At 43.9% G+C, this 70,419-nt stretch overlaps 5 protein-coding genes across 10 annotated transcripts in view; all 5 read left to right on the forward strand.

The window, feature by feature from the left end:
• The window catches only part of LOC106548067 (uncharacterized), an 11,688-nt gene extending 5,144 nt beyond the window's left edge, over window positions 1-6,544 (forward strand). Inside the window, exons 3-4 of one of the 2 annotated variants that reach the window (XM_087711627.1) lie at window positions 2,663-2,789; window positions 5,293-6,544. In XM_087711627.1, coding sequence (XP_087567753.1) covers window positions 2,663-2,789; window positions 5,293-6,398 — 1,233 coding nt within the window. In that variant the 3' untranslated portion in view covers window positions 6,399-6,544. The remainder of the gene's footprint in view (window positions 1-2,662; window positions 2,790-5,292) is intronic. The other variant, XM_087711628.1, reaches the window with a different exon arrangement.
• A 3,509-nt stretch (window positions 6,545-10,053) lies between these two features.
• On the forward strand, window positions 10,054-19,036 carry LOC106548074 (tigger transposable element-derived protein 1). 2 transcript variants are annotated; one of them, XM_087711612.1, is made up of 4 exons: window positions 10,054-10,557; window positions 12,080-13,973; window positions 15,927-16,046; window positions 17,560-19,036. In XM_087711612.1, exons 1-3 carry the CDS (start codon window positions 10,054-10,056, stop codon window positions 16,040-16,042), a joined length of 2,514 nt encoding a protein of 837 aa, XP_087567738.1. In that variant the 3' UTR covers window positions 16,043-16,046; window positions 17,560-19,036. The 2 variants fall into 2 exon arrangements, with proteins under 2 accessions (XP_087567738.1, XP_013920865.2); XM_014065390.2 differs by having other exon boundaries at window positions 17,826-19,036.
• Window positions 19,037-22,689: 3,653 nt separating this feature from the next.
• On the forward strand, window positions 22,690-39,360 carry LOC106548070 (uncharacterized). The gene is made up of 3 exons (XM_087711738.1): window positions 22,690-22,700; window positions 25,343-25,837; window positions 37,991-39,360. Exons 2-3 carry the CDS (start codon window positions 25,355-25,357, stop codon window positions 38,081-38,083), a joined length of 576 nt encoding a protein of 191 aa, XP_087567864.1. The 5' UTR covers window positions 22,690-22,700; window positions 25,343-25,354; the 3' UTR covers window positions 38,084-39,360.
• Window positions 39,361-43,638: 4,278 nt separating this feature from the next.
• On the forward strand, window positions 43,639-49,409 carry LOC106548077 (uncharacterized). Its single transcript, XM_087711768.1, has 4 exons — window positions 43,639-43,853; window positions 44,785-45,360; window positions 46,880-47,249; window positions 49,046-49,409. The coding sequence occupies exons 2-4, from the start codon at window positions 44,788-44,790 to the stop codon at window positions 49,375-49,377; spliced, it is 1,275 nt and encodes a 424-aa protein (XP_087567894.1). The 5' UTR covers window positions 43,639-43,853; window positions 44,785-44,787; the 3' UTR covers window positions 49,378-49,409.
• Window positions 49,410-66,156: 16,747 nt separating this feature from the next.
• Window positions 66,157-70,419, forward strand: part of LOC106548066 (tigger transposable element-derived protein 1) — a 21,998-nt gene continuing 17,735 nt past the window's right edge. The window contains exons 1-2 of one of the 4 annotated variants that reach the window (XR_015696153.1): window positions 66,157-66,314; window positions 68,701-69,186. Coding sequence is in view for 3 of the 4 variants with exons in the window: in XM_087711613.1 (XP_087567739.1) it covers window positions 68,713-69,186 (474 nt within the window). In the remaining variant the exon portion in view is untranslated. Of the gene's footprint in view, window positions 66,315-66,346; window positions 66,450-67,530; window positions 67,796-68,700; window positions 69,187-70,419 lie in introns of those variants that run through there. The other 3 variants (XM_087711613.1, XM_087711615.1, XM_087711614.1) reach the window with 3 other exon arrangements.

The raw sequence follows: 70,419 nt of genomic DNA on the forward strand, positions 1-70,419 counted from the left end.
TTCCATCTATTTTGCATTGAGGAGATCCCTTATGGGTTTGCACAATGCACAACATGCTCTCTCTGGTTTTTTTTAAATTAGCTCAGTCTCCGGATTCAGTTTAGGCTTTAATAACAATAATTGTATGAATGCAGCATACGTTTAAGTAAATTGTGTGAACCCAGCCACCAAGACTCCCTGAAAGTTCATCCAAAAAAACTGGAATTTTGTTCAGAGAAAGGCATCCAGGGAGGTTGATCAAGGTGAAACCCCAAGGAGAGGATAAGGGAACTGGGTATGTTTAATCTAAAGAAAAGAAACCTTTGGGATGACGCCTGACAAAATGTTGACGTGATGAACCGTTTAGTGGGCTCAAGAGACAACCAAATACATTTCTGTGCAGTTATTCCACCTGTGCAGTCTGTTGCATTCACTTAAATTTATGTTAATATTATGACATCTCTGGTGGTTTATACCTGCAGCCCCCAACCTTTTGGGCACCAGGGACCGGTTCAGTGGAGAGAGGTTTTTCTGTGAACTGGAGGGGAGCATGGTTTCATGTGCTGCCTGCAACCCACGGATGGGGCTTCGCTTGTTTGTGCGGCCCGGTTTCTGGCATGCCAGTAGAAAGGCCAGGGTTGGGGGACCCCTGGTTTATACCATTTGCAGGATGACATAGGTAGTCCTACATTTCTGCAATATGTCTTCTCATGCCTTTTTTTAATGAACTGCATATAAATCTGGGCTGCCCCAACCGAAGCAACAACAAAGCATTGAGGACTGGATTTACCAGCATTTTTAGGGCACTTCAAGGAGCATAAAGCAATAATTTTATCTGTTTGTTTTGATTTAGCTACAGTATCAGGGCTCCTCTGTTCAATCCCTAGGAAAGAAAACCCTTTGACTCCATAGATTAGAGAAAAGGTACTTTTACTAGGAACGAACTCAATACAGCAAAGTTCAGGCAAGATCTAAAGAAAATTCATGGAAAGCAATGAGTTAAACAACCGCAGAGCCATCCCCCCACCCAGTAGTCAGGCAACCAGAGTTCAATCATCAGTCAGAAAAATGTTTTGGGGAGTCCCTGGTCCAGGGGAACCGTTCATCCTTCCTACATTTCGAAGCCTGGATGGTTGGCCTTGAAAATTGCTAGACAACCCTGGCCTCCCTGAGACCAGGCCTTCTCATAGCTTCTCAGAAATTTCACTTCCACCTCCTGCATGCTTGTTATCCCAGATACCCAGTGCTACATACACACACACACACACACACACACACACACACACACACACACACAGTTTCCATGGCAGCTGGCAGCAAGTTTGAAAGAAAGCAAAAATGCAGGCTGACATACAATCAATGAACAGTCAAAATAGGAACAAGTTGGGATTGGTGGTTCAATACAAAAACAGATGCCAAAAAGGCACATGTAGAAATAGTAGATGTGACTTACCCTCTTCCCAAAACGAGTGGGCAGATGTGGCAGAGTAGCTATTGAATGTTATTTTGGAAAGTAAAGTACCGATTGTCCTTGACTTACAATCATTTGTTTAGTCACTGTTCAAAGGTATGTTTTGTTGGGGGTGAAAAAAATGACTTCATCCGTCCGTTCAATTTCTATAGCTGCCCAACTCAACTAAGTGACTCTGGGTGACTTACAGTGTTCCTTCAGTCACATTATCAGAAATGAGGCTCTTGCAACTAGCAGGAATTTATAACATCCCTGGGTCACAAGATAGCCATTTGTGACCTACCCAGGGAGTTTCTGACAAGTAAAGTCAGTGGGGGAAGCCAGATACACTGAACTTAACTAATGTAGCAAGAAAGGTCTGAAAAATGGACACAATTCATTTAATGACTGCATTGCTTAGCAAATAAAATTCCTAATAGTTGTAAATTGAGGACTTCCGGTCGAAAACCGAATGACCCCAAAAAAGAGTATAATCAGGAAATTTTTTGATGAGTTGGAAAGCAGGCCTGGCTGTGACAATGGAAGTTTGGTTCATTGGACTAAAGCAGGGGTCCTCAAACATGGCAGCTTTAAGACTTGTGGACTTCAATTCCCAGAATTCCCTAGCCAGCTATGCTAGCTTCCTTAGCATAGCTGGCTAGGGAATTCTGGGAGTTGAAGTCCACAAATCTTAAAGCTGTCAAGTTTGGAGACCTCTGGACTAAAGGAATTTGGAGATACGTAGGGGAAGAATATAGGAACATGGTGGCTCAGTGGCTAAAATGCTGGGTTTGTCGACCAGAAAGGCCGGCGGTTCAAATCCCTAGTGCTGCCAACCTAGCAGTTCAAAAGCATGTAAAATGCAAGTAGAAAAATAGGACCCACCTTTGGTGGGAAGGTAACGGTGTTCTGTGTGCCTTCAGCATTTAGTCATGCCGGCCACATGACCACGGAGACGTCTTCGGACAGCGCTGGCTCTTTGGCTTTGAAACTGAGATGAGCACCGCCCCCTAGTGTCAGGAACAACTAGCACATATGTGCGAGGTGAACCTTTACCTAGGGGAAGACAGTTATATGATCATCCTTTTTTTCCCCATTATAAAAATCTGAAGAAGGATCCTTGATTCTCTTCCAAACAAACTTGCTTAATTTCTTTTAAAGCAGCTGACCATATCAAAGCCTTCTGCCTACATCTTGGCTAATCAGGCACATTTGCTGTGTTTTTTCCTTCAGGTGCCTGGACTTCTAGAGGAGGAATTGGTGAATTCCCCCCCATCTGAACGTGATCCCTCAGTTACTGTGGAAAGCTGTATCTCCATAGATGAGGAGGAAGATGAAGCCGTCTTGGGTAAGACCGAAGGTCTGTTTATCAACATCTTCTTCAAGAAACCAGGCCCAAGAAAGACAAAGGGGGGGGGGGGGTGGCACTATCTTGCATAAACCTTAATTGAAATCCAGAATTTGCCACTATAATTTGTGGGAAGTAACGCCTGTCCAGTTTTTGTGCAGTTGTTGATCTCTTTTACTCAGTAGTAAAGATCAATACTTAGAGCCAATCAGCCTTTGGACATGTGGAGAAGATTGGTCTAATCTGTTCTGATGAAATAATTCAAAGGAAAACAATGGGACACGGATACTATTTTCTTCTTCTTTGGAGTTAAAAAACTGGATTTCTTCCCCCTGGCAGGAAGTGGCTCAGGGCTTTGTGATACTGGAGTTGCTGTGTGTGCACACAATATATTATTTTTCTTCACGAGACCTCATGGCATATGCTCCTATATACCATCTTCCCCAGCCTTCTGTCCCTCAAACGCCTTGATGGGAAATTCCTAGGTTAAATAGCCAGCATGCCAGATGCATCTATAATACAAGAGAGTCGAGAAAAAAGAACATTTTCAGAACAAAAAAATAGCCAGCATAGGAAAAGTATCAGCTGTCTTGGGAGGGCATTTAACATTTGCAGTTATACTCCCTACCTATCTCAAAATATTCAGCAGGAAAAGATTACAAGTAGTGAACAGGAAAAGTAAAATAATAAAAGTTGTGGGGAAATTATAGAACATTGGGGGTAAATAGGAAATGGGATGTCTTGGAAATTCTGGGTGGCTGAAATAGTAAAGCAGTGTCTTCCAACTTCAGCCATTTTAAGCTGTGTGGACTTCAACTCCCAGAATATCTCAGCCAACAATGCTGGTTGGGAATTCTGGGAATTGAAGTCCACACAGCTTAAAATGGCTGAGATTGGGAAAGAATAACCGTTTCATATAAAAATATCAGAACAAATGTTAGAAAAATGTTAGTAATCTTTAGCATAACATACAAAAAGAGCTTATAGCAATATGACATTTCGATAATGCATTTTAGGCCATCATGTTTAATAAATAAAAAATGGACCCTGCACATGTGGAAATATGCTAGGAAGGAGAGATGTTTAATAAATAAATCACATTTACTACTAAAATAAAAAAGGGTGAGGTGGGATTCACATATTTTTAAATTATTAAAAGTTTAAAAAACTTAACTGCTCTCTAGTAAGTTACTCCACTGAGTTGAAAAGTGAAAAATACATTCATTGCAATGCATAAATTATAGTTTAAATTTTTGACTAGGCAATCTTTTTGCAGTTCAGCTTCCAAAGACTGAATTTTCTATCTTCCAGAATCCTTTAGGGGTTGGAAGACTTTTGTAAAGTAGATTGTGGGGCTTGTTGTGAATATTAAGAATACTCTGCTATATTTTTAGCTCCAGGTTTGGTAGGAGTCATTCTTGGGAACTGAAAGCCAAATCTCACCCTAGGTTCTCCCTCAGTTTACCTTCCCAATAAGTAACTGAATCGGAAGATCACTTAAAAAATGTTTATTAGGATACCCTGATAAAGTGGGATCTCTCTATGAAAAAGGAGAGAGAGAACCTTGAGACCCATTGTTTCACTCCTTTTTATAATTAACAAAGAAAATGCAAGAGGAAATCTGATTGGAGAGGATGTTGACAAGGATGGCTGTGTTTATTGCTCAATGTTATATGGCCCCGGTTATGCACAGTATATATGTGACTGTATGAAATGAAAATGAAAATAAAATATTTACACATGATAAAAATAACCTCCCCTTTGCCTAGGAAATCAGTTGCATGTGGTCAAACATGTTACATATTTTCATCCTGTAATACCACACAGGTTCATTAAAATGAGGTCTGACGTCAGAAGGGGCGTATAAATTGTAAGGAAAAAGGTTGTTTGGAGTTTACGAAAAGAGATAAACCAGACCTCAATTTGTACTAACCAACTTTTTCTTATCTGGAGCTAGTCTCCAGCTTGTTTTATCAGTTTAGGAATGTTAAAAGCTAATAAACCTGAACATCATTTTTAAAAGAGAGATGATAAATTAAAATACAAAGTGACTATGTTAGTTAACAAATTGCAAAAACCATGCCATTTGCCTCTCATAATCAGAAGCTTGGATAGACCTGCTGGTCAGGGGTTTTCCATCTGTTACAATGTAGCTTAGGGCAAGGGTCGGCAACCTGCGGCTCTGGAGCCACATGTGGTTCTTTCATCCCTCTGCTGTGGCTCCCTATCGCCAGTCAGGTCCACAGTTGATAGGGCTTTCGGTTAGGACAGGTAGAGGAAAAAGGATGCTGCGCTAGGAGGAGACTATGATGGGGGAACCGGACTTTCAGTCTGCTCCAAAATTGAATTGGGGAGGGGCTTCCAGTTAGGATCTTTGTGGCTCTTTGAGTGTCTAAGGTTGCCACCCCTGGCTTAGGGCGAAGGCGGTCCTTTGACCTGTCCAGCAAGTTCAGTTTGAATATCTAGCCAATGAATCTTCATGCTTTTTCATGGGTTATTTGCTTGCTTCTTTCAGAACCTAAGGAGTCTGCACAGGACAACCAGAAGCAAAACCCGCTTCTGCTGGGAATATCGGAGCCAATGGAGTGGGGCATCCCTTTAGAAAAAATCACAGGAAAGTTGATATCCAATCCTGAGCTAGAAGAGATTCACAGGAGCCACCAGGTGCATTACCCAGGGAAAAGTATAAAACAGGCTCGCCGTTTGGGTGAAAGTGAGAGGAGCTGTCAAGAGGCACCCGTCGGCCAGAAGAAGAAAAATAAGAAGACAATGACAACCAAGGCCGTGGCTGAAAATGGCCTATGTCCAAGCCTGGGTTTGTTTAAGAATCGGAAGGTACAGACTGAGAAAGTGCAGCGATGCAGCCCTTGTGAGGAACGGTTGTCTAAAAAGCCAAGCTCAGGGACGCAGGAGAAAGCCGGTGCTGGAGAGCTGCCATCAAAAGGCTGGCCGCGTGAGAGTGACTTGCCCAAGCGTAGCGCCGCCCTAAGACGGGACGAAGAAGGACCCGAAAACCAAGAGGTGGTCTGCAAGTGTAAGGCTAAGAGGAAAAGCCCCGAGAGCAGGCGTTTGCCTCAGCCCAGCTCTGCTCACTTGGGAGCGCCGCCGAAGGGAGAAAAGCCGGCCAAAGGCACCCCCTGCCGGAAGAGGCTCTCCTGGGAAACCCCTTTTCCGAGTCTTGACAAAACTGATCCGGGGGGGAAACCGCACCAGTGCTTCGAATGTGGTAAGAGTTTTAGCCAGAAAGGCAACCTCAACATCCACAAGAAATCCCACACGGGGGAGAAGCCGTACCCCTGCTTGGAGTGTGGGAAGCGCTTCGTGACGAACTCTCGGCTGCTGACCCACAAGCGGGTGCACACAGGCGAGAAGCCATACAACTGTTCGTACTGCGGCAACAACTTCAGCCAGCTGGCGCACCTGGTTCAGCACCAGCGGAGGCACACCGGGGAGAAGCCGTACAGCTGCCCCTACTGTGGGAAGAGCTTCAGCGTCAAGGCCAACCTGATCACGCACCAGCGCACCCACACGGGGGAGAAGCCATACGAGTGCTCCGAGTGCCCCAAACGCTTCGTTTCCAGCTCTGATCTTAAAAAACATAAAAAGGTGCACACTGTATAGGTGTGTGTCCGTGAGTAGACCTAAGAATGATCACCCTCGTTCTCCCCTTTATAGTAGGTGGAGACGCCCTTGAGTATTTTTAGTGCACTGTGAGGATTAAAATAATAAAGTCTCCTTTTTAAAAAAAAATCACAAAAAGAGATTGATCCGGCTTGTGCATCTTACATTTTTTTCTCTTCTCTCTCGTCCATTTATTTTTATTGATCCCACTGTGTATGTTGTGGGGTTGTTGTTGCTTTTTGTCTACCTTTGACTATTCTGAGAAAGGGTGACTTTTAAGAATACCTCATTATCTGGGATTTTCTGCCATTGGATGCAGGCAGCTTTAAAGGCTACTGCACAAAAGCGGGAGGAGGAGAAGGGGGGGGAGTATTTCTATCCCACAAAGTGTTGAGTGCTTACATCGAAATAAATTTACGTTAGATGTATTTATCTGATCCAGGAGGATACGTTTCCACAGCTAACCTAGATAATTGCTGGGAATTTGGGTGTGGGATCTGGAATCTATACTTCTATTGGTTATCAAAGTTGGAAATCATTAATCTACATTAGTGTTTTCTAACCATGGAACTTGGAAGATGTGGAAACTTTAGCTGCCAATTTCCATACTAGCTGGGGAACTCTGGGAGCTGAAGTCCACACATCAAATTGCCAAGATTGAGAAATACTGGTCTACACAATGCACTTCCTTAAAGTGCACTTGAAGGAGGTGCCAGAGTGCAGTTCCCATTAGCCATGCTGAGCTTTGAAAAACATTTTGGGAGTGGATCTAGCCAGGTCCACCCTGGCAGCCATTTTGGGAGAACATCTACAAGATTTCAAAACAGGCCAGGAGTTTGCCTGCTTCTGATCTGGCGCTCAACCTCTTTTCAGAAGCTGAGACAGAGAGATTTCTTTCCTAAACCAGAGGGAACATCACAAGCACAGGCAGTCCTCGACTTAAAAGAGTTCATTTAGTGACCAAAGTTATGACACTGAAAAAAAGTCATAAATTGAGGACTACCTGTACTTGGTCCTGCCTTCTGGATCAAAAGAGGAAAACTTCCAATTGCACTGTCAAAAAAAAAGATAATCTTTCCCTGGAGCTTTCAGGGAAGAGCCGAGGTGGCGCAGTGGTTAAATGCAGCACTGCAGGCTACTTCAGCTGACTTCAGTTCAGCAGTTTGGCTGTTCAAATCCCACCAGGCTCAAGGTTGACTCAGCCTTCCATCCTTCCGAGGTGGGTAAAATGAGGACCCAGATTGTTGTTGGGGGCAATATGCTGACTCTGTAAACCGCTTAGAGAGGACTGAAAGCCCTATGAAGCGGTATATAAGCCTAACTATTGCTATTTCATCTTCATGATCCACTAAATGCTCAAACAGTATTATAATCAAGCATGTTAAAAGTTGTGTTTTGCAACTCCAGAGTGGTTTGAGTTCATTACACAAATTCCTTGTGTGTCCAATCAGACTTGGTAAATAAAGAATTCTGTTCTATTTTCTATTCTACTCTTAATTTCTATTCTTATTTCTATTCTATTTATTCCTATTCTGTTCCATTCTATACTATTACCAATGTTGTGTGAAATCTTCACCACCTCAACCAAGGGAGACCTTGGAAATCTTTTTTTTTTAATTGAAAAGTTTACAAAAAAAACCCTTACAAATGTTTACCTCCCCACCCGAAACCCCCCCAACCTCCGCCCCCCACTTCCCAGAATCAATAAAGGGTATAAGTCTTTAACAAAGTTGTTCTAAAATAAATTTAAATAAAGTTAGTATCATCTTTCATTTGAGTTTTAACTCCTCTTTGCTAGGCTAACTCTAAACAGATTATATCATTCCTTGTTTCTTCAGTCATAAACTATCTGGAATTTCTTAGTCCCATATTTATTTTGAGTATAGTCAATCCATCTTCTCCACTCCAGTTTATATCTCTCATTTGAGTGATCCTTGAGATATGCTGGTATTTTAGCCACCTCTGCTAGGTTTGTTACTTTTAATGTCCATTCTTGAATAGTAGGCAAATCTTCCTTCTTCCAGTATTGCGACCTCGGAAATCTTTTAATTCGAACAAAATATATCTTTTATACCCACGGAAATTTTATCTGCCCCCCCCCCCCTTTCCCTTCGCAACCACGTTAGTCTGAAAAAGACCCAGCTCCAAAGAGTTTCCTGCGTCTTGGAAGTTACACACAAACACACACACCCGGTTCACTCGCTCGGTTGGTTGGTTTTCTATCCCGCCTCGCCTGTCCTGGATCGCAATGAATAGAACAGAATTCTTTATTGGTCAAGTCTGATTGGACACACAAGGAATTTGTCAATGCTGCGGAACGGGGCGAGTTCCCACCACGCGCACCTCCTCCCCCCCCCCCAAAGTGACGACAACCAACGCCTGTTTTAACTCTTCAAGGTTTTTTTTTTTGTTTGTTTGTTTTAAACAACCCCGGCGCGAGCCTCGCGGCCTTCCTCTCTCTCTCGCGCGCGCGCGCGGCCGAAGCGAGCGAACGCGAGGAGAAAGGAAAAAAAAAAAACAGCCGGCGAAACAGTTAAAGCCATAGAGCGGCGGGGTCTAGAGAGGTGTCGCCGAAGAGGCGCCCAGCTCGGCCTCTCTCTCTTTTCCCCCACCCCCTCCCGTTCCGAGAAAGAACGCGAGGCTGCAGCCCGATCGGGAAAAGGTAAGGCGCATGGCAAAAGCAAGGCGACAATAATAATAATAATAATGCTAGTAATACTACTACTACTAATAATAATAATAGCGGCGGGCAGGGCGAGAATAATGGGGAAAGCATTGCCGGGGTGGGGTGGGGGGGGTTGCAATGCAAAGCAAATGAAACAACTGCCCGTTTTGCAAATCAGTTGGGGGGGAAAAAAAGTAATGCGGAAGCGGTGAACAAATGTTCGCGGCAGTGCAACCTCCTTATCGTGTGTATACATATATAATATATATTTATGTATTTATATATATCGCTGGTCGTCCCCCCCCCTCCCGGTCTCGAGTAAAAGTCATTGAACCGGGCTTTGGTGGGCTTGCAAAACCGGCAGTTTAAAACCCCGCTGGGGTGTTAACCACCAGGCCGTAAAAGTCAATCGGTGGAGAAAGAAAGAAGAAAGAAGCCTTTTCTCTCCCCACCACCTTTGAAAGGGCCTGATCTCTCCCCGTCCCCCAAACAACAACGGCGAAAGACAAAAGAAGAAGGGGAGCTCCGGTCGCGATCTTGGCCGGACTTTGTATGGAAAGGGCCTCTTCACCCGGGAAAGGCCCCGGATCTTCCGCAAGGGAGTCCCGCGGGTGGGGTGGGGATCCTGGGGGGTGGGGGGAAAGAAAGGACGCTGGAGGGGGGGACCCTGGATGGGCGGCCCACGTGGCTTCTTCGACCCAGCTCGGAACTCGGCCCGTTTATTCAACTTTTAGGGAGTCCCTTGAAAAGCAACCCCCTACACAATCCCATCGAAGGGAGGAAAGATGGCTTTAATTCAACGGGGTGATTTAATTCCGCAACTCTTAAAAGAGAGATTGAAGAGGTAGAAAAGGGGTCTTTTCCCTTCCTTAACAACATTGGGGGGGGGGGGCTCCAGTGACTTCTCTGTAACACACACACACACAAAATGTTTCCTTCTTCCTTTTCTTTTCCCCTCTCCTGGAACGGCAAGGGAGGAGAACAGCAACTATGGAGGAACAGGAACTTGTGGTGCACAAGGAGGAGATGGTGGAAGAAGAGGAGGAGGAGGAGGAGGAAGAAGGAGGAGGAACTGAGAGAGAGGAAGGGGAGCCCATCGTGGTCCAAGTAAAGACCATTGAGGATTTTTTGAACAGGGGTAGCGTGCCCCACATCAAGACAGAATCGGAGGAGGAAAGCCACCGATATTGGGACACGGAATGGCACGAATTCTTGAAAAACGTGGCCTGGCTGTCTCCGGGCCCGTCTCCGCCTCCGTCGGAGGAAGATGTCCGAGGTTTCCAGGCCTCCTTGGGGAGAGTCAAAGAAGAGGCGCGGGAGGGGAGCTCGGGAGAAGCCACACGAGATCCGAGCGTCCGCGGAAAAGCCTGGATAGGCAGAAAAAAGCTGGATTCCTGCCGGAAGATGAAAGAAACGCTGGAGAAGATGGGGATGGAGAGACAGTGGCCCCTGCATCTCACGCAGTTCTGCCCCCAGGAGGTGGAGAGGGCCCGGGTGAGAATCAAATCCCTAAAGGCTGAAAAGAGTGGGCGGGGGGGGGTATGGAGGAGGAAGGAGGAGGGGAATACAAAGGTGGTACAAGAGGCCAGAAAAATGATTAACCTGTGAAATTGTGTTACTAATCAGTTGTACCAGTAGTAGCAGAATTCAGAATTGGGATTTTGGTTCTGTTTGGACTGTGTATGTTGGTGAGAAAATTAAGCTTTTCATTGTTTTATTGCTGTACTATGCAAGTAGTCCTCGATTTACCACGGCTCGCCAAGTTAAAATGGCACTTTAAAAAAGTGACTGGTGATGGTTTTTTCACACTTAAAACAACCGTTGCGGTAGCCCCATGATCAACATGATCCAAATTCAGATCATGATTCATATTTAATTCATTTTTGGGCAATAGTCATAAACATGAATCATGATCTGATGGCTGTTAAGCGAATCTATATTAATGATTACATGATTCCCTCTCCAACTGTCATAAATGGAGAAGCCAGATTCACTTAACAGCCGTGTTACCATCTTAACTGAAGTGATTCACTTAACTGAGGCAAGAAAGGTCGTAAAATGGGGCAAAACTCACTCAAGAAATATCTCACTTAGCAACAGAAATTTTGGGCTCAATTGTGGTCTTAAGTTGAGGGCTGCCTCATATTTTCTTTCTCACTTTCTTTTTCCTTCCCTTAATTTCCTAATTTTGTTTTTCTTTGTATTTTATACATTGAGTAAACAATAAAAAATCAAAGAGGTACGATAAGTAAAGGACTATCTCTATTTGGGAACAGTTGCTTACTGAGGTAGCAGCTAAATGAGAAGTAGCTATATTTTGTCTTGTGAACTCAAGATTATTTTATAAAAAGCCAGCCAAAAGTTTGTATCTGAAGACGTCATCTCCTGTTTTGCAGGAAATTGCCCAGAATGAGGTGCAGCCACTCCCTGTTTAGCAACTACGTTTTAATGACCATTCAGAAATAGGATAGCACAGGTAGTCCTCAGCTTACAACAGTTCATTTAATGACCATTCAAAGTTACAACCGCACTAAAAAAAAGACTTATGACTACTTTACATACAACTATTGCAGCATCCCCAGGATCATGTGATCAAAATTCAAATGCTTTATAACTGACTCATATTTATGACAATTGCCAATGTCCTCACATTTTATGACCTCCTGATAAGCAAAGTCAATTGGAAAGAAAGCCAGATTAACTTAACAACCATGTTACTAATTTACCTGTTGGAGTGATCCACTTAACAATTGTGACAAGAAGGATTGTAAATTGGGGCAAAATGCACATAACAAACGTCTCACTTACCAACAGAAATGTTGGGACTCTCTTGCATTTGTAAGTAGAGGACTACCTGTAATACCTAATTAATTTTGTGACCGTTATGGGCATTTACAACTTCACATCTTCACAGTCTCTCAGTCACGTATTTGCTATTAGAGCTAGCAACACATATATCCCGCCCTTATTTTTATTTGCTTGTTTACATGTTGATATGTTTATATCCCATACCAAGCTGCCTGCAAAGAGAAAGAACGCCAATACACCAGAAGGAATAAGAAAGAAGCAAAGAAAAGTCATCAGTCTCAATTTGAAGATGAAGATCATCAAAGCGTATGCCGATGGGAAGAAAGTGACTAATATAGCTCGAGAAGAAGGCCTAGCCCATTCCACCATCTCTGCCATTTTGAAGGACAAGGAAAGGATCAGAGAGGCCATAAAAGGATCATCGGGAATGAATGTAAGTATAACAAGGCAGCGAAAAGGCCTCATCCACGAAATGGAGAAACTCCTCATCCTCTGGATTGAAGATCAGATACAGAAGAGGCTTCCGGTGAGCCTTGTCCTCATTCAGAATAGGGCACGCAGCATTTTCTCCACACTGAAAGAGCGAGCAGGCGAAGAGTGCACCGAAACCTTCACGGCCAGCCGTGGCTGGTTTATGCGATTCCAGCAAAGGTTTCGTTACCAGAAAACACACGTGTCAGGGGAAACTGCCACTGGTGACGAAGAAGTTGCCAAACGTTTTCTGAATGAACTTGATCAGATCATAGCAGAAGGGAACTATTTTCCCGCCCAGATATTCAGCATGGACGAAACTGGGTTGTACTGGAAAAGAATGCCAGAGCGAACCTACATACACAAAGAGGCCCAGGCAATGCCTGGGTGTAAAGCATTCAAAGATAAAGTAACTGTACTATTGGGCGGAAATGTTGCTGGATTCAAGCTGAAGCCATTTGTAATCTTCAAATCTGACCACTCCTGTATGTTCAAAAACTTTAGCAAAACCTCACTGCCCATTTATTACCGACCCGATCCTAAGGCCTGGATAACACCCATTCTTTTTGATGATTGGTTTATGAATTGTTTCATTCCCCAAGTAAAGGAATATTGTTGGCAAAAGGGGATTCCATTTAGAATTCTTCTGCTCTTAAGCAAAGCACCTGGATTTCCCCCAGATCTCGGCAGTCTCCACCCTCATATAAAGGTAATTTATCTACCCCAAAACACCTCCGTGCTCCTACAGCCTATGACCCAGGGAGCTGTCTCAGCATTCAAGGCCCACTATTTGCAGGAAGTATTTGCCAAAGCCTTAGCCACAATGGAAAATGAGAGTATAACACTGAGCGAGTTTTGGAAAAGCTACAATATCCTGGATTGTATTGAAAACATCGTAGCAGCCTGGCAGAATGTTAGCGTGAAATGCATGCAAGGGATTTGGAAAAAGTGCTTGAAATGTTTTGCTGCTCTTGCAGATAATTTGGAGGAATTTAACCAGCACCAAAATTTAAACGAAATAAATAAGAACATTTTGACGCTCACAAAATCCCTCGATTTGGAGGTTGACGCTGAAGACGTGCAAAGTTTGATAACTTACACAGAGGGAGAGCTTTCCAACGAAGATTTAATTGAATTGAAAGAAGAACTGGAAGAGCAGAAGGTGGTGGAAGAAGAAGTTGAGAAAGCAGAAAAAAAAGAAGAACGAAAAGAAGAACGAAAAGAAGAAGTGAAAAAAGTTGTAGAAGTTCAGCCCAAAACATTCAGTCTGAGAAAATTGGCTAGCGTTTTCTCGGGTGTTAACAAAATTTTATCAGAATTGGAAAGTATGGATCCAGATGTGGAACGTTTTAGACGGGTACACTGGGAAATGCGTGAAATTTTAAAGTGCTATCGGGAAATATACGAAGAAAAAAGGAAAGAAAGTGTGGAAAGCAGACATAGTGGGTTCCTCAAGAAAGTTATTTCTTCCCCAGTTCCAGTCCCCTCCCTCTTACCGTTCCGATCGACAGTAATAGAGCATCTGGATGATCCTCAACCATCAACTAGTTATGCCAGGGGATCTGATGTTCCTGAAAACTCGGAAAACCATGAATCTTTCAAAAGATATAGATCCGATTTGATGTTTACAGGTATTGTAATTTTAAAATATGATTTTGTAGTCTTTTTTTAAAAAAATATTATTTGGGGGGGGGACTTTTTTGGTGTCTCCAAGTCTGTTGACTTGGACTGGCACCAATAAAGGAGACTATTTGTAGCTCAGAGTTGAAATGAGGGGTGCTCTCTGAGCGTGGTTGTTACTTGTTTGTTATTAGTGCACTGATGAGGTTACCTAGTTTGGGCAATGAAATGTCTGCAAGAAAATAACCAAGCTCAGAGACCATCAAGGATCCTTCATTCTCGGATTGAGCCTGCCATTTTCTTGGCAAGATTTGTTGTTTAGTTCCTAGGGCAGAACTAGAATTCAGATTCTCTTGCTTTTTTAGCCACGGTGGTCCTTGGATTAAGACTAGTTAGTGAAGTGACTATTCTAACTTGGGGTTGGTACTGAAAGAAGGGACTTAAGACTTGTCCTTGGAGTTCTGGTGATTGTAGTGTTCCCACAACTATGTGGTTACACTTTCTACCAGCTTCCCACAACAAAGTCAATGGGGAAGCTGGTAGGAAGCTGGAATTTGCAGTCACATGAGCTCCTTACTTAACATCGGCAAGCTGGACTGCCAAAATTGCTGTTGTTGAGCAGCACAGTCGTGACATCTGGTGCCGTGGTAAGCTGAGCATTATCTGTAAAACCAAACTGGCTCTCAACACCAATCTAAAATTTTGTACTTAACATAATATATCAACTTTTCATGCACTTAGTTTCCATTTAACCTTTTTAAAAATTGCATAATGTCCCCTTTTCATACTAGCATCTCAGTTGGAGTTGGTCGTTATGCTGTAGATTTGCAGTCAATTGTTTTCTGCACTTCTGGGCCATTTCATCTACGATCTCATTACAAAATGGCGGCCCAAACGAATTCAGTGCTGCTAACCACCTTGACAGAGCTGACTGAGGCTACTTCCTTTCCTTTGTCATATTAGTTGTAGAAGAAATAAAAGTATTTTTATTAACGGTAAAGGTTCCCCTAGTCATTCCCGACTCTAGGGGGCGGTGCTCATCTCTGTTTCAAAGCCGAAGAGCCAGCGCTGTCCGAAGACGTTTCCGTGGTCATGTGGCCGGCATGACTAAACGCCGAAGGCACACAGAACGCTGTTACCTTCCCACCAAAGTGGTCCCTATTTTTCTATTTATATTTTTACATGCTTTCGAACCGCTAGGTTGGTAGAAGCTGGACAAGTAACGGGATCTCACTCTGTTATGCGGCGGTAGGGATTTGAACCGCCAAAAGTGCTGATGTTTCTGATCGACAAGCTCAGCGTCTTAGCCACTGAGCCACCGCATCCCTTGGTATTTTTATTAGGGGCATGCAAATTGCATTTATAAGTACACCACAATTGGAACCATCCAATTTACAACCATGTGGTCGTAAGTTGTAGGAGTTGTGAATTGAGGCATTCACATGACTGGACAAAATGTGAATTTAAAAAAAAAAAAATTGTAGTGGTCATTAAAGCAAATCACACAATCCTTCAGCAAATGGCATGGATGTTAAGTACACCCCTTGTTCTGAGTGGGAACCTTTTGTCAAAACCCAGCAAAACTGTGGGGAAAACATGTCAGATTATAGCCATGTAATCCAAGATGCTGCAACCTGTCACAATGATGAGCCCATTACCAAGCAGCCCAACCATGTGCCAAGAGAGCCCCACAACATTTTACTGTGGCCAGAAGTGCTTTACATAAAATGACTGGTTGTAAGTCAAGAACAACTCGTTTTCCAATTCTGACTTATTTTGTGATCTATTGACAAATACATACTTCAAAATTGACTCTAGAAGAGTAACTTTTGTGCATTAAATCTCCAAATTGGATCCTCTCTTCCCAGCTGGTTTGAGGGTTACTCGTTTAAGCCTAGTGCATAACTGCTGCAGGGTTTGTTTTTCTTGACTTACAAGAAAATTACTTTCCTTTTATTTTCCAGTCATCCCAAAGAATACGATGCTAAAATCTCCGAAACAGGAAGAAGAGGCCTTTGAGATTGTAAAGGTGAAGATTCCCATGGATATAAAGCAAGAGAGTGATGGTGAAGCCAACTAATTTGGTAAGGATGCAGATTAGTCAATCATTGGAAACGTTCATGGGGTGCTTTTGAGCCCAGATGCTCTCTTTTTGAAGCCCAGGGGAAAACTGCTTCAAAATCCATCTTGCAGAACTGCATCGACCATGGTGCAGTCTTTCACATTTGATGGTTCACCAAGCCAAATGCCATTTCCTGGAGAGGAAAATTGTCCCAGTTTCCATCATAGAATTTTTGATTCCTAGAATCTTTGGTTGAAAGGGTCAGGTTGTACAGGATGGGGAAGACCTGACTCCTAGAAAAAACAAGACTGTAGAGACTTGCTGCCAGTTAAACGCATCATATTGGACTAGCTGCCCCCTAAGTTCCCATCTTCTGTCTGGTGGACCTATCACTTGATGGATCAATTATGTGCCATCAACTGAATGTTGTCTATTAGCAGCCACATAGATCTTCTCCGTGGCAAGATCTATAACCTCTTGATAAAGATGATAGATTCTTACATTGGGAGGAGGCCCGGAAGTCCAAATAGTTGCGTAGGATAGGAATCAGAGGTGATATTCTACCGATTCGGACTGGATCGGCCAAACTGGTAGCAGAAATCGTGGGTGGCCCCGCCCAGTTGCCCCAGCTCTACGGCATCCATTTAGGCCCTTTTTTTCGCCAAAAGCTCATGCGCGGAAGGCTCTGTGCATGCACAGAGATGTGCATTCTCATATTTGCGAATCAGTAGGGAAGGTAAGTCAATATCACCGCTGGTGGGAATCCCAATTCAGTCACCCCACCCCCACAGCTATTTACTTTCTGCCTGATCTTAAGGAAGGGGAGCCTTCCACTCTTCTAGCCCACTGCTTTATCTGTCCTTTTGCACAGATTGATGAGGAATGAAGGATTCTGGGAATTGGAAGTGTAGCCATCTAGGGAAGGCTGAGCTTAGTTATAACCTACTTTGATTGGCTTATACTGTTGCATGTACCAAAGCCATCATGGCTGTACATTGTTAGTGAGTAAGTCCACTGGTGTTTAATAAGAAATATATTTCAATAAATCAGTGGCTTAGTCCTAGAAGAGGATGTTATTAATGATGAGGTCCTCCCAAACTAGAATAGAATACAATAGAATTCTTTATTGGCCAAGTGTGATTGGACACACAAGGAATTTGTCTTTGGTGCATAGGCTCTCGGTGTATATAAAAGAAAATATATATTCATCACAAATCATAAGTACAACACTTAATGATAGTCATAGGGTACAAATAAGCAATCAAATCATATTAGGAAACAATATAAATTGTAAGGATACAAGCAACAAAGTTACAGTCATACAGTCATAAGTGGGAGGAGATGGGTGATAGGAACGATGAGAAAGTTAATAGTAGTGCAGACTTAGTAAATATTTTGACAGCGTTGAGAGAATGTTGCAAGCTACGGTGGTAGTTAAAATATTAGTGAGTGAGCCCATTCATTCTGTTTAATTTTTTAAAAAATTAAATAAATTGGTGGCTTAGTGACATGTGAACTGTTCTCTATTGCTCTAGAAGAGAGTCTTCTTGATGCTGAAATCCTCCCGAGCTGGGGTCTTCAGATAGTGTTGAAAACCATCCAATGAGCATGATTGAATTTAGGATTTCTTAGATCAAGCAGGAGGGGAAGATGAGGTGGCCTTTTAGAAACAAGGTCAATTGGAAGAGGAAAGAGGAGGCATGAGAGGAGACCCAGGAACACAAGAACTCACCGCAGAAGTTGTTTGTAAATACATTGTGGGGAGAAAAGCTACATAAATATATTTTCCTCTTTCTCCCAGAATATGAACTGATATTAAAAGAGAAGACTTTCCAGGTGGGAAGATCTGAAGAAATAGACATTTGCAAGAGTTTGGAGGGAATCAAAACCTTGTATTTCTGGGGTTCTGGGGTTAAATGAAAAGTGAATAAATCCACCGGGAGCACAAAGGCATTTAGGAAAGAAAGCCAGTGAAGCCTGAAGATGATGATGATCAAAAGTCACAAGAACCAATTTCCAGCGTGGCTAAAAATGAAATAAAATTCGAAATTCAGAGGAGCCGGAGATGGTGTGCAACCCACAGTGTTCCAGCTACTACACATCTTCAAGGATAAATTGCATAAACACTTACACTGTTGGAAAATTAACGGCAAGCCTCCGGTCATTCCGCAGGGGAGCACTTCCTCAGCAAGAAAAAAAAAAAAGGATATTATTTGCTCACAATATGGGAAATTTTGGTTGGAAAACAAACCTCATGAAGAACAGCAAGATCCACACAGCAAAGAAGCCATATAAATGTCCAGACTACGGCAAAAACTTCATTGGTCAGGTGCCCTCATCAGAGACAATGAATGCTTCAAGTGTTGAAGAAGCTTCCGGATCAGTTGCCACCTAAAGCTCCGTAAAAGGATGCACACGGGTGAGAAGCTGCGCCAGCGCTTGGAAAGCTTCGATGAGAGAGCAAACGCAAGAGGACCCACACGAACGAAAGCCTTACAAGTGCTCCGAAGGTGGCAAAAGCTTTCGGACCAGCTCCCAGTTGAAAATACACAAAAGGACACTCACACTGGCCTGATGCCATATCTGTGCTTAAGACTACAGGCACTGATAACGATCCCCCTGAGGGTCAACACAGTAGAGAGACTGTACACAGGTGCCCGAGTGTGGGAAGAGCTTTGTTTCTAGCTCACATCTCAGGAAGCTTAGTATATAGTATACATCGCCAAGAAGCTGCATAAATGCTCCTACTATGCAAAAAGCAGTAGTAGGAAATCCCAACTTGGTGGTCCACGAACAGATTCATATCAGAGTTCTTCCACGTTTTCATAAACACATCCACCTACGAGGAACATCCGAGAGGGGCACAGTTGTTGTTCAGGTCTAACATGCAGTCTCAGAGAGAGTGATAATGACATTAGCATTGGAGTAAAACAACAGACAGCTAAGAGTCAAGCACAAAGGGGGCATCGGTGGCTTTTAAACATATTGATACATTAAAAATGTTTTAAAGAAGTCCTTGTTTCACACTGAAGTTCTTTGTGCTCTGGGATTGCAGGCAGGTTAGAAATAACCTTCCCTTGCCCCCCCCCCCCCCCCCCGGAAATCTCGGAAGAGATTTTTGAGCCGAGATTAGAAAACAATAGATTATCTGTAAGGGCTGTTGCTGTGTGGGGTGCGACTCCTTGGTGAATTTTGGCCTCTGGAGGTTTTAGGAAAGGAGCTACAGCCTAACAATAAAGTACAGTGATGGGTAACCTTTTTGTCCTCGCATGCGTGCACGACAGCATGTATGTGCGTGCCCACACTCATAATGCAATGTGTGTGCGACACTCCCTGTACACCCTGTCTCCCCCCCACACCCTGTTTTGGCCCAGCGGGCTTTGCTGAAACCTGGGGAGGGGAGGAACACCACAACCCTCCCCCCCGCCTGTGGCCTGTTTTAGGCCCAGAAGACCTCCCTGAAGCCTCCTGGGACTGGGGGAAGGAGGGTGGGGGAACATTGCACCCCCCTCACCTGTGGCCTGCCTCCCTGAAGCCTCCTGGGACTGGGGGAGGGAGGGCGGGGGAACACTGTACCCCCCTCACCTGTGGCCTGTTTTGGGGCCTCCCTGAAGCTTCCTGGGACCCAAAACAGACCGTGAGGGGGAACGCAGCAACCTCCCACACTCCGTCTGTCCCCACGCATGTACGCATGACCCCCCCATGCATGCGCACGCATCTCCCGCATGTGGCAGAGACCCAAATTTCAGCTGGCTGGCAGGAGGTGCATTCATATTTGTGGTGGAACTGAGCTGGGGGGCGGCTTGCATGCCCAGAGAAGGCTAAGCGTGCCACAGGTTCGCCATCAGTTATAGTGAAAAAACAGGGTGTTTTGGGTGACAAAAACAGGGCTGTTCTCAAAGTGCCCTCAGGCCTATACCTGTCCTTCCACCTTCAGATTTCACCAAGGCCTGCTCTACTTGCCACTCCTGTGATTACCACTTTAATCCAATTAAATAAAATCAATCCTATGAGAAGATTGCCGCTCTGTGTCTTTGGTAGTCACTTGCTGTTTTACATTTGTCAATGTGAACAATTTATATGGCTGCCCTTCTCATAACAGTGACTTTGGGCAATAGGACCAGAGTTAAAATGAAAAATAATCCAGACCAGTGTTTCAGTAGATGAGAATATCTGTAGTTCAGGTTTGAACTGTGTAGCCCTAGGTGCCCTCTGAGGCTAGCTGTTTGCAGATGTTTCATTACCCAACTAGGTATTCTACCCAGGAGAATACTATATACCCCACGAATGCTAGCCAGACAAGCTACTGCATGTAAACTTGGAGCAAATCCCATCCTACTTCACATTGATGGTATTATCTAGTTGGCAATTAAATACCTGCAAAAAAATCGCGAAGGTCAGGAAGCATCCAGGACTCCAGTGATCAGTGTTTCTCAACCTTGGCAAGGCTGACTGGGGAGTTCTGGAATTGAAATCTACACAGCTTAAAATGGCCAAGGTTGAGAAACTCCAATCTAGATTTTTTTTTTTTTTAAATGAGGCTGACGGGATGATGTACGCCTGGAAGCGGCTTCTGGACACATTGAATGGGTAATGGTGGAAACATCCAAATGTGAAAAAGGAAAATCAAGAGGCATGAAAGGAAGGCTGAGTTTTCCAATCTTGTGAAAGGAAATGCCTATAGGTGGTAGCATAGAGTATTGTTTCAATCTAAGAGAGTAGAAATCATGTTCCTAAATGTTCTTCCATTTTATTTTGCTTTTTATTAAAGTTTGTTTACCTCCCAGGGACTCACGGTGATCCCTATTCCCTGAAAATAGACAAATAACACAATCCTGTGCAAAGTTTCCATCTAGTCCTTTGTCTCCTCAGTACAAGTAGCCGAATCTCCCATTGCTAAAGTCCATTTTAGTGTATATACTACCATGTCGTGCACAAGAGTTTTTCTTCAAAATAATCTGAATTTCCACATGAATCCTGCAGGAAAAAAGGATAATTCCCCAAATGCAACAATGCACAGGGTTTTTTTGTGCAATGGGGTAGTTTCTTTCCCCTAACTCCTCCCCCCTCCCAGTTTGTTCCATGTATCAAAGTTCCCATAATCATAAAGTTCTAACATGGGCTCTTGCACACCAAACGAAATAGTCTTAGGGTTTTGTAGTAAAAATCTGGAGTCATAGCCAACTGATGCCCAGATTCCTTAATTCCTTCATCCGAAGGATGCCATACCAACACCTAAAGATAATAAAATGTTGATTTCCAGAGTTATTTGTCTCATCAGCATGTCTTGAGCTGCCTTTAGCAGACATAAGTTAATTTGCATCACTGATTGTATCTCTGCTTCTTCCAGATTTTTAGAAATCCAAAACACAAAAATCCACATTTTTGTATTTTAACCAACATCATGCAGGTTAATAACAAGATTTGGAGCCATGCAAGCCACCTCAATTGGCTTGAGGCCAAGTTTCATGCAGGAACATCTATTGTTACATCTGGCACAGGCTGCTCCAGGTTGCATTTATTGGGGACATGCTTCTGGCAGGACTCTGGAAGAGAGCTGTTTCTCTCCTGGTGCCCACCTTCTGGGACAGCATCCCTCCATGGATTAGACTGGCCCCAGCCCTGCTGGCTCTCCATAAAGCCTTGAAGTCCTTTTGTTACTGAGCCTGGAGCCCTGATTGTGTGGCTAAGTCCAAATTGTGGTTACATTAATACTGTTGGTTGGATTTTTATCTTGGCTTGGACCCTGTTTATTATTTCACTGTGCTGTTCTTGCCTTGTTTTTATTCATTTTTAAACTGCCACGTTTTGAGATGGGCAGTTGTCTTAATAGCATGAACAAATGAAAATGAATGGATGAACGTCATATCCCCCTTTTGAATAAAATTAATGGTCATAAGTAGGGTGAGATTGGGGGAAGAAATATATGCACAGCTTTCAATCATTCAATTTTAATCAAAAAGTCACTGGAGTTCTCAATAATCAAATCACTTCTCAACTTCCCATAGTGCAGGCTTCTGCAGGTTAAGCACATGTCTTAGCTTCTATTTTTTTGGGGGGGGGGGTGTTTCGTTAAATTTTTCTTTTCCCGCCCCAGGCATATCTACTCTTGGGAAATCCACACAAACGGCCTTGCAGAAATTCACAACAGAAATACAACTGCCATCAGCTTGGGCGCTGGGGGTTAGCTGTATTGATGGCTTTACCTGGTAGTTTTTTTCCACCTTTGGGTTATTTTGCAAGGTGGTAGTACTCTGTGGATCAAAGCAGGACACGCCTTATAAGCCAGCAAGCAAACCAAAAAGCGCATTTGGCAAAAGTTTTTGGAAACGTCGGTCCTTAAGCAGCTAGCAATGGCCCCGATGGACCTGTGGCAACCGGGCATCTCTGAATACCGGCCAGCAAAATAGCAAGCCGTGTCTTTCTCCCAAACACGCTCTCGCACCCCCTCCCTCCAGAAACAAAAGCCCCAACAAAAGCTTAGCCTGTGCAAAAGCAGCCTGAGCTCCGCCTCCCAAGAGGCGTCCTGGCCTCTCCCCTCTTCCAGTCCAGATCGGGGGTGCGGGGGGGGCCGCCAGGTTGCAGTGAAGTCTCACCTGGAAGGGAGGCGCTTCGGAGCGAGGAACAGCCGCGGGTGCTTGAGGAGGCGGCTTTTCCCGCGGCAGAGGGCAGCGTGGTAAGAAAGCGTGGGACTTCCCGGGGGAGGGGGGGGGAGAGAAGATCGGCTCTCCTTCTGGTCGGGAAGCCGCTGGATCAGCCACGTGGGGGTTCCCTATGCCCGCCTCCCACTCGCGCAAGGCAACCCAGAAGCTGAGCTCTTTGCTCCGCAGGGGCAAGTCGGGAAACACTTTTGCACTTGTTTTTGTTTGTTTGTTTGTTTGGGTGGGGGAGGGAGGGAGGGAGGGAAACCCCTCTCCATTTGGCCCGGATCTGGGCTCTCGGACTTTTATCCGGGCTCCCTAATTACTGGGAATCAGGCTTTTGAATCAGGCTGCGAAAGCTGCTAGGCGGCCGCCTTGCCTCTTTTTCCCGTTTTCAACCACCTAATTTTGGGAGTAGCTTTGCCGGCAACATGGTGAGAAAATGCCGGAGCGTGATGGCAGGCCCCGTTGGTTGGTGGCATAGAAGAGCGATGGGGGGGGAGCTTTGTCGTGTTGCAGAGCTCCCACCCTACGGAATTAATTACATGGATTATTCTGTCGCTATCGAAGATAACGCTTTATGAGAGTTTTATGTAATAGATCTGTTGGACGTATTTGATTTTGGAGGGTGGGAGTGTTGGGTAGTGTGTTCCAGCAGAGAGTGCTTGAGCAGGGGGTTGGACTAGATGACCTACAAGGTCCCTTTGTTGTTATTAGTTGGGAAGTCATGCCCGACCCATCTCGACCACATGGACAACGTTCCTCCAGGCCTTCCTGACCTCTACCATCCTCTTGAGTCCATTTAAGCTCATGCCTACTGCTTTGGTGACTCCATCCAGCCACCTCATTCTTTGTTGTGCCCTTCTTCTTTTGCCCTCCATCTTTCCCAGCATTAGGCTCTTCTCCAGTGAGTCCTTCCTTCTCATTAGGTGGCCAAAGTATTTGAGTTTCATCTTCAGGATCTGGCCATCTAAAGAGCAGTCAGGGTTGATCTCCTCTAGGATTGACCGGTTTGATTGCCTTGCAACCCAAGGGACTCACAGGAATCTTCTCCAGCACCCTAGTTCACAGGCCTCAATTGTGTGGCATCCCATAAATTACTATTGGAATAAGCATTGCTTAGTACAATGTGATAGCAATCAAATTTGGAGCTGAGAAAAAGAGCATTCCTCCTATGGAGAAGACTCCAGGATTATTTTCTATAGTTCTCATTCAATTTGCTGAAATTTATTTTAGAAGTTCTTAAGAAAGAGAAGATAAATTTGAGAGGGAAAGCACTCTTACTGATGGGCATCTTTCTCTCCCTGGCTTCCCAAACTTCCCTTAATACCCACACAGGGAGCGCCCTGCTTTTAAAAGCTCAGGGGCAAAATGGCCACCACCGGACAAGACGGCTTTGTTTGGCTGCCTTAGCAAGGCCTGAACAGTGCTGCAGACTTTTCTGAATGTTACAGAGTTTCTGCATTTTCTGTAGCCCTGGGAAGACCATATTAAGGCAGCCAAAGAAAGCAGCTTGTTCCCAAGGCCGCCTGACAGTGATTTGAATGCATCCTCCGTTTTGTGATCGGGACAAAATGACGGCTGTTTCTGGAATTGCACCATGCGGCCACGAAAAGAAGGAAGTCATTGCAGTGCCTCAGAGCTCTTCAAAAGGTGGTTGCTTGGCCAGGTGGGATGGGAATCAAGGTTAAGGCCTGGGGGACCTGGTGGAAGTAGGAAAGGGCCTGTGAGGACACAATGGATAGGGAGCAGAGCATGGGGGATTGGGGAGATCTTGGGAGGGTCACGGCATGCTTCCCAAGGTCTCCCCCACCCCAAGGCGCTCATTTTCATTTAAGGATTCATTGAGGAGAGCAGGAATGGGGGGGGTCATTAATGGGGGAGGCATTTCACCTGATGGCAATCATGAGATGCAACCATAATGAGCATGCTCCATTACAGTCGTATCTCACGTACTACCTGTGTGTAAAGGCCCCAAAGTTACAGCCTCCAACCCTGGGAGGCCCTGAGGATTGTGGGGAAAGAAATAGGGCCAAAGGGCACTAACAGGGGATTGGGAGGCTTGGAGCAGGAGCTCACATAGCTTTGATGGAGGTCAGGCTCCAATTTCTTTACTTATATGTCTTTATTCATTCAACTTGTATGACAGAGCTACTACTAAAAATCCCACAGCTGAGAATTGTCTTTATTCCAGGGAGAATATTTTACAAACCTTGGAGAAATGATGAATATCAAAGACGTGGGAAAGGATCTTTTTATTCCTTTCACATCATATATCCCTAATTAGGGATGCGGTGGCTCGGGGGCTAAGACACTGAGCTGGTCGATCAGAAGGTCGGCAATTCGAATCCCTAGTGCTACATAATGGAATGAGCTCCCGTTACGTGTCCCAGGTTCTGCCAACCTAGCAGTTCAAAAGCACGTTAAAAATGCAAGTAGAAAAATAGGGACCACTTTGGTGGGAAGGTCGCAGCGTTCCGTGCGCCTTCACCTAAAGGAATCATGCCAGGCACATGACCACGGAGACGTCTTTGGACAGTGCTGGCTCCTCAGCTTAGAAACGGAGATGAGTACCACCCCTAAACCCGGAAATGACTAGCATGCATGTGCGGGGGAACCTTTATCCTTAGCCCTAAATAATACTTTCTTCCTTTCCTTTTCCCTTCTGGAACTGCAGAGAGCAACAACTATGGAGGAGCAGCGGCTTGTGGTACCCAAAGTAGAAGAAGAAGAAGAGGGCACTGAGAGTGGGAGAAGAGACCCTCTCATTGTCCAAGTGAGGACCCTTGGGGACTTCTTTACCCAGGACAGAACATCCCATCCTAATTCTGAACCAAAGATGGAAATGCACCAATGCTGGGACTCTCAATGGCAGGAATTCTTGAAAAATGTGGCAGGGCTTCCCATACCACCACCTCCCTTGGAAAAAAATGGCACAGATTCCCAGGCCTCCTTGGGAAGAGACAAAGAAGATCCACAGCAGAAAAGTTCTGGGGAAGCCAGAAGGGAATCTGTACTCCAAGGGGATCCGAACATCAGTGGGAAAGCCTGCTGGATGGGCAGGGAAAAGCTGAATTCCTCCGTGAAGGTGAAGGTGGAAGAGGAAGAAGTCAATCTGGAGAGCCAGGCACCCCAGCCCTTCAGCTCCCAGGATGCTGAGGAGCCCCAGAAGGTAATCCAGCCCCCAAAAACTGAAAAGGAGCGGGGGAGTGGGTTGGGAAGTAGTATGAGGGAATGGTTGCAAAAGAGCCATCAAAATGTTACCGTGTTTCTCCTAAAACACGACCCACCCAAAAAAGAAGGCCCAGAATTGTTTTGTGTGCATGCATTAAAATTAAGCCATACCCCCCAAATTTGGCCTTATTTAAGCACATGTGCGGCCAGTCCCTGCCATTTTCTCACGTTGCTTGTAGTGCGGATAGCATGAGGTGAGGAGGCGGGAGGGAAGGGCAGAAGGGAGGAACTTGCCCCACCTGCCTTGCCTGGCTACCAGGTCTCTTTCGCGGCCGAACGGAGCGACCCACATGCTTGGCCAAGGCTGCCGGGCCTCTTTTCTCATGGCCGAAAGGAGCAACTCCCGTGCCTCACGCACCCTTACCTACCTGTAACGATCACTCCAGCTACCAGTAGCCGTTTACCCTCGGAAAAGCCTGCCATCGTCTGCTCCGGCATGCCTGGCCACCGGGCTGCTTCTTTTGTGGACAAAGAGTGTGTGGGAGAGCAATGCACCCCACGCCGCCTGAAGTACATACCGTGATAGTTTTTTTTGAGTGTTTATTTTTGTACTGACCCACGCGGCCTAGTGCGGCAAGGAAGACCTTTTTCCCAAATGGTCCCTATTGCAGATGGTTATAGCCCTGGGTCAAGTGATTCTCAAGTGACCTCCTGACAGGTAAAGACAATGGAGAAATCCAGATTGATTGTAAACAACCCTTTCCTAACTAAATCCCAGCCGCCACCACAGGTGGCTGAATAGATTAAGTTAATGGACTTAATGATCTAAAGTGACTTTTATTTTGGCCTCCATAGAAGATGAGTTTAAAAAGAAAGAGCTACTCTGTGGAATTCAAGAAAGGAATCGTGGAGGATTCTCGGGGCAAGAACCTGACAGCTTTCTGCAAGGAGAAGGAGTTGGATCTCCGTATGGTCCAAAAATGGAGAGCAGAGTACGATAACCTCAGCCAACAGGTGGACGAGGGAAATGCCAAGAAGCGCAGGTGTGGATCAGGCCGGCATCCATTACATCCTGAACTTGAAGACAGCATCTCCGAATGGATTGCTGACAGGAGAGCAAAGGCTTTGGTTGTACGCAGGGTTGATATTCAAGCATTTGCCCTTGCAATGGCGCCACAGTTGGGAATTACCCAGGGAGAATTCAAAGCCTCTAAACACTGGCTGGATAACTTCCTTCAGCGATATGAATTGTCTCTGAGGAGATCCACCTCGCTGTTCAAGCTGGAAGATGCTGAACTTGTCAAACGCGCCCTTGCATTCAAGACCTTCGTCGATGGCATTGACTTTTCCAAGTACCAGCTCTCCAACATGATTGCCATGGACGAAACTGCAGTGTTTATGAGCCAAGGAGCTCAAACAACAGTTGATCTGAGGGGTGCCACGTCCATTTGCATTCCCTCCACTGGATATGAAAGTGCACGTGTCACCTGCATTTTGGCAATTCGTCTGGATGGAAAGAAAGCCCCACCTCTAATCATCACCAAGGGCAAGAAAGAGAAGATTGAACGTGCTTCAGGGATTTATGTCCTTGAAACCAAAAGGGCCTGGTGCACCCAAGGCGTTATAAGGAAGTGGGTCGAGTTAATGCTGCCACTTGTTGGGCGAGGTGGCCAAAGAGGAATGCTGGTCTGGGATGCAGCCAGCACTCACCGTGCCAAAGATATGAAGAGGTTCCTTGCACAGAGAAGAGTGGACCAAATAATGATTCCTGCAGGAATGACAGCACATCTCCAGGCGTTAGACCTTGGGGTAAACGAATCATTCAAGGACCATCTGCACATACAAATCAATGACTACGTTGAGAATCGCATGGAGAGAAACCCACGTGGAAAATTTGTGAAACCTAGCCTGCCAGAGGTAGTGAGTTGGGTGAAGAATGCATGGGATAACGTCACTGATACCTGTGTGGCCAACGCACTACGAGCAGGATACATGGACAAGAGGTACTCGTTTAAGGAGACTTCTATTGCTAGACATCAGCGATTGGGACCAATTCTTTTACAGGCAATGGAGTCACAAGAGAGTCCGGCAGGAATTCAGGGTTTGGAGAGTTATGACGATGTTCCAGAAGAAGATGACATAGCTGTATTTGAATAAATTGTGGATTTATAATAAATCGATAGGTGTATCATACATAAGCACTGTGCTTTCCTTGGGGGGGGGAGATTTTGTGTTGTGGATCCCCTAGGGTGATCCACAACACAAAATTTGGCATATTGGTAAGTTACAAAAGGGTTGTTTATCCTTAAGACTTAAGATCATTAAGTCCATTAATCCATTAACCCAATCCATTATGCCACCTGGGGTGGTGGCTGGGATTTAGTTAGGAAAGCGTTGTTTACAATCAATCTGGATTTCCTCATTGACTTTGCCTGTCAGGAGGTCGCAAAAGGGGATCACTGGACCCAAGGCTATAACCATTTGCAAAAGGTCTTCCTTGCTGCACTGGGCCACATGAGTCGGTACAAACATAAACACTCAAAAAAACGTTACAGGAAGTACTTCAGGCGCCACCTTGCTCGCCCACCTACTATTTGCAAAAGAAGCAGCGAGGCGCATCGCTTGCTTTTTTCGGCCACGAAAGAAGCGGCCCGTCAGCCAGGCGAGGCATGTCGCTCGTTCTTTTCGGCCGCGAAAGAAGTGGCCATGGGAGATGCGTCACTCGCTCTTTTTGGCTGCCAAAGAAGTAGCCAGGCAAGGCACGTGGGGGGGAAATTAGGACACTCCTAGAAAAGAATGCCTAGTCGTTTTTTCAGGGGTCAAAAGAAAATAAGACTTGTCGTATTTTCAAATAAATACTACTAGCTGGCTACACAATCACAGGTGTCGTAGGTTGCTTCAGTTTTGATCCTTATTTCAATTAGCGTAATTTATTTATTTATTTATTTATTTGGAAATTTTATATTGCCGCCTACTTGCTCGTGGCAAGTAGGCAATTTAAAGGAAAAGTAATGGTCTCAGAGCATCAACACTGGGATTATTTTAAGAAGATTGTGGTGGATTCTATATGTCTATGGCAGGGATCTCCAAACTTGACAACTTTAAGACTTGTGGATGTCAACTCCCAGAATTCCATAGCCAGGCATGTCCCTGGTGTAAGATGATCAGAGAGCTGCCCAAAGGAGAATATTTAGAAAGGCAGAGAAGAATGGTAAAGTTTTCAGATATTCTGTTTAGGTTAGTATTCCCTAATAAGGAAAAAATGAACAAAGACAACCTTGTCCTTTGTTATGGATTAGAATATAAAGTGCTTTGAATGACATAGGCTGCTGATCGGTTGCTTCACACAAACCTTTTCTCTCCGATACTGATCTAATGCAGCATTCCCCACAGGTGCCATGGGGAGATGTTCTCACCAGTCTCACAACTGCAGTTGATTAAAATGTGCCAGTTTGGAAAAGGTTGGATTTTTGAGAATCTCAATTTGGGAACTGTAGATTACCATAATCCCAGAGTGCCTAGGACTCAGGCATCTTAAAATTTTAATTTATTGAGGTTGTCACACAGCCAGCCAGATGTTTGGATCTGGCATTTTTATCTACTTATCAACTTTTTCCCAAGGACTTCCTGATTTCCAATAAGTTGATGCTTTATGATTTTAAATGTATTGTCACGGGGAGTAAGTAAGCTCTTATGAATAAAGCTGCCTTTTGTAATTGGCCAATGATAATTTTGTCATTGCCAATATGTTCAAATGGTGCTCCATTTTTGGCTTTGCACCCAATAGGCTTTGTACCTATTGCCACTGGTACAACCTTTACTTTCTTTTACCACAATTGTTCAATTTCTATTTGCAGATCTTTGTATTTTATTATCTCTCCAGTTCTTTTTATTCTGTTCTGCTATCTCCTGGCAACACTGTGTCCATTCTCCAGATTTTTTTTTATTTTTCTTATTGACAATTTATAAGTCTAAAGAGTTGTATTGATGGTGCCTGTCTGTGTGAAGTCCCAGAGCAATTTACAATTTCATTTTACTATTACTATACTACTATTTTACTTTGCTTTCTTTTGCCACATTCATTATTATAGGTAGTCCTCAACTTATAGCCACAAATGAGGCCAAATTTATGTTGCTAAGTGAGAAATTTGTTAAGTGAGTCTTGCCCCATTTTATGACTTTCCTTGCCACAGTTGTTAAGTAAATCACTGCTGTTGTTAAGTTAGTAACATGGTTGTTAAGTGAATCTGGTTTCTCCATTGACTTTGCTGGTCAGAAGGTTGCAAAAGGGGAATCACATGACCCCAGGACACTGGAATCATCATAAATATGAGTCAGTTGTCAAGCATCCGAATGTAAATCACATGATCACGGGGATGCTGCAATGGTCATAAGTGTGAAAAACATCATAAGTCACTTTTTTTCAGTGCCAGTGTAACTTTGAATAGTCACTAAGCGAACTGCTGTTGAGTTGAGGACTACCAGGGGTGGGTTCCTGCCAGTTCTAACCTCTTCTATAGAAGAGGTTCCACAAATCTATCGTGCCATTTAGAACCGGTTCCAGCTCCCTCCCCCCACTTGTCCACACCATGCTTGCCCCGCCCACCACTCAATGATTGACTGGCTCACCAGTCACCCCGCCCGCCTCTAAGAATTCTATCTAAACCTTAAAGTCTTAAAGCTGTCAAGTTTGAACACCCCTGGGGTTTTTTTTTAAGGGTTAGGGGTGCAAGGGTCTTGTAACTTGACAGCTTTAAGACTTGCACACTTCAATGCCAGAGTTCCTGAGCCAACATGACTGGAGGAGGAATTCTGGGAGTTGAAGTCCACAAGTCTTAAAGCTGTCAAGTTTGAACACCCCTGGGTTTTTTTTTCTAAAGGTTTAAGGGTGCAAGGGTCTTGTAACTTGACAGCTTTAAGACTTCCGTGCTTCAAATGCCAGAGTTTCTGAGCCAACATTTTGGTTGCTAAGCAAGAGCGTTGTTAAGTGAGTTTCACCACATTTTGCAAGTTGGCCACGTCCACCCAGTCACATGACTGCCAAGCCACTCCCACCCAGTCACATGGCCGGCAAGCCACTCCCATCCGGTCACATGGCCGACAAGCCACTCGCACAAAGCAGGACACACCTACAGAAGAGGTTTTAAAAAATCTTGAAACCCACCTGTATTACCTGTATTATTGATTTGTAGGGATTGGATACTTGGTTACTAAACATGTTGCAGGACCTTCATCTATCTTGTAACTAGCATAGAGAAAATCATCACATTCGTCCATATGGTAGATGAATGTCTGGTCTTAATAAATTATACAAGCACCAGTACAGTACACAGATTAACAGAATTGGAAGGGAAGGTCCCTTCCAATTCTGTTAATCTGTGTACTGTACTGGTGCTTGTATAATTTTAGGACATATAGTCCAACTCAAGCAGGAGACCCTACACCATTTCTGACAAATGGTAGTCAGATCTCTTCTTGAAAGTCGCAAGTGATGAAGCTCCCACAACACTGCTAACTTGCTTAACGTCTACAATCTATTCTTTTTGAAGCAAAATGGTCACATTTTGTGATAGAGATAGGGGGTGGGAGGGGGAGAGATAGAGAGGAGAGACAGAGAGAAAGGGGCTGCAAAGATATCTGGTAGGCGCCATTCCATTCAGATAAAAGCTCTTGCTTGCAGCAATGCCAGTGTTATACTGATTCTAAGGTGTGTTATTTTCAGGCAGAGAAATTTGGTTAAGTGTATTCATTTGTCGGAATTGTTTTTTTCATTACTGTTGTATTTGAAATGGCTGCTAACCAAGGAGTCCCTAGGTTGTGGCTCATGAAACTAGGTTTAGGCTGATGTCCTGAAAATCCAGTCAAAGGTTTGTCAGCAAGGAAGTGATCTGCTACTTCTGCAATAAAGAGCCCAGGATGAGGTGCAGCTATTCCTCATTCAGTAACTGCCTCACTTTATGACCATTTGCAAATACAACAGTAATAAAAATAATTATGTAACCAATGAGTGCATTTTTTTATTTTTGCACATTTCTTTCTCAGTAACATATTCATACCCTGTTTCCCTGAAAATAAGCACTCCCCGGATAATAAGCCCAATCAGACTTTTGAGCGCATGCACTAAAATAAGCCCTCCCCGAAAATATTGCAACACAGCAGCAGCCATGAGGTGACCACACTGACCCTGGACCTCAAAAATATTAAGTCCTTCCCAAAAATAAGACCAAGCGCTTATTTCGGGGGTCAAAAGAAAATAAAAGAAGCTGTCTTACTTTCAGGGAAACACGGTATTATAGTTCGTATTACATGTCATCTGCTCTTATTTTCACTTGCTTATTTACTTGTTTATACGTGTTTATATCCCATATCAAGATGTCTTCAAAGAGAAAGAACCCCAGTTCAACTGAAACAAGGCGAAAGAGGCATCGGAAAGCTGTTGATCTCAATTTGAAGATGAAGATCATCAAAGCCTATGAAGCTGGGAAGAAGATGCATAAATTAGCGAAAGAAGAAGGTCTGGCTTGTTCCACCATTTGTGCTACTGTGAAGGACAGGGAAAGGATCAGAGAAGCATTGAAAGGAGCCATAGGAATGAACACAAATATAACAATAATACAAAAATGCCACACCCCTGAAATGGAACCACTCTTGATTCTTTGGATCAGAGACCGGATACAAAAGAGGTTAGCTTTCTCCTCATTCAGATTAAGGCACGCAGCCTTTTCACAACACTGAAGGAACAAGCAGGGAAAGAATGCACCGAAACATTCACCGCTAGCCATAGCTGGTTTGTGCGATTTCAGCAAAGATTTCATTATCAGATATTACCATCACGTGAAGCTTTATGCGCTAAAAAACGGACTGCCAAACATTTTCTGGATGAACTTGATGATGTTGTAGTAGAGGGAAATTATTCTGCGGATCAGATATTCAGAGTGGATGAAACTAGATTATACTGGAAAAGAATGCCGGAGCAGATGTGTATACACAAAGAGGCTCAAGCAATGCCTGGTTGTAAAGCATTTAAGGGTAGAGTAACCTTGTTATTGGGGGGGAATGTTGCCGGATTCAAGCTGAAGCCATTTGTGATCCTCCAATCAGATCATGCCAGTATGATTCAAAAAATAAACAAGGAGACCCTGCCTGTTGATTGCGAGACCTGGATGACACACATCCTCTTTGAGGATTGGTTTACAAATTGTTTCATACCTCAGGTAAAGGAATATTGTGGGCAAAAAGGGATTCCTTTTAAAATTCTGCTTCTACACAAAGTACCTGGACTCCCACTGCATCTCGATAGTCTCCACCCTGATGAAAAGGTAGTTCACTTACCGCAAAACATCACCACTCTCCTGCAGCCAATGTGCCAGAGAACTATCTTGCTATTCAGGGCATACTATTTGCATGCATTGTTTGCCAAAGCCTTAGCCGCAATGGAAGATGACAAAATAACATTGCACACGTTTTGGGAACACTATAATATCCTGCATAGTATCAAAAGTCTTGTAGCGGCATGGGAGGATTTTAGTGTGAAAAGCATGCAAGAGTTTTGGAAAAAGTGCTTAAAAAGTTATGCTGCTTATTTTGCAAATAATTTTGAAGGAGAAAGGAGAGGAATAGGAGAAAGGGAAAGGCAGAGGAAGAATGGGAGGGAATGTAAGAGTAGGAAAGAGGGGAGGAATGGGAAGAAGAGGGGAAGGGTAAAGGGGAGGAAGGGGAAGGAGAGAAGGGAAAGGAGAGGAGGAAGGAAGGAAGGAGAGAAAGAGAAGAAGGGGTAGGAAGGAGGGAAGGAAGGAGAGAAAGGAGGGAAGGAAGGAGGGAATGTAGGAGAGAAGGGGGGAAGGAAGGAGGAAAGGAAGGGGGAAAGGAAGGAGAGAAGGAGAAAAGAAAGGAGGGAAGGAAGGAGAGAAGGAGGGAGGGAAGGAAGGGGAGTAGGAGAGAAGAAACGAGGGAAGGAAAGAGGGGGGGAGGGAAGAAGAAGTAGGACCGTTGTAAGATAAGATGGATCTATGGGATGATAAAAAAGCAATCTTCAAGTATATTGTCAACAGTAGGGAAAAATTGTTATAAATACATATTATTAATAACAGTTATGAGATCATATAATTGTGAATGTATATATGAAATTGATAAAATAAAATTTAAAAAAAAGGAAAAAAAATAATTTTGAAGGATTTAGTCATAAGCAAAACTTGGATGAAATAAATAAGAAAATTTTGACACTCACAAAATCCCTTGATTTAGAGGTGGAAGCCGAAGACGTGAAAACTTTGATAGCTTATACTGAGGGAGAGCTTTCGAATGAAGATTTAATTGAACGGAAAAAAGAACGGGAGGCACAAAAGGTTAGGGAAGAAGCAGAAGAAAGAGAACGAGAAAAAGAAGAACAAGTTGTAGAAGTTGAATTGAAAACATTCACTAAGAAAGGATTGGCTGGTATGTTCTCAGGAGTTAAAAAAATGTTATCAGACTTAGAAAGGATGGATCCAGATGAAGAACATTTTAGAAAGGTACATTGGGAAATGTGTGAAATCTTAAAATATTACCACGAAATATATGAAGGAAAAAAGAAGGAAAACGGAGGTAAAGAAACCAAACTTCCCTCCCTCTTGCCCTTTCTAACCACGGGAATAAAACACCCAAACAATCCTCAACCATCAACCAGCTATGCCAGCAACAGTTCTGATGCTCCTGAAAACACAAAAAAAACACAAATCTTATAAAGGTTGTGTATCCGATTTGATGTTTAGAGGTACTGTAATTGTAAATTCTCTTTTTGCACATATGGTCTTCATTTCACAACCGCAGTTTATAGAATAGAATAGAATAACTGAGTTGGAAGGGACCTTGGAGGTCTTCTAGTCCAACCCCCTGCTTAGGCAGGAAACCCTATACCACTTCAGACAAATGGCTATCCAACATCTTCTTAAAGACTTCCAGTGTTGGGGCGTTCACAACTTCTGGAAGCTAGCTGTTCCACTGATTAATTGTTCTAACTGTCAGGAAATTTCTCCTCAGTTCTAAGTTGCTTCTCTCCTTGATTAGTTTCCACCCACTGCTTCTTGTCCTACCCTCAGGCCCTTTGGAGAATAGTTTGACTCAGACGCTTTTGAGAGTAGTTAACAGCAATGAGTAAAAATAAATTTACAACTAATCACAGATTTGTACAGACCTTCGCAGATTTGTAAAGCAAAGGAAATCTGAAGCGGAGATACTGTGCTTACGATTTTACTTTGGCTTATTTTGCTTTGCAGAGATGCAAAGGTCATAAATACAAGGATTAATTATAAAGTTATGTTGTCATCATGTTGTAGGCTGGGATCTTCAAATAGGTGCTAGGCAGGGAGGCCTTATGGAATATGAGAACCAGGAACCTATACTTACTAGTGGGCTTCTTGGAAGAAAAAGAGGATTTGTGGGGGACCTTCCTTGCAACCCTCCACATCAGTGGTGGGTTGCAGGCGGTATTCCCCGCTACAGGCATACCAGAGCCTGCCCGGAGCACTGGATACCGTTCCAGTACGGTACTCAGGAGGGCCCACCCGCCCGTGCTCCTTACCTGTCTTTAAACTCTTTGGCGTGTACAGTGCCTGCACGATGCTCCGCCAAGCAGCTGGAGCATTGCAGAGGCGTCGCTGGACTGTTCATGTGGAGGACGCCGGGGCCCATTGCAACCGTACTGGTTGCAACGGGATCCGAAACCCACCACTGCTCCACACTAATGTTGGTTATGTGAAGTTGGTGGCAATTACATGACCACAGCTCTCTGCAACATCGTAATTTGTATAGAGTGTAATCATACAATGGTGGGAACACTGCAACACTTGAACTCTGAGCACTCTTATGAGTCCTTGTTTAGCACCATTGTAACTTGAGTAGCTCCTGAATCAATGAGGACTTCATACATTGAGTTTCCCTTTAGCTTTTTTCCTATTTCTATTCCACCCACATTCCATTGCACCCATTCAAGATCCCAGCCTACAACATAATGAAAACATAACTGGGGGGGGGGGGTGTCTGCATAAAGGTAGTCTTTGAGGTACGACAAGCTTTTTAGCAATAGCAATAGCAGTTAGACTTATATACCGCTTCATAGGGCTTTCAGCCCTCTCTAAGCGGTTTACAGAGTCAGCATATTGCCCCCACAGTCTGGGTCCTCATTTCACCCACCTCGGAAGGATGGAAGGCTGAGTCAACCCTGAGCCGGTGAGATTTGAATCGCTGAACTGCAGATAGCAGTCAGCTGAAGTGGCCTGCAGTACTGCACTCTACCCATTGTGCCACCTCGGCTCTCTGACCCCACTCCCAAAAGCTACACATGACCCCATTTCAAAGTTGCAACAATTGCAGGAGCCCTGCAGTCATTCGACCTTACAACCCACCACAGGGATGCTGCAGCGCCTCCTTTGCCTCTCTCCCCCATCCCACCCTACTGGGATCCTGCAGCACTTTGGCCTCCACCCCATACACCCATCATGCCCCACACTTCCCTTCTGAAGCTTTTTGAGACCTCATGTTGGGGAAGAAAAGCAGGCCATATGTCCCCAGACTATGCAATGATGATCCAAATGCGGCTGCCATTTTGGTCCTGCCCGCTGGCGATGAGGGACAAAATGGCAGCCGCCAGACAAAACATTGCATTTTGCTGCATGGGCTTGAAAAAGCTTCTAAATGCTGGAGAAAGCACCCTCGGCACACAGACCTTTTTAAGGCAGCAAAGGGAAGAAGTTTGTTCCTGGGGCCGCATGGTGGTGACTCAATGCGGCTGCCATTTTGTACCCACTTGTTTCTGGATGGGGACAAAATGGCAGCCGCCAGACAAACTGCTTCATTGTGCTGCCTTAGAGAGGCCGTCGTAGTACTACAGAAGCTTCTCGGTCCTGCTGAAGCTTCTCGGTCCTGCTGAAGCTTCTCGGTGCTGCAGCAATGAGCAGAAGGCAGCAAAATGAAGCAGTTTGCACCTCGGCCGCACAGCCTGACTTGAATGTGGCCGCCATTTTGTAGGCAGGACGAAATAGCGGCTGCTTTCAAAATGGCACCATGTAGCCACACAAACAAGCAAGTCATTCCAGCGCTCTTGAAAACTGGTAACTGAGGAGAAAGAAGGGTGCTTGGCCTGGTGAGGTGGGAATGTGTTGGTGACTTTATTTCAGCCTTCCCTACACAATTTCTGTCCTCCTTCCTGAAGTAGACATTTTAAAACAACATTTTGTACATTTTCTCGCAAAGATGCCTTTAAGGCTAAAATGTTTTTTGTCATTAAAAACGCACTGTAATAATTACTTTTTAAATCTTTGCATATTGTTCAGATAATTTAGTACTTAGGAACTTTTATTAATAAAGCTTTAGTTTAATAATGTACCGGTAACTCTCAGTATATGAGCGCAATAGCGCATTACGGTCGCAGTCTGTAGGTGAAATAGCTCACCTAACAACCCCAGATTCCCTGCTTCAAACAAAGAATCATTAAATGAACATCTGGGTCGTTAAGTGGAGCATGGGTGCCTCCAGGATGGGGGAGGCCCTTGGAGTCCTAGCATAAGCCCAGGCCCGGCTGCCCTGGCCCTCCCCAGGCCTCCCTCAATCCCAAGACACCACCATGCTCCATTCCCCTCACCTTGGGTCCTAACAGGTCTGTTCCCACTCCTACCAGGTCTTCCCAGTCCTTAAAGGCCTGGTTCACAGTCACACCTACTGTAGGGCCACCGTGATTTTCACCTAAGACACCATTGTGCTTAATGACTGGTTTCTGGAATGAAATTAGGAAGTTTCAAAGGATTTGCTTCTTGTGTATAGCCAAAGAGACATTCAACTGTAATAATTGTATCATGGTTAGAGCCTCACAAAGCCTACTTTTCTAACCAGCATCTCTGGTGAAGTAGTGAAGAGTCTTTTGGTCACTACGCTTCAGAGTTGCAGGCAACAGTTTTCTGTACTTCGGTGTCAGTTCATCTGTATCTCAGTGTAGAATTGTGTCCCAAAAGTATCTGGAGCTGCCACCTATATGGACACACTTGCCATTCCTTCAACGTATTAGGAAATAAAGTATATTTATTAGAGGTATGCAAATTGCACTTACTCAAATTTTGACTTAGCATATTGTTTGATTTGGGAATCCAGACTTCAGAACTGACTTTTTTTTTGTCTTCAGGAATCTAAAATCTTGGAGGATATGATGTTAACATCTCCCAAATTAGAGAAAGAGGCCCAGGATATTCTGAAGGGGAAGCTACCCTGGAGATAAAGCAAGAGAATGATGGGGAGGCCAACTCACTAGGTAAGGCTGCAGACTGTCAATGATTGCAAACAATTCTGGGGTGATAGAAGAGAGTTTTCTTGATGAAGATGTTCTCCCAAACAGAAAGTCTATAGGCAATGCTGGAAAGCCATCAGATGAGGATGCTTGAATATGGGATTTCTTAAGTCAAACAGGAGGGGGAAGACTAGACATGTGAGAAGTCCCACCAACACTAGAGTTCATAACATAAGTTGTTTGAAATGGAATTTATTATTGGAGGCAAATGATATAAATGCTTTTCTTTTTCTCTCAGAATATGACATATGACAAATACATAAGGAGAGAGAAAACCTTCCAGGTTGGAAGCTCGGAAGTAATAGACATTTGCAAGATTTTGGAATGAGTCAAAATATTATTTTCTGGAGTCCGGGATTAAAAGAAAGCCAATAAATCCAGCAGGAGCATAAAAGCACCCAGTAAAGAAAGCCAGTAAAATCTAAATTTCTGCCTGAAAATGATGATCAAAAAGTAAATGAAGCCAATTTTCAGTTTGGAGAAACATGCCGTAATTAAGAGAAGCATGAGATGGTGTGCAACCTCAATGTTCCAGATACCCTCCCCAACCCCTCCTCCCATTCCATTATTCAAAAGGGAACCCTCATTTAGCAAAAGAAATCTATATTTCCTTAGAGTATAGGAAGTTTTGGTTAGAACACAAACCTCATAAAGAACAAGAGGATCCACACAGCAGGGAAGCCATGTTCAGACTGCAGCAAAAGTTTCAATGTAAAATCCACTCTGATTAAAAATGAGGTCCCATACAGTAGGAAAACCATATGAATGCACTTAATATGGAAACACTTTTTGGGGTGAGAGGGGAGTGGATTCTAGTCAAATACCTGAGAATCTACACATGAAAAGCCACATAAATACTAGCAAAAGCTTCATTGGGTGAGATGCCCTTATCAAACAAGAGGACCATACATAAGAGAAGCAATATGAATGCCAAATCCAACTTGGTGACTCACAAGCAGATTTATACCAGAGAAAAGCACACAAATGCTCAGCATATTAAAAAGATCCCGTGGTTCTTTTCTGTGTCATAAACACATAAAAATCCATCCAGGAAAAACATTCTCGAGGGCAGGGTTGGTGTTCATGTCTAACTTGCAGATTCGGAGATTATGAAATGATTCAACATTGGAGTGAAACAGCAGATGACCAAGAATCAAGCACAAGACTTTGGCTTCTAAATATAATGATACATTAAAATGTTTTTAAAGAAGTGCTTGTTTCGCATTGAAGTTCTTTGTTCAAACTCTGGGCTATCAGGCAATTTAAAAATGATCTTGGTAGTTGCTTTCACTTGGGACAGGTAGATCTGAATAGGTCAGCAGGTCGATATCTGTAAGGCAGGGATGTAAAACTCAAGGCCCAGGGGGCGGATCGAGCCCGTGGAGTGGTTAGATCTCGCCTGCAGGGTCACCCTGGAAACAGCAAAGGACTGGTCTACAGTGCCTCTGCCAGCAAAAACAGAGCTCGGGAGGGCTGTGTGCGGCCCTCCCAAGCTCCATTTTTGCAGACAGAAAGTTGCAGGAGGCCATCGCAGCTGAAAATGGAGCTTGCAAGGGCCGTGGGTGGCACTCCCAAGATCCATTTTCGCTGGCAGAAGGTTGCATGAGGTCATCCAAGCCAAAAACAGCTCGGGAGTCTTGTTTTCGCTGGCAGAGCAGTCAGGCTGACACACGGGTTCCTGACACGTGACGTTAAGCTGGCCATGCCCATCCTGGCCACACCCACCCCAGCCCCCAAGGGCAAACACAACCCTGATGCGGCCCTTAATGAAATCGAGTTTGACACCCCTGTAAGTGATACTGCTTTGTGCCATTTGGCACTTTCCGGGGGCCAGATGTTCGCTGGTTGTGAGCGCGCACATGCCCTAAATTTGCTCACACAAGCCCCTTTGGGAGTGAAACGGTAATCAACTCAGACAGCTTCAGTAAGTAAAGCAGGGGCAGTGCAAAACTCAGCTGGGCAGCGAGGGCGTAGGGAAGGAGCCAGAAAGTTAGTTATAAATGCACAAGGACGAGTAGGCAGGCCTAGCCAGCAATCAAAGCTAAGGGTTCACCCAAACCCACGCGACCATGCAGCAGCCCACCACTGGCCGAAAACCACCCAATTTAAGCTTGGTTCTACACATCTCTTATAATTTTATTAATTAAACTTATGATTAAAATATATTCAGTGCCATTGAATGGTAGCATGTATCTACCAGTAACTAACTGTCCATCCATCCATCTAATCTTTCTTCAATAAAGAAATAATTTTATTGGGTGATATTTTATTGTATTGTAAATTGTATGCTGCCCCTGTCAAAACTGGTGGGAAATTTAACAATGAATTTAAATCAATAAAACAATATATCTTAACAAATAAGTGCTACAAATCAGGCAGGACTTTCATGTTTTGTTGTTTTGCTGCACTAAGTCTACAGGAAAAAAGAATGTACAGGAATTAGAATTACCATTACAGTACACACTTTCATTCTTTTTCTCCTCAATTCTATTTAATCTCCCCACCCCGGCCTGGGCTTGGCTACTGCATTTTTCGGAGTATAAGTCGCACCGAAGTATAAAACACACCAAGATTTTGAAGAGGCAAATTTAAAAAAAAGGTTTTGCACTCTGCAGACTTCCCAAAAATGGCCCGTTTTCATGAAAACGGGCCCATTTTTCTGTAAAAAAAAAAAAAAGGCATGCATAGCCTTTAGGAGGCTTGTAGAGTGCTCTTGGGGGCTGGAAGGGACAAAAACGAGCAAAAACCGGTCCGTGTTTTGCTCATTCTTGCCCTCCCCAGCCCCCAGGAGCACTCTGGAAGCCTCCTAAAGGCTATGTACAGCCATTTTTGCAAAGGGAGCGGAGTTTCAGGAGGCCAAAAATGCTGTATTCAGTGTATGAGATGCACTCAGATTTTCAGCCTCTTTTTTGAGGGAAAAAGGTGCCTCTTATACTCCGAAAAATACAGTTATTGGAATGAATGACCATCATGAAACCCTTTAGAAAAGGCATCAGAGAAGAAGCCTATAGCAACTTATCTTTCTTCGTGTTATCAAGAAAGCAAGACAACTTACGTTGTTGTAGACATTACACTGAAAAGTGAATTTGGCATGTCCTTGGAGAACTTGCTTAGGTATGGCTCATACGAGCCTTGAGCAGCGTGGCATTGCTAAATAGTGGTTGGTAGCGAGTACAGATAGTCCTCGACAATTTACTGACCATTCAGTTACGACGGCACTGAAAAAAATGACCTTGTTTTTCAGTTACTATCCACATGAATGATCTTATGACCAAAATACAGATGCTTGGCACCTAGGTTCGTACTTATGACGGTTGGAGTGACCCAAGGTCATGTGTTCACCTTTTGTGACCACATGATCAGCAAAGTCCACGGGGAAGAAGCCAGATTCATCTAACATTCACTTAACATCTAGGGCAAGAAAGGTCGTAAAAGGGGTCACAACGCACTTAACAAATGTTTCACTTAACAACAAAAAATTTGGGCTCGGTTTTGGTCCTAAGTCGACGACTATCTGTAATGGATTTCTCAACCAGCTATCACGCTTTTCCAGAAACCTGACTTCTCCGCTTAACCTGTGCAAATGCAGCCTGAGCTCCGCCTCTTAAGGCGTCCTGGTCTCCCCCCCCCCCCCCGAGAGGACGCGGATGGGCTGCAGCCCCACCTGGAAGGAAGGCGGGCGAAAAGCAGAGCCGGGTGCGAAGAGAGGCGGCGGCTCTTCCCACGGCAGAGGGTCGCTGCCTGTAAGGCAGGCAGGCCAGCGCGGGGCTTCCTGGGGAAGAAGGTAAGGTCCCCTTTTTGTTTTGCCTTCCGTCTCCACGTGCATGGCAGCCCAGAGGTTGCTCTCTTTGCAGGTACAGGCACTTTTGCAATTGTTTTTTGGGGGGGAATCCCTCCTGGATCTGGGACCTCGAACTTTTATTCCGTGTACCCGATTACTTGGATCCGCTGGTGGCTTTTTGAACGGGGCAGCCGGAACTTCTCGCGATTGCTTTGTCGCTGCCGGTTTTCAACCAGTTTTCGGAGTTGCATTCGGTGCCGCCTGGTAAGATACCAGAGCGTGTTGAAGGTCCCCGAAATTAATTATAGCAATGATGCTGTCACTATCAAATGCCACAATTTGCTAGGCTTTTATTTAATAGATTTGTTTGGAATATTTGACTCTTGAGTGTGTGACTGTTGGGGGGAATTTTCCATCAGAGGATGGTATACACCAGCGGTCACCAATCTTTTGGACCTCAGAGACCAATAAATTCATGACTTTAAATCCCGCGGACCACTAATATGATTTTTTTTTAAAAGATAAATAGTATTTAGTGCAATATAAAAATGCAAATAATTTTTCTGCGGACCACCAAAATTTTCTTCTGGACTACCAGTGATAAACCTTGTTTACCAACTGCCTCCTGTAGCAACCATTCTGGAAAAAAATAAGTATATATATATATTCAAAGTGTAGGGTCTCCTATCTCATCCAGACAAGTCTGGTCAGCTCTCAAAAGGTTATAGACAATGAAAAAGTTAAAAACCAAAATGAAACTTTTTTTTTTCAACATTTGCAATCTTTGCAGCATCTTTCCACCCCATGTTAATATTGTGGTTGTATATTTGATTTGTAGAGCCTCCCATCTCATCTAAGCAACTCTGCAGCTCTTAAGTAAAAAAAAAACAGCAATAAAGAGACACCTTAAAAAGCAACAAACACATAGAAACAATGCACAATCAATTTCAAAACATCACAACATCACAATCCTCAATACAAGCTCTTTAAGAGCACCCTGCCACTGCCAACCAGCCACCTGGCAGAGGGTGTCAGAGCCAGGGTTTCCTAAACGCAGAGTCAATTGAAGGTTTAGGAGGGATAATTCAAAATGGTGTATTATGCCACAATAATTTCTGAATCAAGGCACTGCTAACCTTAAAAATGTATTAAAAATCCAGGACCAATTATTTCTGGGAAATTGAAATTTCCAGGATGTTCAGATCAGTTTCATTCAGGAAAATATGGCCATAACTGACCCCCTCAGGCACACGACATGATAGCAGTATAACAGTGAGGACAATTAACCAGTGGAACAGCTTGTCTTCAAAAATTGTGGGTGCTTCATCACTGGAGGTTTTTAAGAAGAGATTGGACACTCATTTATCTGAAATAGCATAGGTTCTCCTACTTGAGCAGGGGTTGGACTAGAAGACCTCCAAGGTCCCTTCTAGCTCTGTTCCTACTCTCTCTGCCAGTTTCCCACAACCAAAGTCAGTGGGGAAGCTGGCAGGAAATTAGAAGTCGCTCCCTGTCTCACTGGTTTTTGACCTGCTGATGCTCATTCGGTTTATTTGTTTAGGTAGGTAAATATCAGCTTATTATTTAATTTTATTCGCTGATATAGATAGTCCTCAACTTATAAGTTTGTTTACTGATCTTTTAAAATTATAATGGCAGTGGAAAAAAGTGACATGACTGTTTTTACACTTATTGTTGCAGCATCTGCAAGGATCTGAGGCGACGCAGTGGTTAGAGTGCAGTACTGCAGGCTACTTCAGATGACTGCTACTTCAGTTTGGCAGTTCAAATCTCAGCAGGCTCAAGGTTGACTCAGCCTTCCAGCCTTTCAAGGTTGGTAAAATGAAGACCCAGCTTGTTGGGGGCAATATGTTGACTCTGTAAACCGCTTAGAGAAGGCTGTAAAAGCACTGTAAAGAGGTATATAAGTGCTATTGCTATTGTTATCCCCATAGTCATATGATCAAAATTTAGACGTGTTGAAAGAAATGTCCTTCTGGGTTTGGCTCCAAGTGGGGGAAAAAGACACTGGAGACATGGAGGCTGCTTGGAAAGATGGTTTATTGTTGGACAGGGCCACATGGCTTGAGCCCTGAACAGAAAAGGTGATCACATGCTTCAATGTTGGTGGAGAAGAAGAAAAAGGGCTGAAGGAGGGGCTTGCTAGGCTTTTTATATCCTGTTTAGTCCCACCTCTCTGTTTTCTATTCCTGTGTAAGAAATGTATTCTGATTGGTTGTCAGACTCCCATGGTGCCATGCAGGGGCTCCTCTCTAGGCTGTTTTGAATCCAGGTACAGATGAGTTCTCAGATGCCATGTGGAGCGTTGAATAATATCCCTTCCCCTGCAGCTGCAGTAGAGAAGTCTTTATTATGTAAAGTGGGCTAGCCTGGCCTTCTCAATGGCCTATTGACAAAGTGTGGATGGGCAGGAAGCTACAGGGAACTATTCTGTCTTTTAAAGCATGTTTCTTTCTTTTCACATCCAGAGAAATATTCTGCCTTTTCAATATTTCCTAGGATACTTCATTTTTCTGGGAAAGGGGTGGATAATAACTTCCCACAGACGCTTGGCAACTGATACCTATTTATGATGACTGCAGTGTCCTGGGATCATGTGATCACTTTTTGCAACAAGCAAAAGTCAATGAAAAAGCCAGATTCACTTAACAACCGTGTTACTAACTTAACAACTTCAGAGATTCACTTAACAGTGGCTAGAATATGTTGTAATACGGGGCAAAACTCACTTAACATCTGTCTCGCTTAGCAAAAATTTGGGGCTCAGTTCCAATTGTAAATGGAGGACTACCTATACAATTTTTCTATTTATAATGTACAATCTCCTTAGGTAATGGCAGCACCATCCAGCATTGGGATTAAAAAAAATATTGTCCACCTAATTATGCCACGTGGAAAGAGAAGACAAAAACCAGGGTCAAGAGGTGACCACAAATATCGTCGGGACGCAGCAAGGAGGAGGAGAGAACAAGAATCGGATGAGGCTAGGGCTGCTAGACTCCAGGATCAGAGAGTCAGGACAAAGAAAAAGAGAGAAAAAGAGACAGAGGAGGAAAGGCATGCCCGTCTCCAGAATGACAAGGAAAGGCAGAGGAGGAGGAGAAAGAAAGAGACGGAGGAGCAGAGGCATGCCCGCCTCCAGGATCAGAGAGAAAGAACAAGGAGAAGGAGGTTGGAAGAAACAGAGGAGGAAAGGACTGCCCGTCTCCAGAAAGACAGAGAAAGGCACAGAATGAGGAGGCGAGCAGAGACGGGGAAGAAACGGGAGGATCCACTTGAGAATATGTGGCAAAGAGAAAGTAGTGGGAAAGTTGCAGAGCACAACGCCTGCCTTCAACACCAAAGCCTCCACCGAGAAAGAGCCAAGCAAAACGCACGACTCCTATGGTGTAATATTTCTGCTAAGGTTGGTGCGATGAGCAAAGTCTGCCCTCATTGTTGAGCCTGACTACTAACTATCTTTCTTTCAAAGGATGACACACACACACACACAAGGAGTCACAGGGCTGTCTGGTTTATTCTATCCCTGTCAAATACATCTGTTTGCTGCAGTTTAATTTACTAGATTTGCCTGAAATATTCGACTTTGAGTGAGCGAGAGTGCTGGGCAGAGTTTTTAAGCAGAGGGTGATATACATGTAGACTTTGCTTACCAACTGCCTCATGCAGCGACTCATAACTTTGTGACCAAAGTAGCATTTATGGCCTTTCCACCATCCCTCAGTCACATCATTGTGATGATGATGATGATGATGTTCCTACTATTTACATAATTTGTAGCTCCTTTATCTCATCTAAGAAACTGAGCAGCTCAGAACAGATAGAAACAACAACAAAAAACAAGTTAAAAACCAGTATGAAAACATGGAAATTGTCCATAATCTTTTTTTTTTTAAATCAGATTCAGAAATATAATTCACCCTACAGTAGTTCAATGTAACCCCTTTAAGAGCTCCACACCGTTGCCAGATCTAGACCTGATGGGAAGCCATGTTTTCAAGGCCTTCTAAAGGCCGATTGGAGTCAATGGCAGGTCCTGGAAGATAATGCAGCCAAATTGTGACAAAAATAAACCTGGATTTGCGACTAATCCTCACATTTATGACTGCTGCAGCATTCTGCAGTCAATAGCAATAGCAGTTAGACTTATATACCGCTTCATAGGGCTTTCAGCCCTCTCTAAGCGGTTTACAGAGTCAGCATATTGCCCCCACAGTCTGGGTCCTCATTTTACCCACCTCAGAAGGATGGAAGGCTGAGTCAACCTTGAGCCGCTGAGATTTGAACCGCCGAACTGCAGCTAGCAGTCAGCTGAAGTGGCTGCAGTACTGCACTCTAACCACTGCGCCACTATTTGGCCTCTTCCCAACCAGCTTTTGTGACAAGCAGTTCAATGGAGAAACTGGCAGTTAAATTGTAAGTTGTGGGCATGTGATAATTCTGTTTTAGCATCCATGCCACTTCAGTTAATGATTGAAGGGGAAATGATATACCTCTTAACAGGATCATGTGATTTTTCTCACTTTGTGTTTAGTGCTTAGCAACATTTTCCAGTCTCAATTGTGGTTTCTAAGCGACGACTATTTGTATATCTCTCTCTACAGAAAATAATTTAATGTAATACTTTAGATACAACTGCCATCTAAATAAGAGTAGGGCGGAATGACCAGGCCCTAAACTAAATCACTAATCAAATAAAAGAGTTTTTTATTCCCCTTTGAAAGTTCAGAATTTCCCAGAGACAAGGGAGCTCATTGCAAGCATAGAGGACCTTGTACGTAAAGGCCTCAAACCTGAAAGCCAAAACCCTGCAAAAAATATTTTGCAAATCTGAAAGATGAATACTATAAACACAGAAAAGGGTCTTTTGATTCCTTTTATGTTGCTCTGTCCTTATTACTACTTGTTTTTTTTCCTTTCTGTAGCTGCAGGGAGGCTCAACTTCGAAGGAACAGAAGCGTGTGGTGGTATGCAAAGAAAAAAAAGGAACTGAGAATGGAGGAAGAGACCCGTTCATTGTCCAAGTCAGGACCATCAGGGACTTTTTGACCAAGGATGGCCCATCTCACATTAAGATGGAGTCACAGGAGGAAATCCACCAACGCTGGGACTCTCAAAGGCAGGAACTCTTGAAAGGAGCGGCAGGATTTCCCGCAGCACCATCTCTTTGGGAAGAAGATGCCAAAGGTTTCCTAGCCTCCTTGGGGAGAGTCAAGGAGGATCAGAGCTCTGGGAAGACCAGAGGGGAGGCTGTACCCCAAAGAGATCCGAACATCAGTGGGAAAGCTTGGATTGGTAGAGAAAAGATGGATTTCTGCATGAAGGTGAAAGTGGAAGAGACTCTGGAGGAAGTTGATCTGGAGAGTCAGGGGATCCTACCCCTCAGGCAGTTCATCCTTCAGGATGCTGAGGAGGTATTCAGCTACCCAAAAGCTTAAAAAGGAGGGGAAATGGGGCTGGGGAGAGATGGTAAAAAATTATTATAAAGATTCTTTTTCATAATTGCCGTCACTGCGAATGGTTGCTAAATGTGGGCTACAGCCACCGTTTCACTGACCTTATTGCCAGCCCCAATTATGGTCTCTCTGCACTCTTTCATTTCAAATAATATTATAATATTACTCTGCCTAGCTTTATGTAAAACAACTAATCCTCAGGTTAGGAAGGTGTTTGGAACTATAATTTTTCTTTGTCTCCTTTGTTCAGTGCCATCATAACTTTGAATAATTGCTGAATGAGTTCTGTAATGTGAGGACAGCAGTACTTGTACCATGTTTCTCTGAAAATAAGACAGGGTCTTATTTTCTTTTGAACCCACCCACCCACCCCCCGAAATAAGCACTTGGCCTTATTTTCGGGGAGGTCTTATTATTTAGGGGGGCGCAGGAGGCAGCAAGCATGGTCATCTCATGGCTGCTGCTGTGTTGCAATGTTTTCGGGGGAGGGCTTATTATAGTGCATGCGCTCAAAAGCCCGATTAGACTTATTATCCAGGGAGGTTTTATTTTCAGGGAGACACAGTAGCAATAGCACTTAGACATATACCACTTCATAGTGCTTTTACAGCCCTCTCTAAGCAGTTTACAGTCAGCATATTTCCCCCAACAATCTGGGTCCTCATTTTACTCACCTCAGAAGGATGGAAGGCTGAGTCAATCTTGAGCCTGGTGCGATTCAATCTGCCAAAGTGCTGGCAGCCGGTGATCAGCAGAAGTAGCCTGCAGTACCACACTCTAACCACTGTGGCACTGCAGTAAACCAAATGTTCATACATTTGAGTTTCCATTCAATCTTTTTTTTTCTCCTATTTACGCTACTTGCAAATACTGTACCCAAACACACATGGTATTAAACAGAGGCTTTAAAATATTCTTGTTATAAATTCTAAGAATGCTATCCAAAGATTTAAAAAGTAATAAATTATTACAATTTTTTAAATGGAAAAAATATATTAGAATTAACATCTTTGCAATAGAATGTACAAAATTTTGTTAAAAACACCTACTTCAGGGAGGATACGAGAAATTGAGTCTGGAAGGCTGAAGTAAAGTTGCAAGCACCGTCGCAGACGTCTAAACTACCATGATATTCATCTACTAATCATTTTACTTAATGATATGATCCTTGAATAGATTGAGGATTGGTTATAATCGCAAGGGTCCTTTTTCAAGAGGCAGCTGGACTTTCTGGTTTTTCTTTGAAGACGTTTCGCTTCTCATCCAAGAAGCTTCTTCAGCTCAGAGCTGAAGAAGTTTCTCGGATGAGAAGCTAAACGTCTTTCAAAGAATAACAAGAAAGTTCAACTGCTGCTTGAAAAAGCACCTTTGGGACAACCATGACCTAGACGACTGCGAATCTCCATAGACATTGACATTTTGAGACCTTTCTGACCTAGTTTTATCCAGGTTAGAACTGTATAAAGCCCACTTTTCTAACCAGCATGGTTCTGATGAAGTAGGGAAGTTTTTCTTTTTTTTCTATCTCCCCCAATTGGCTTCAGCGTTATTCATCTTGGAGGGAATAGGAAGCATACCTGGTGGGTCTTTTCTGCAGGACTTTGAGTTGAATCAAATTTGCTTTTGTTTTTTCAGGCACCCCAAACCCTGGAGGATACGAAGCTAAAATCTCCCAAATTAGAGGAAGACGCCTTGGAGATTGTGAAGGTGAAGCTTCCCTGAAGATAAAGCAAGAGAATGATGGGGAGGCCGACTCCCTACCATGTTTTCCTGAAAATAAGACCGGGTCTTATTTTCTTTTGACCCCTGAAATAAGCGCTTGGCCTTATTTTCAGGGAAGTCTTATTATTTTTGAGGTGCAAGAGGCATCAAGCATGGTCACCTCATGGCTGTTGCTGTGTTGCACTATTTTTGAGGAGGGCTTATTTTCGGTGGAGGGCTTATTTTCAGGGAAACCAGGTAGGTGAGGATTCAGAATGTCAATCATTGCGAACATTCGTGTGGGCCAAGATAGTTCTCTCTTTTTGAAACCCAAGGAATTGCCAGCATCTTGTGGGAAGATCTGAAGAAGAAGTAGATGTTTGGAATACTTTAATGAAAAGAGTCAGTAAATTATTTTTCTTGTTTTCTGGGATTTTAAGGAAAGCCATAAATCCAACGGGGTCACACAGGCACTCAGGAAATAAAACTAACAAAACTTTCCTGCCTGAAGAATGCGATCAAAACTAAAATGAAGTCAATTTTCAGTGTGGGAAAAAGATCAAAATTAAGAGGAGCCAGAGATGGTGTGCAGCCATCAGTGTTCCCAGATACTATACATTTGAATGTAAAGCATAAACTGAACAAATACTTACACTTTTATAAAATTAATAACATGCCCTCCATTATTCAACAGGGGAGCATTCCCACAAGAAAAAAATTATTATAGCTGCTCAGAAAATGGGATGTTTTAGTTGGAAAACAAATCTCATGAAGAACAAGGGGATGAATACAGCAGAGAAGCCTTATAAAAGCAGCAAAGGTTTCAATGCAACATTTGGTTAAACATAACAAGACTCTCACAGGAGAGAAGTCCTACAAATGCACCAAATGTGGAAGAGCTTTTGTGGAAAAGGAGGTTCTGGTCAAACCCCTGAGGATTCATATGGGAGAAAAGCTACATAAATGTTCTAGCAGCAGGAAATGTTTTATTGGGCAAGATGCCCTCATCCAACACGACAGGACCCATACAGGAGCTGAGGTGGCGCAGTGGTTAGGGTGCAGTACTGCAGGCCACTTCAGCTGACTGTTATCTGCAATTCAGCAGTTCTAATCTCACCGGCTCAAGGTTGACTCAGCCTTCCATCCTTCCGAGGTGGGTGAAATGAGGACCCAGACTGTGGGGGCGATATGCTGACTCTGTAAACCGCTGAAAGCCCTATGAAGCGGTATATAAGTCTAACTGCTATTGCTATTGCTATATAGGAGAGAAGCTACAATGGATCCCCAAGTTTGAGACAAGGTTCTGGATCAGCTGCTCCTTTGAGAAACTACAAGTGTTTGGAAAGCTTCAGTGGGGGAATGTTGCTGGTGAAACATGGGAAGATCCACATGGGTGTAAAACCTTACCAAGTGCTCCAAGTGTGGGCAAAGCTTTTGAACCAGTTTCTAGTTGAAAAGACAAAAAGACACACAGGTGAGAAGTCATGCCAGTGGTTACACTGCAGGTAGATATTTAGTTAGACATCAAAAAACCCATGATCCATGTGTGGGCCATACAGAGAGATTCCGTATCGTCAGGTGTTGGAAAAGCTTTGTGTCTGGCACACATCTTAGGAAGCATATTATACACCACCCAGGTAAGAAATCCCATAAGTGCTCAAACTGGGGGGAAAGCATCAGTAAGAAATCCAACTTGGTGGTCTACGAGTGGATTCATACCAAAAAGAAACCACATGGATGATCCGTGTATGCAAAAAGTTCTGTATTTCTTTCACGTTTCATAAACCCGTGAAAATCCACCCAGGAGGGGCATCAGGGCAGGATTGGTGTTCAGATCTAACACACAGTCTTAGAGATTGTGGGAAATATCCAGGGATGATACTAGCACTGGAGTGAATCAGCAGGAAGCACAAGGGAGGTTGGTAGATTTTAAAAATATCAACACATTACAGTGTTATAAAGAAGTACTTGTTTCACACCAAAATTCTTTGTTCAATTTCTCAGGCTGCAGGCAGGTTAGAAAACACCTTTTTCTGAAATTTTGGTAAGAGGTTGGCCTCGACCTACGACCAAAATTGAGCCCAAAATTTATGCTGCTAAGGGAAACATTTGTTAAGTGAGTTTTGCCCCATTTCTTGTTAAGTGAATCATTACAGTGGTTCAGTTAGTAACATTGTTATTAAGTGAATCTGGCTCCCCTGTTGACTTAGCTTGTCAGAAGGTCACAAGAGCGGATCACTTGAACCTGGGACACTGCAACCGTCATAAATATGAACCAGTTGCCAAGCATCTGAATTTTAATCATGTTACTAAGGGGACCCTGCAATGTTCACAAGTGTGAAAAATGATCGTAAATCAAATTTTTTCAGCGCCATTATAACTGAACAGTCACTAAATGAACGGTTGTAAGTGGAAGACGAGACGGACTCGACTGAACAGATCAGTGCATCAAGATCTATAAGAGATGTTGCTCTCCAATATCAGGCACAACCTTCCTGAATACGTATGTAGTGCATTCGTGAATATATTTGTCCTCTGTAGAGGATTTGGGAGAGGAACTGCAGCCTAACAGCAAAACTTATTCAGTAGGGAATCTTTGGGTGGCAAAAAGCGATTTTCTCCCCCTAAAAGTGCCCTCCTAGGCACTTGAGCTCTGGTGATGTCCTGGTTAGCATGCAGTATTGTAGGCTAACTCTGTCCACAGTCTGGAGTTCGATTCTGATGGGCTCAGGGTTTACTCAGCCTCCCATCCTTCTGAGGTCGGTAAAATGAGGACCCAGTTTCCCCATATTGGGAGAAATATGCTGACATTGTAAACTGGTCAGAGACTGCTGAAAAGCACCATGAGGCAGTATATGTCTAATTGCTATTGCTATAGGCCCACACCCATCCCTCCCCTTCTCCCTGCTCCTTACATTTTATCCCTCCTATGATTGGATGAGACTGCACGGTTGTGACTTTTTTTACTACACCCTGTTTTCTGTGAAAAAAAGTTAGCAGTCCTAATATGCTTAAAAGTTTCTGAAACGAAACTTAAGGGTTTGTTCTTGTTAATACCACTTTATAATGCCTTGGTAAGGCCACACTTGGAATACTGCATCCAGTTTTGGTCACCACGATGTAGAAAAGATGTGGAGACTCTAGAAAGAGTGCAGAGAGGAGCAACAAAGATGATTAGGGGACTGGAGACTAAAACATAGGAAGAATGGTTGCAGGAACTGGGTATGTCTAGTTTAATAAAAAGAAGGACTAGGGGAGACATGATAGCAGTGTTCCAATATCTCAGGGGTTGCCACAAAGAAGAGGGAGTCAAACTTTTGTCCAAAGCAGCTGAGGGCAGAACAAGAAGCAATGGGTGGAAACTAATCAAGGAGAGAAGCAACTTGGAACTGAGGAGAAATTTCCTGACAGAACAATTAATCAGTGGAACAACTTGCCTCCAGAAGTTGTGAATGCCCCAACACTGGAAGTCTTTAAGAAGATGTTGGATAGCCATTTGTCTGAAACGGTATAGTTTCCTGCCTAGGCAGGGGGTTGGACTAGAAAGCCTCCAAGGTCCCTTCCAACTCTGCTGTTGTATTGCATTGTATTGTTCTAAGAACAAAACTTGTTAAACTTGTAAAAATGTTGGAAACAGACCTATAACCACAATGTAGTGCTGGAAATATATTTTACTGTTTTGCTGCACTGAGTTTGTAGGGAAAAGAATGTACCGTACATTGCAGAAATAAAACTATAATTACTGCTGTTCACAAAATGCACACTCTCATTATCTTACCCTTTCAGTTCCGTTCATTTTTCTTCCTCAAATAATCCTCAAGATCCCTTATTAAGCCCCAATCTGCAAATGTTCATCAGATGAAATCTCAGGCTGATTTTGGCTGGATTGAGAAGCTAACCATAGTGACTTGGCTTAGAATTGGGATGGGAGGAGGGGTGAAATGCTATTGGTTTGGATCAGTAGTAAAAATGCTACTGGTTCGCCCGAACTGGTAGTAAAAAGAAACCAGGTTCAGGCGAAAGCAGGATTTCCTGCTTTCTAGCTAATCTAAATCACATAGCACAGTGGATTCCTCCCCTCCTCCCCCACTTTTCGCTTACCTTACCTTTTTGACACACTGTGCATGTAGTGGCGCAAGCACTCACACTGCTACCAAACCAGTAGCAAATGTAAGTGGATTTCATCCCTAGATGGGAGACCACCAGGAAACCCTTTAGAACAGGGGTGGTCAATCTTTTTATACCTACCGCCCACTTTTGTATCTCTGTTAGTAGTAAAATTTTCTAACCACCCACCAGTTCCACAGTAATGGTGATTTATAAAGTAGGGAAGTCAATTAAATTAAAAAAAGGAAAGTGCTTCAGTATCGGACAAAACCCCTACCGCCCACCATGAAAGCTGGAACGCCCACTAGTGGGCGGTAGGGACCAGGCGGACTACCACTGCTTTAGAAGAATCATCCCAGGAAAACCTAGTAACAATTTACCTTCCTTTGTTTTGTCAAGGAAGCAAAGTAGACTTATCTTGTAGTAAACCATCAAAACTTGACGGGTTCTTGTAAAAGTTCATCCATAAATAAGTAGGCTGGTCCATATGGACCTTCTGTAAGGGGAAAGAGTGGCAGAATCTGGGGACAGAGTTAAAAGAGGGAATCCGCCTAGAATCCGTATGTAGCCACAAGCAAACAAAGTTCAACCATCCTTGAATTCTGTTGACCCTTATGGAACTCCTGGTGTGTCCTAACCGCTGGTTGAAAATACTCCTGTGCACAGGCACAAGCAATAAATCAGTTTAATTTGATTCATTTGACCTTCCTGTGTCTTTCGCACCTGACACCTTCAGCAGCCAGGCATCTCTGGATATCAGCTGGTAGGGATGGATTTCTCATAACACCCACACTCATACCCCTCCAGAAACAAAAATTTCCACGCTTAAGCTGTGCAAATGCAGCCTGAGCTTTGCTCAGTAAAGCTGTAAGATGAGGCCACGCGATCCTGCGCTTAGCAATCAGCCCCTTTGCTTAAGGATGGAAGGGAAAGTGACACCATAACTCTCATGGTCATGTGATTTTACTGCTTAGCAACCGTGATGCTTTTAACAACCTGATTTCCAGGCTCATAAAAAGGGGATTTTATACCCTTTTGAGAGGCTAGATTTCCTCAGAGACAAAAAGAGCTCGTTCCGTGCTCGCACAACCTTGTATGTAAAGGCCCCAAACCTGCAGGCCCCAATTGTATTACTAGTTCAGTTTTTATTCGGAAGCTATAGAAAGTTGGAAGCCCTCGGCAGATAAGCGGCTGCCTCCAGGTGGGGAGAGACTGAGGGGATATGTGCCAATGTAGAGGAGACGCCAGGTGGGTTGGGGAGCATACAAGTGTATGAGCTTGGGTGCAAGGGTGCAAAGGGAGGGCAGCAATGGTGAGGGAAAATGTACAACGGTGTGGGGAAGGTGCATGTGAGATGGCACCTGGATTGGGAAGGGTACGGGGGATTGTGAGTGGGTATGAGGATGGCATCCGAGCCTCTCCATTCCTGGCAAATAGATGGAGAAGAAATGAAGGTAGTGACCGATTTTATTTTCCTGGGCTCCAAGATCACCCCAGATGGGTACCGCAGCTAAAAAATTAAAAGACGCTTGCTCCTGGGGAGGAAAGCTATGGCAAACTTAGACAGCATCCTAAAAAGCAGAGACATCGCCCTGCCAACAAAAGTGTGTATAGTCAAGTCTATAGTTTCCCCAGTTGCAATGTATGGCTGTGAAAATTGGACCATAAGAAAGAGCACCAAAGAATGGAGGCCTTTGAACTATGATGCTGGAGAAGACTCCTGTGAGTCCCTTGGACTGCAAGGCGATCCAACCGGTCAGTCCTAGAGGAGATCAACCCAGACTGCTCTTTAGAAGGCCGGATCCTGAAGAGGAAACTCAAATACTTTGGCCACCTAATGAGAAGGAAGGACTCACTGGAGAAGAGCCTAATGCTGGGAACGATTGAGGGCAAAAGAAGAAGGGGACGACAGAGAATGAGGAGGCTGGATGGAGTCACTGAAGCAGTCGGCATGAGCTTAAATGGACTCCAGGAGATGGTAGACGACAGGAAGGCCTGGGGGAATGTTGTCCATGGGGTCACGATGGGTTGAACACGACTTCACAACCAACAACAACAACATGAGGATGCAACGGTGGGTGGCAATGGTCAGGGAGGGTACACAGGTATGCAGGTGGGTTAGCGAGATGAGTGAGCCCAGAGAAGGGCAACAAAAATGGTGTAAACTCTGAAGGAAAAAACGTATCAGGAGAGATTGGAGGAACTGAATATATATTGCCAGGAGAGAAAGAAGGGGCCTGATTGAAACTTTTAAAGTTATTAAAGGTGGGTACAAGGATCTAGATGGCAGTGATTTTTTAATATTAAGCAAACATCAAGAACACGGACATAACAAAGGTGATTAAGGGACTGAAGGCTGAAACATATGAAGATCGGTTGCAGGAATTGGGCATGCCTACTATAATGAAAATTAGGACTAGGGGTGACATGATAACAGTGTGCCAATGTCTAAAGGGCTGCCACAAAGAAGCGGGGATCAGCCTGTTCTCCAAAGCACCTGAAAGCAGGACAAGATGCAATGCATGGATACTACTACTAATAATAGCTGCGGTGGCCTAAAGGTGGAGCTCTTGCCTCACAATCAGGAGGTTTTGAGTTCGATTCTAGGTAGAGGCAGATATAGGTTCTACTGCTTGGGCAGGGGGTTGGACTAAATGACCTGCCAGGTCCCTTCCAACTTACTTAATCAAGAAGAAAACCAAATTAGACCTAAGGATTTTCCTAAACATGAGAACAATTAACCTGGGGAACAACTTGCCTTCAGAAGCTGTGGGTGCTCCAACACCGAAGGCTTTTAAGAAGAAACAGGACAGCCACTTGTGTGAAATGGCATCATTTGCTTGAAATGGTACCGGATTTCCTGCTTGAGCAGGGGATTGTATTAGAAGACTTCCAAGGTTCCTTTGAACTCTGTTATTCTGTTAATTCTGTTGTTCTGTTAACCACAAACTGACAGGAGGGAAGTTCAAAAGTAATGTTAGAAAGTATTGCTTCAGAGAAGGAGGAACGGAAGCTTGGAACCAACTTCCAGCGGAGGTAGTGGGGTCAACCTCAGTAACTGAATTTAAAAGTGCTTGGGATAAGCACACGTCCATCATCAATAAAATTTTAAAAATAATAATAAACGATAATAATTAAAACTAATTAATAAATTAATTATTGTAAAAAGAAAAGAAAAATTCAGAGGGCAGAGTTGAAGGAACACTATTTATTTATTTTTTTGCCTGCCACCAGTTTTCTGTTTAATGCTTGGGATGATGTTCATATAAATGGTTTATTTATCCATATAAATAAACCATATAAATGGTTTTCTATGTTTTATGGTTGGGATGATATCCAAGGATGCGTGAATGACAGATAAGTAAATTTATTTACAAGTAGTCCTCGACTTAACAACACTCAGTTTAGTGACACTTCGAAGTTGCAACAGCACAGAAAAAAGTGACTTGTGATCATTTTCCACACTTACAATGTTGCAGCATCCTATTGTCACATGATCAAAATTTGGATGCTTTAGCAACCGATTCATATTTATGACGGTTGCAGTGTCCCGGAGATCATGTGATCCCCTTTTTGTGACTTCTGACAAGCAAAGTCAATGTCAGAAGCCAGATTCACTTAACAATCGTGCTACTAACTTAACAGCTGCAATGATTCACTTATCACTTATCAACTGTGGCAAGAAAGGTCATAAAATGAGGCAAAATTCATTTTACAAATGTAAAGATAGCAACATACATTTGGGGCTCAATTATGGTTATAAGTCGAGGGCTGCTTGCATTTTTTTTTTTATTTCTACAATTGCCCATCTCAACAAGTGACTGTTGTTCATATCTCTGAAAGGCTGACCCAATGGATCATGGTCTGTCTAGTATACTATTCAAATCCTCATTGAGATTATTGGTTTGTCTGTTTGGAAATGCTGGCTGGGGAATTCTGGGAGTTGATGTCCGGACATCTTCAAGTTGCCAAGGTTGAGAAACACTGAAATATAGGCTTTTATTTAATATATTTGTCTGAAATATTCGACTTGGCTATGTGATTCTAAAGAGAAAATATTTTGGAAATCTTGAAGTACAATTAATCCTGTAGGAGACGACCAGGCTGGGCCCCAGGGAAGACTAAAATGTGCCATCAGTTATGAGTCCCTGTGTGTCCACAAGAGATCTAAGCCCAGCCAACCTTGAATGCCTTTCTTAATTCCCACTAATCTCCCTTGGCCATTAGTAGCTCAGATTCTTGTAGAAAGCTTAAGCTTGCAACAAATCTTTATTGCATTGTCTGAATTTCCCGATTTCTCCAGCACTTGACAAGTCCTTGAGCTACGACTTGTACCTCAGGACAGTAATAAATCAGGACACTCATGCATCCAGCCTGATTTCCTGATCTTTTTGTGGTGGTTATTAACTGAAGCAATTGCTGTGCTGTGGGCCAGTTTTGCCAAAAACCGGCAGTAAATGCTGGTTTTCGGCAAACGGTTGTAAAAAACGTAAATGTGGCCCATTTGCCAAGCACCTGAGGTAAAATTCCATGGACATGCAGTAGATGGCCATTGGAACTTAGAATCTGTATCATAAATATCTCCATTGTAACTTTGGATGTTAATTGAGGGAGGACTACTTATGATGAATATTAGAGATGCAGGAGAGGTGTTTTTATGCTTTCCACATTGTGTGGTCCACGTTACTATTTCTTCCTTCCTTTTCTTTTCCCTCTTGGAATTGCAGGGAGGAGCAACTATGGTGGAAGCTTGTGGTATCCAAAGAAGAGGAAAGTGAGAATTGGGGACAGGAACCTCGGGGATTATTTGACCAGTCCATCCCAGGTTAAGCTGGAGTGGGAAGAGGAAATGCACCAATATTTGAACTCTCAATGGCCGGAACTCCTGAAAAATGTGGCGGCAGCTCCTCCATTGGAGGTCGATGCCAAGGACTTCCAGTATAAGACGCACCAAGATTTTGAAGAGGCAAATTAAAAAAAAAGTTTTTGCACTCTGCAGGCCTCCCAAAAACGATCCATTTTTTGCAAAAACGGGCACGTTTTTTGTCAAATAAGGGGCATGCATAGCCTTTAGGAGTCTTATAGGGTGCTCCTGGGGGTTGGGGCGGCAAAAACAAGCAAGAAATGGCTCATGTTTTGCTCATTTTTGCCCTCCCCAGTCCCCAGGGGCACTCTGGAAGCCTCCTAAAGGCTATGGATGGCCATTTTAATGAAGGGGGTGGGGTTTCGGGAGGCCAAAAATGCTGTATTCAGTGTATAAGACTCACCCAGATTTTCAGCCTCTTTTTTGAGGGAAAAAGGTGCATCTTATACTCCGAAAAATACGGTAGGTTTTCCCAAAGGGGCTTTTTCAGGAGGCAACTGGACTTCCTTTGTTTCAATTTGAGAAGCAGACAACACAGAGCCATCCCCAACAACCTACGCCTATCTTCAACAGTGAAGGGACACAGGGCAGAAAACCTCCGGCAGCCAAGAAGGCTCCGCCCCCCATTTGCACTAAATGGAGTTTTGCCTCATTTTACAACCTTCCTTGCCACACTTTTGCCCATTTGTTAAGATATTGAAGAGTATAAGACAGAACCTTGTTTACCCACTGCTTACTTCCCTCCATGTAGATGTAGTACTATTAAGGACTACTCGTTGAGTACAGTTTGTCAACCAGTTGCAAATCCATCTGATGGTGATGCTGTCCGTCCCATCTTTTTCTAGCTTACCAAGAAGTAGGTTGTCTATTTTGTCAAACGTAGACCACATCAAAGCAACTCTGGACAGCGCTAAAGAGATATAAACCAAGATACAGACAAAAACCAAGATACAGACATAGAAAAACTATCCATAGTCAATTAAAAAACACACACACACACACTCGGCAGCAGAATCCTCAATACAGCCCCTGCAAGATCTCTGCACCATTGCTAGACTTCCAGGCAGGGTGACAAAGCTGGGGATTCATAATGGCAGAAAAAGTCAGGGCCAATTGAAGAGGGAGGGGATAATACCTCGAGCATGGACCATTCAGAGTTATAACAGTGGGGAGGAAAAACAGCTTGGGGTAAATTTTGCATTTATGACTGTGACAGCACCCCACAGTCATTGTCCCAAACCAGGGGGCGGGGGGAGCCTGTGGTAAATGCTTGCATTTATGGCTATCACAGCACCCCACGCTCACCTAATTGTCCCCAGTGCATTCATTGGAGAAGCCGGCAATAAAATTGGGACAATTATGTGATTTTCCTCCTAGCAACCAAGGGGAAGTGAAGTCCTAACTCTGTCACGGTTATAGATGTGTGGTTTTTTTCTGCCTAGCGTATACTGGTCTAGTTTCTGATTATTATTTTTTCAAGGACAAGGCCTGAACCGAGGAAAAACAAAACAAAATGCGCGAGTTACAAGGTGTACTGTAATTTTTCTCCTGAGATTGGTGCAATGGCCAAAATATATTTTCACTGTCATGCTTGGCTGTACTGCCTATCTCTCAACGGGTGACCCAATGGATCACACGGAGTTATCTGGTTTATTCTATCTTGGCAAAACAAGTCCATTTGCTAGTGTTTTATTTAATAGATATGTTTGACATTGTTAACTCTGGCTAGGACTACCCTCATGCTCAAAATTCAGCTGCTTGGCAACTGGTTCATATTTATGACTGTTATTGTGCCCTGGGGGGGAGGGGGGTCAGGTGATCCGCTTTCGCGACCTTCTGGCAGGCAAAGTCGATGAGGAATCCAGATTCACTTAATTTCCGTGTAACTAATTTAACACATGCAATGATTCACTTGACAACCGTGGCAAGGAAGGTCGTAAAATGGGGAAAACTCGCTTAACAAATGTCTCGCTTATCAACATAATTGTTGGGGCCCCTTTGTGGTCGTAACTTGAGGACTACCTGGTCCTGTACGATCTTTCTATCTTATTATCATTCCCTGTACAAAGTAGGGCCTTCATTTGAAACGGTCAGCTAAGCAGAGGAAGGTGGAATGATCAGGCTCTAAACCGAATCACTGAAAGAAGAAGAAAGAGATTTTTATGACCTTATGAAAGGTCAGATTTCTCCAGGGACAAAAGGAGCACATTCCAGATCCGTAGCACTTTGTACATAAAAGGCTCCAAACTTGCAGAGCCCGATCTTGAGCAAGGGGAGGGGGGGCCCTCCAGGATTGTGGGGGGAGAGAAAGGCCGAGAGACACTGGGGGGACGGGACTGGGAGAATTAAAGAACCAGCATTCACGGCTTTAACTGAGTTAAGGCTCAAAGTCAGAGGTGGGTTCCTGCCGTTTTGGCCCAGTTCAGCCGAATAGGTAGTAACTCGGCCGGACATGTGCCCGAAACGGTTCTATGCTCTTGATTTTCTTTTCTGCACATGCGCAGAACAATCTACATTGGAAAAATGTATTTTTTTTCCCTTTTGTAATATTGTGCGCATGCACAGACCTTTTAAGGTGCAAATGCAAAAAAAAATTGCGCACTGAACCGGTGCAAAAATGCCAGCAGGAACCCACCCCTGCTCCAAGTGTTTATTCATATATACATACCAGTAGTGGGTTTCAAAATTTTTTAGAACCTCTTCTGTAGGTGTGGCTTGCTTTGTGGGAGTGGCTTGCCGACCATGTGACTGGGTAGGAGGGGATTGCCAGCCATGTGACCGAGTGGGAGTGGCTTGGCAGCCATGTGACTGGGTGGGCATGGCCAACATGAAAAATGTGGTGAAACTCACTTAATAACGCTCTTGCTTAGAAACCAGAATGTTGGCTCGGAAACTCTGGCATTTGAAGCACGCAAGTCTTAAAGCTGTCAAGTTACAAGACCCTTCCACCCCTAACCCTTTAGAAAAAAAAGCCCAGGGATGTTCAAACTTGACAGCTTTAAGACTTTAAGGTTTAGAGGTGGGCGGGGAGATTGGTGAGCCAGCCAATCAGTGAGCGGCGGGCGGGGAGAAGGAGCTGGAACCGCTTCTATACGGCACGGTAGATTTGTGGAACCTCTTCTATAGAAGAGGTTAGAACTGACAGGAACCCATCCCTGATACATACATACCTGCAGGGAACTAGGTTCTCTTTCTTTGTATTGTTAAGAAAGCAAGGTAGTTCTTGACTTACCATAATTCATTTACTGACCATTCAAAGTCACAACGTCAATAGAAAAAGGGACTTAGGGCCATTTTTTCACACTTACAACCGTTGTAGTCTCCCCATGGTCCTGTGATCAAAATTCAGAGCATTGGCAACTGGCAAATGACGGTTGCAATGTTCTGGGATCACGAGATTGTCACGTTTTGTGACCTGACAAGCAAAGTCAATGGGTAAACCAGACTCACTTAACAACCGCAGTACTCATTCAACAACTGCAGTGATTCTCTTAACAACCATGGCAAGAAAGGTCATAAAATGGAGCAAACCTCACTTAACAATTGTCTCAGACAAATACATTTTGGACTGAATCGTGGTCGTAAACTGAGGATAATCTCTACATGGTTAGTAAATTCTCAAAAGTGAATTTGACAATTTCTTACAGTACAGGTAGTCCTCGACTTACAACAGTTCATTTAGTGACTTTTGCAGTTACAATGGCACTGGAAAAAGTGACTTATGACCATTGATCATGGCAGCATGCCCAGAGTCACATGATCTACATTTGGATGCTTGACAACAGGTTCATCTTTACGACAGTTGCAGTGTGCTGGGGTCACACATGAGATCCTCTTTTGTGACCTTCTGACAAGCAAAGACAATGGGGAAGCCAGATTCATTTACAAACCACGTTACTAATTTAACAACTTCAGCGATTCACTTAACAAATGGGGCAAGAGAAGTCGTAAAAGGGGGGAAAGTTCACTTAACAAATTTCTCACTTAACAACATAAATTTTGGGCTTAATTGTGGTCGTACATGGAGGACTACCTGTAATCTGCCCTCAAGGGAAAAGCATCCACGAAAGAGACCTAAAACAAGATGGATGGACGACATCAGCAAATATTGCCAGCCCAAATGGCAAAGTATAAGTATAAATCTTTATTACGGTCAAAGACCAGCAATGCACATTACTTTTTACAATATGTTAAAAAGTACTGACATTAAAATATAATTTAAAAGTATTGACATTAAAAGTGGATAATAACATACATGTTCTCAAATTGTTTGGGTCACTCCCTGGTTTACCTGGGTGAAAAGCCAATAAGTATGGGAGTAAATACAATGGTCCAGAAATGGTTAGAGATATGTCCAAATAATTGGTACAAGGTGACAACTATACTTCTGTAACCAATTTTTTTTCTTGTGGACAATGCAGCAACACAGAATTTTGCCACTGCATATGTGGTAGCCAGCCGGGTTTGTGTCCTGGAGGAGAAAGCCTACATAAAAATTGTCTGCCCTCCCTGGCAATCTCTCTTAATAAGGGGAGAATATGTTCAGACCTACAAACTCTGTATAGCTCACAGTGTAATAGAATATGTGAGATACCTTCAACTTCTCTTTACCACATATACAAACCTGTTCTGCTATTGGTGTTCTCTTATACCTGACTTGGAGGAGTGCTGAAGCAAGAATGTTAAATCTGGCTCTGAAGAATGTTATTATTTGTTTTGGGAAAATCAGGTCATTTAGATATCTTGCCAATTCCCACACCCCCTGTTTGATTCTGTCCCTATTGTGGAGAGGCAACCTATTTAATTCTTCTTGGAACTCCATGTCCTTCATTCTATTGATTACTACTTGCTTTGCTTGATCAAAGCCTAGGGACATTAGGAATACTGGTGAGAACCCATAAGAGCCCAGCTTGTGATCAATTGCCTGTTTACAGAGGGAGGGGAAATTGTCAGTCAACACTAGTGGGGACAGTCCCTCTGGAAAGAAATGCTTTTTAAGCCAATGAATGATCATCATCTTCCAGGCTCTTACTTGAATTTGAGGCATGCCTGTCTCAATTCTTAACTGGGCATTTGGCATTTCTTTGGGTGCAGCTAAGATGGCTCACAGGAATTTGTTTCTAGCAAGCCTTTCTTTGCAAGGATTCCTGTTTGTGCCCCATATAGAATTTATGCCAATGTTTTGACCTCGAAAAGTTTTAAGGCAGCAGGTACTAACTGACCTCCGCCTGTGTAAAAGAAGTGTTTAATTGCATTTGAGGACCTATTGGCTGCTTGCAATGTATGAGCCAGGTGTGCCTCCCATGTCCCTTGTGAGTGGAAAACCATCCCAAGGTATCTAAATGTTCTAACCTGTTCCAAACTATGTCCTTCTATTTTACAGGGATATTGGCTAGGTATTTTAGCAAAAACTAAAAATTTTGATTTATCAAAGTTAAGGACCAGCTTGTATTGCCTGCAATAGCCAAGGGTTGCCCTAATTGCTCTCTTCAGTCCTACAGGGGTTTGTGAAATAATAGCAGCAGCAGCATATAAGAGAATTGGAATTTTGCGTTGTGCTAGGTTAGGAGGATGGAAACCAGAGTTCTGTAAGAGATAAATCAGGGGATTAATATAGAAGTTAAAGAGGGAGGGGGACAGGATGCAAACCTGCTGTACCCCTTTTTGTACCCTTACTGGGCTGGTTAAACTCCCTTGGGGATTGCACCTCACTTTCAAGGTGGAATTGGCATAAAATTTTTGTATGAGGAAGAGGAGCGTTTATCGATAGTGGTGCATTTTAATTTCTCCCGGAGGGTGATCCTGGATATTGAATTAAAGACCTGCTTAAAATCAAAGAAGGTCACAAAAAGAGAGGATTTTTTTTTATATGTGTATTTTTGTACTAAATGGTGGAGTACCAAGATATGATCCACCGTAGATCTTTCTTCTCTAAAACCGGCTTGTTCATCTTTGATTATCCCCCCTGAAATTAGCCAATCCTGAAGTTTAAAGTTTAGGTGTTACAGTTTACTGATAACGCTCAGAAGACTAATGGGTCTATAATTGCCTGGGTCATTTCTATTACTTTTTTAATAAATTGGTATGATAATTGCTACTCCCCAATCTCTTGGCATATGGCCTGTTTTATCTATAAATGTAAACAGAGATGCTAAAAGTGGAGCCCACCAACTGGTGTTCTTTTTTATTATTTCTGGCAGGACATTATCAGCACCAGGTGTCTTATTAGCCTTTAGGGCTCCGATCAACCGGGATATCTCTTCTGGTGTAACAGTGGGCCAGTAAGGAGTTTGGTCCGAACTAGTTTGGCTCTCCTTGGTTACATAGTCAGGGTCTGTATATAGCTCCCTAAAATATTCTTCCCAGGCATGAACAGGACCCTGATTAGTTGGGGGTAGGGGAGGTTTCTCCAATCCTCTGGTGACGTACCAAAACAGGGATGCATTTTTTGTCCTGACTGCTGTAATTAGTCTATGCCAAGACTCCTTCAGAGCCACACTTATCTTTTCTTTTAGAAGGTTCTTATATTGTGCTTTCACCTGCTTTAAGTAATGAGTTTGATCCTCAAAAGAGGCATTTTTACTTTTCCTGTACTCCGTAATATATATATCCTTTTTGTTGCACGCAAACTCTATCGAACCATTTTTTATTCTTTGAAACCGGCCTTTTGGATTGAGTTAGTGTTCTGTTAATGAGAATCGAATTCAAATTTAAAATTAAAGTTTCAAACCGCTCTAAGTAAGATCCTCCAAACTTATTCCTTAGTAGAGATGTACGTAGCTCTATGGTTTCCGGGACTAACATCCATTTGGTAACTTCCTTATTTATTTATTTATTTATTTATTTATTTATTTATTTATTTATTTATTTATAAAATTTATATGCCGCCCAATCCCAAAGGACTCTGGGCGGCTTACAAAAAAGAGAAAAAAAAATGGTTTAAAATCGCAACACCACATACATTCATTCTAATCGGGGCTGGACCTCAACAGTGAGGTCAACAGCCCCAGGCCTGCCGGAACAGCCAGGTTTTTACAGCTTTCCTGAAGGCCATGAGCGTGGGTATGGTCCGGATGTCTGGGGGTAGCATTTTTCTCATTCCGTTTAATTTTTACCTGGGTATTTTGACTCTCTAACCTGGGTAGGTAGATTGTGCCTGCCCTTAGAGATTTCTGGTGTAATGTGAGAGTAAGGAGTATTGCCTCATGATCGCTTTCCAGTCGCGAGTCTACCTCCATCTTCTGTAAGAACTTCAGGAGGCCATATGATATTATCCAGTAATCAACTGTGGATTTTCTTCCTGCTCCCTGATAAGTATATTCTGCTGGATCATCGCCCCATGTGGACCCATTAAGGATACAAAGATCCAAATTACCAAATGGCAAAAGAAATCTCAGGAAGAGGTCTTCATCCTCCAGTGGATAGACAATGGCTAAAATGATGATGATGATGATGATGATGATGATGATGATGATGATGATGATGATGATAGAGTAAAATAGAATCGAATCGAATAGAATTCAATTCTTTATTGGCCAAGTGTGATTGGACACACAAGGAATTTGTCTTTGGTACATCTGCTCTCAGTGTAGATAAGGAGAATAAAATACATTCGTCAAGAATCATAAGGTACCACACTTAATGATAGTCATAAGGTACAAATAAGCAATCCGGAAACAATCAATATAAATATAAATCCTAAGGATACAAGCAACAAAATTACAGTACCTGCAGTCATAACTGGGAGGAGATGGGTGATAGGAAGGATGAGAAGACTAATAGTAATAGCAATGCAGCCTTAGTGAATATTTTGACAGTGGTGAGGGAATTATTTGTTTAGCAGAGTGATGGCGTTTGGGGGGAAAACTGTTCTTGATGATGATGAGTTGGTTCCTTAAACAGGTAGGATGTCAGGTAGGTAAGATACGGTCCTTCAGCAGCCAGGCATCTCTCTCTCTGTCGCTAGTAAGCGGCGGGTCTCCAGTTTAACCTGTGCAAAGGCAACCTGAGCTCCGCCTCCAAGAGACGCCCTGGCCTCTTCTCCCCCCTCCCGTCCGGAGATGGGCGGCGAAGCTGCAGCTCCATCGGGAAAGGGAGGGAGGCGTGTGGCCGGCAGATCCGGGCGAGGAGGAGCGCAGGCCGCGAGGAGAGGGGGTGGCTCTTCCCGCGCCAGAGGGTGGCTGCTTGGAAGGAAGGAAAAGCAGGCGGGCTCGGGGATTCCCGGGGAAGAAGGTAGGGCCCCCTCCGGATCCGGGAGCCGCTGGAGCAGCCGGGGGGGGGGGAGGGATCCCGGTTTGTTTTGCTTTCACCCCTCCCCCCCAATACACGCATGCATGGCAGCCCAAAGGCAGAACCTTTGCCCTGCAGGTGCAGTTCAAGAGGCATTTTTGCACTTATTTGGCGGGGGGGGGGAGCCGAGAATGGAAATCCCTGCTGGATCTGAGATCTCGGATTCTGATCCCGTCTCCCTGGTTGCTTTGATCCGCTTGGGTGGCTTTTGAATGAGGCAGTTCGGTCTTCTGGCGATTGTCTTGTCTCTGCCCCTTTTCACCAATACCAATTTGGGGAGCTGCATTCGGGGCAAAGGGGAGGGGGGGAATGCCGGAGTGGCGGAAGCAGCAGCCCAGTTGGTTGGTTGGCGGAGAGAAGCCACGGAGACCTTTGTTGTCGTAGAGGTGTTTCTCCCCCCCCCGCCCCCATTGATTAGAACAATCATTGGATTGCAGTCCAATGTATCGATTTGCCAGATTTTTATTTAGTGCCTGACTGTCTCAGAAGAGGATGACATGCCTCCTTTACCGACTGCCTCGTGCAGCGACCATTCTAAAAAACAACCATCATCCCTGTTGTCGTTTTTATACCATCTTTGCAGCCTTCCTTCCGGCACATATTTGATATAAGCAATATGCAATACAGCCCCCATCTGTGCCTGACCTCCAAGAAGGGTGGAAGGCTAAAGGTTTCAGGACTTTCCTAAATGCCCAGAGAGAGTCAGGACCACTGGAAGGTCTGGATGGGTGGGATAATGCCTGGGGCATTCAAAGTTATAACCGTGAGAAAGGAAAACCAGTTTTGTGACCGGGACGGTCTTGCATTTTTGTGCCTAATCCTCGCATTTAGGAGACTTTTATCGCCCCCGTCCCGCAATCACACAATGGGCCCTTCTGTCTTCTCCAGCAACAAGCTGGCGGTCAAATTGTGATCTTGCGCTTAGCAACCTGCCACTTCTCTTTAACAATTGAAGGGAAGTGACATCATAACTCTGTCAAGGTCATGTGGTGGGTTTTTTCCCCCCCTGCTTAGTGCCCCCGATGCTTAGCAACTGAGTATCCAGGCCGAACTGGGGTTGCTAAGCAAGGACTCCCTGCATATCTACAGTATAGCTTTCCCAGCATGAAATAATTTAACTGGGCCGTTCACTTGCAGCTAAGCGAGAATAGGATGGGATGGCCAGGCCTTAAGCTAAAACTGCTAATGAAAGAAAGAAGGTTTTATACCCCTTTGAATGGCCAGTTTTCCCCAGAGGGGGGGAAAAAGGAGTTTATTTTAGGCTCAGAGGATATAAACTTGCAGAGCCCATCCCTGAGCGAGGGAGGCCCGAGGACTGTGGGGAAAGAGAAAAGTCAAGTGACATTAGAAGAGGACTAGGATAATTAAAGCACCAGCCTCCATGACTTCAACTGAACCCAGGCTCCAGGTTATTTATTTATAAGGTAAAGATAAAGGTTCCCCTTACACATATGTGCTAGTCGTTTCTGACTCTAGGGGGCGGTGCTCATCTCTGTTTCAAAGCCGAAGAGCCAGCACTGTCCGAAGAAGTCTCCATGGTCATGTGGCCGGCATGACTGAATGCCGAAGGCGCACGGAACGCTGTTACCTTCCCACCAGAGTGGTCTCTATTTTTCTGCTTGCTTTTTTACATGCTTTCGAACTGCTAGGTTGGCAGAAACTGGGACAAGTAAAATGTATAAATTTATTTATACATGCCGGCAATTCTAATGAGAGAATATTTTGCAAGTTTTAAAGGAAGTGATGAATGTTAGAGACATAGAAGAAGATCCTTTTTATTCCTGGCATATCCGGGTGCACTTCAAGGTCCTACTTACCACCTATAAAGCGCTCCATGGTAGTGGATCTGGCTATTTGAGAGACCGCCTTCTGCCAATTACCTCCCTGCGTCCCATCAGATCGCATAGAGTGGGCCTCCTCCGTATTCCATCCGCCAGTCAGTGCCGACTGGCGACTACTCGGAGGAGAGCCTTCTCTGTTGCGGCTCCGACACTATGGAACAATCTCCCCGTGGAGATTCGTACCCTCACCACCGTCCAGGCCTTCCGCACAGCCCTCAAGAACTGGCTAGCCTGTCAGGCCTGGGGATAAGTTTACTTTCGCCCCTCCCGAATGCCGAGTGAATGTTGAGTTTTACTGTTTAATTTACCTTTGTTCACATCTTTTTTGTATTGTCCTACACTCCCTTTCCCCTTTGATTGTAAGCCGCCCTGAGTCCCCTCAGGGAAAAGGGCGGCCTATAAATGTGCAATAAATACAAATACAAATATTGTGTGGCCCCCTCATTAATATTTCCTTCTTCCTTTCTTTTTCTCTCCTGGAACTGCAGGGAGGAACAACGATGGCTGAACAGAGGATTGTGGTACCCAAAGAAGCAGGAACTGAGAATGAGGGGAGAGACCCTCTCATTGTTCAAGTCAGGACCACAGGGGACTGTTTGACTGGCAACGGCCCATCCTGCATTAATCTGCAGTCCCAGGAGGAAATCCACCAATGCTGGGACTTTCATTTGCAGAAATTCCTGAAAACTGTGGCGGTGCTTCCCGCAGCACTGCCTCCCTTGGAGGAAAATGCCACCGAATCGCAGGCCTCCACGGGGAGAGACAAGGAGAATCCCCAGCAAGAGATTTCTGGGTGGTCCAGAGGGGAATCCATGCTCCAAAGAGATCCAAACATCAGTGCGAAAGCTTGGACGGGCAGGGAAAAGCTGGATTTCTGCATGAAGGTGAAGGTGAAAGAGACTTTGAAGGAAGTTGACCAGTGGCCCCTGCAGCTCAGGCAGTTCGGCCCGCAGGATGCTGAGCAGCACCAGGAGGTATCCAATACCCAAAGGCTGAAAAAAGAGGGAAAGGTGGAGTGGGTGGGGATGGGAAGTATGTGGGGGTTGCAAAAAGCCATCCAAATTACTAGCCTGTGAAATGTGTTACTAGCCATCTGAAGTAGTTCAGAGTCTTTGTGTCAGTTTTGGTCGCAAGAGCCTCTATGAAAACAAGGTGATTAGGATAATAGTCTCAGAGCATCAAATACTGGGATTTTTTAAAAAGGAGATTGTGGGAGATTCTATTCATTTATGGGGAATCGGACAGTTGCCCAAAGGAAAATATTATGTAGTAGATGATTTTGGAATGGATCCATAGGATGACAGAGGATGGTGGGGTTTTCAGATGTTCCCGTTTGGTAGTATTGCCTGAGAACAAAAAAATAAATAAATGCAACTTTACCTTTGCTGTAGAATATAAAACTGTTTTGGACCACCTATTTATTTGTTAAATATATTTGTTCTCTCACTTGCTACTCTTGGTGGCTTACAACAGTAAAAAACAGAAAAATGAAGTGTAAACAGAACAGCAGCAAAATAACAAAACAATAAAATGAAATAAACAATGAAAATACAGTAATATGAGATTAAAAGAAGGACAAGGGGAAGCAGGGAATGCAGTGGGAGAAAGTGGGGTTTGCTGTCAATCTAGTAGCCCCCCCCCCTCCCAGGCCAATTGTCAGCCAGGCCTTCAGGGTCTTGCTGAAGGATAGGAGGGTGTTTATAGACCTTTGTCTGTTGCTTCAGATAAAGACTTTCCTGCAGAAGCCTTTAACTAAAACCTTTCCTCTCTCTTAGCAATCCAAAGCATATTCCCCAACCTGTGCTTTCCAGGTGTTCTCATTTTCCTCACCCTGCAGTTAAATTAAAATATGCCAGTTTGGCGAAGACTATAGAGTTTTAAGAATCCCAGCTTGGAAACTGTTGATTCCGATAACCGTCCTGAATCACTGGGACCCAGGAGGCTTATAAATGTAATAAATCAGTATGTGATTGATCACGCAATCAGCCAGCTGTTTAAACCGGATCTGGCATTTTTGTCCACCTGTCGAGACCTTCTAAGGACCTGGGATAGACATATTATGTGGGTTAGTATTGCAGGTACCATTGTGGGATATAAGCTGTTCCAGGTAAAGTTGCCTTCTACAATTGACCGATGGGGATTTTGTCAGTGCTAATGGTGCTTAAGTGGTGTTCCAGTTGTTTTGGCATTGCACCCATGGCACCTAT

The sequence above is a fragment of the Thamnophis sirtalis genome, unplaced genomic scaffold, assembly GCF_051295495.1.
Source record: "Thamnophis sirtalis isolate CommonGarterSnake01/CBP01778 unplaced genomic scaffold, rThaSir2_p1.2 scaffold_3, whole genome shotgun sequence".
Classification (NCBI taxonomy): Eukaryota; Metazoa; Chordata; class Lepidosauria; order Squamata; family Natricidae; genus Thamnophis; species Thamnophis sirtalis.

Bases quoted from the DNA above. Each gene is read 5' to 3' on its own strand.
- LOC106548074 (XM_087711612.1), top strand. From the start codon at position 10,054: ATGGAGGAACAGGAACTTGTGGTGCACAAGGAGGAGATGGTGGAAGAA. The intron at 10,558-12,079 runs GTGAGAATCAAA...TCCCATACCAAG, and splicing joins AGGAGGTGGAGAGGGCCCGG to CTGCCTGCAAAGAGAAAGAA. The intron at 13,974-15,926 runs GTATTGTAATTT...TTTATTTTCCAG, and splicing joins ATCCGATTTGATGTTTACAG to TCATCCCAAAGAATACGATG.
- LOC106548070 (XM_087711738.1), top strand. From the start codon at position 25,355: ATGGAGGAGCAGCGGCTTGTGGTACCCAAAGTAGAAGAAGAAGAAGAG. The intron at 25,838-37,990 runs GTAATCCAGCCC...TTTTGTCTTCAG, and splicing joins ATGCTGAGGAGCCCCAGAAG to GAATCTAAAATCTTGGAGGA.
- LOC106548077 (XM_087711768.1), top strand. From the start codon at position 44,788: ATGGCAGCACCATCCAGCATTGGGATTAAAAAAAATATTGTCCACCTA. The intron at 45,361-46,879 runs GTTGGTGCGATG...TCCTTTCTGTAG, and splicing joins GGTGTAATATTTCTGCTAAG to CTGCAGGGAGGCTCAACTTC. The intron at 47,250-49,045 runs GTAGAGAAAAGA...TTGTTTTTTCAG, and splicing joins CAGTGGGAAAGCTTGGATTG to GCACCCCAAACCCTGGAGGA.